We start from the raw sequence: 63,957 nt of genomic DNA, 5'->3' as shown, positions 1-63,957 counted from the left end.
TTAAAGAAATAAATTTAGAGGTATATTTAAATAATAAAAATCTAGAATTTTATAGTATCTAATTTAATAATTAGCGTGTGAGGGAATTATTTATCACAATATAGTGTCTCACACTCCACGATAGAATGACGTAACAAAAATGATAAACTATATCATTTTGGAAATGGTAAGGTGTATGATTGAGACAGTATCGACCATATGATACTTGACAAATAAATTGTTATCATTTATCATTGAGTACAAGACACCATAAGAGGAGTGGAGTGGAACCCCTGCCTCTTATTCACATTTAAACGTTCCGTCTTATTTTAATTCATTAGATTATATTAATTTGTATTTCATATGTATCAAAGCTCTTTAGATATCGGGGTATATGGTTGTTAAGTTGATGATTTCTATCATTTGGTATAAACCTGTAAGTTAGATTATAATTTTGCCAAAGGCTCTTTAACTATTCACGAAGGATCAATGATAAAAGCTAGAGCTAAAAGGATGAAAAAAAATCTTAACTTATTTATTGGAAGATATCTGGAAGGAGCAAGCTAGTCAATACTCGGTTAAGGTTCTATGGATGCAAGAAGAGTATAAAATGATTAACATGATTCAAATAAGTCCAAATCATGAAGAGAAAGTCAAGAGAGAATGATGAATTTTAGCCCATTTTGAAGAATAAAAGTCATTCAGTCATATTGGACCATATTAGAAATTGTGAGCTTATCTACATTCAGCTATTTAAATATGTTCAAGACAGATTCATGTATGATCTATATTCATGAATTGGAAATATGAATATTATTTAATGTATTTAATAGATTTAATGGATTCATTACTTTGTACTTGGCATTTGTATAATATAAGCAAAACTAACTCTCTTTATAACCAGATAATTTAGAAGTATAATCATCTTTGATGAGTATTTTGTTTTTAAGTTCTTGCGAACTTTTGAACTTATTAAGCTTTTGTGTTCAAAACCCAAAAATCTTTCCTTTTCTTTTCAACTTATCAAACTTCTTAGTTTATGATGTTTTAAGGGAATGAAATTATTGTTCTAATTATTTTATCAATTTTTCATTGATAAAATGATTAGAATAGTTTCTCTTACTTTAATTTTGAACGATCCATCTTATTGCAATTTATTAGAGGGTGTCAATTCTAATTCTATATGTATCATAGCTTTTTAGCTATCGGGGTGTATGGTTACTAAGTTGATGATTTTTACATACCCCAATAACTAAAGAGCTATGATACATATAGAATGTGAATTGACACCCTATAATGAATTGAAATAAGATAGATCAAAGTAAGAGAAACTATTTTAATCACTTTATCAATGAAATAATTAGAACAACATTTTGATTCTCTTAAAGTATCACAAACTAATAAGTTTGATAAATTAATAGGAAAAGCAAAGATTTTTAGGTTTTAAACACAAAAGCTTGATAAGTTTCAAAGTTCATGTAAGAACTTAAAAACAAAACACTTATCAGTGTTGAAAGATGATTATACGTCTAAATTTTTTGGTTACAAAGGGAGTCAGCCTTATTTATATAGTACAAAGGCCAAGTACAAAAAGAATAAATCAATTAAATGCATTAAATGATATTCACATTCTCAATTCATAATTGTAGATCATTCATGAATCTGCCTGAACTTATTTGAATGACTAAATATAAATCATTCGTGAATAATTACATAATTTCTAATATGGGCATACATGACTGAACGATGTTTATTCTTCAAAATGAGCTAAAATTCATCATTCTCTCAAAGTTGAGCTTTCTCTTTATGATTTGAACTTATTTGAATCATGTCGATAATTTTAAGCTTTTTTTGTATCCATAGAACCTTGATCGAGTCGTGACCAACTTGCTCCTTTCATATCATTGATTCTCCATGAATAGTTAAAGGATATTTGGCAGAATTGTGATCAACTTACTAGTTCATATCATATGGTGCCTAAAAGAATTTAAAGCTGAAATATATAGAGATATTATTTTTGACAAATATGTGCTACTATAAAAATATAGGAAGGAGGCTACAATAGAATATATAATTGATTGAACAAGGAGTTTTGACTCCACAACTATCCTGTGCACCTAAAAAACCTATCGGTACCCCTATAACTATGGAAGATGAAAAAGATGAGGAGGAATCATAATCGGTCAACAAGGAGCACCCCTACTACATTTGCTCTCAACCAGTCTTATCGTGGATCATATTCGAACCTAAAATATGTGAACATCATCCACCGACACAATTACTATTGCTGAGCACATAAGAGCTAACTTCATATAAGGAGACTTTTAGTGGTCTAGACTCAAAGAAGTGCATTGAGCAATGATAGAATAATTTCATTTGCTATTGAAGAACTATATTTAGGAATCGGTGAAGCCTCCACCTAATAATAAAAAACTAGCTGGGTGCAAGTGCACCTTTAAGATCAGTGAAGGGGGAGCAGTTACAAGGCTCATTTGGTGGTTAAGAGATATGACCAAATGGTAAGGATCGATTATAAAGATAATTTTTTTCCTATACGTAAAACATGTCTATTCGAGTATTGCTGAGTTAAAGTAGTTAGATTGGAAGACGATATTTCTTCGTAGAGATTTAGAAAAGGAGATCTACATGGAGCAACCAAAATAGTTCGAGAAGAAGGGGAAGGAGAACCAATTTTGTTTACCAAAGAAGTCCCTGTACGACGGCAAACAATCTCCAAAATAATGGCATAAACGATCTCCCTGTGCATCGAGCTTCAGCTTAATGCCGTATGCGGCATTAAGCTGTGTGAGAACCAGAGCTGAACCGGTCCAATTCTTCACCGAACCTGTTCAAGCCGTGTGAGAAACCCCTCACGTTGTATCGCCGCGTCGTCGCCTGCGTTCCTTGCCGCAGCGCTCTTAACGATGCTTGTGCTTGCACCGTCGCCCGCGATCCTCACGGCGGCCTGCGGTTCTCACCGCCCGCCCGTTGCCGCTCGACCATTGTTCGCTACGGTCGACGGGGTGTCGAGCGGCTGCAACACTTCCTCTCTCACTGGTGAGCAGCCGTCAGGCCATCTTCCTGTCCGCTCGCGAACGCGACTCATTGCCTTCCCTCGCTCCTATAAATGGAGCTTCAACGAACAGGCGACGAAGGTGCGAGGAAGACGCGAGAGAGATCTCCCACTGCTCATCCTTGTCTCCAACGTCGCATCTTCTCTGACGTGACCTCCGGTCGCCGATCTCATCACCGACCGACCACTGTGCTTGTTGCAGCCACCGCAGAGCAGAGAGGACGAGAAGTTGACTGCCGTCCCCTACGTGGAATATTTGACATTTAGGTTTGAAAGATAACATTTAAAGTCCCATATGTGGAATATTTGACATGTATATTACAAATAAAAGTAAAAGCAAATTGTATCAAGCTTGCTTATGATCCAACTTTCTTGAATTTTAAATGTGTGTCATATAACCAATTTGTCCAATCCAATAAAATATTTAGATATACTAATATGAAATGCTCTATAAAAAAAAAGGAAAATTTATATGAGAGCTCATTGGATACTTAATCTTTTTTGATGACCATGAATGTAGTAGATTAATTTTTTAAAATATTTATATGTATATTTGTGTATTATCTATTTGTATATTTATGTTTATGAGGCATGTATTATGTACTTTGCTAATTGAGTTTACAAATTGTCATATTTGTCAAAACAGTCTATATTTTATGGTTCAAAAAAAGGGGGTCAACTACTTATTATGGTTCATCAAATTGTATCGGAAACATGATCGCGATGAAAATTTTTTTATCTGTCGGTCCCTTATTAGTGAAATTTGCTTTTTTTTATTTTTGCTATGATTGTGATTTTTTCTTACTATAGTAAATAAAACATAGTTTTAAAAGCATTTTTGGTGTGGCGAATATAAAAAATAATAATCCTTTTTAGACACCCATATGATATCATTTCTATTTGTAGTTAAGAAACGATATTTTCGATTAAATCTTATGAACGGTAATAGTGGTTGGTGAAATATAGTTGATAAACCAGACTTGTGGTGATTGGAAGGAATTCAAATAAAAAGCATAATATAAAAGTTCTTATAAGTAGTCAATACAACTAATTTTATAAGTGGTCAATTAAGGTAATAATGTATTTAAATTGATAAACAATAAGATGTTTGATATTTAAGATAATCAAATAAAGTCAATTAGACTAGAGAATTGCCAACTACTTATAATTTAATCATACAAATTAGCAAAAATATTATCGATAATAATGTAATTGAGTAGGGAATATAATTTAAAAATAAAAAAAATGTGATTATAATTCGTGATTATAATATCATTTAATACCTTATGTGGGCCTCCATGGGCTTTCGTCACGTGCAAGACACATGTCTTGTGCCATCTCAAAATATTGAGATGGCACCTTCTACAGCTAAGCCTGATAAGTATGCTACCTAAGTCGTGATTGGTCGTGTTAATAGCCCGATCACGTGGATCCCACCTTCTGCGTCCAATAACAAAACAGGTGAGGGATCGAGTCGCCGTCCGGTAAAAGACGATCGCCACGTAAACCAATCGGCGGAGATCATAGTTCTAATTCGGTCCGCGCCGGGTTGGTTCCAGAGAGGCTTTTCCCTCTCCCCGGGGGATCTGCTCCACCCAGAATTCTAATTCCTACTCCCACGTCAGGCTCCATCACCGTCCATCGCGCCGCTCCCCGAACGCATGATTCACCCGGGTCCCACAAAGCCGTGTCGCTTGCGAGCCACATGCCCACGTGGCGGTCATCTACTGGCGGGACCGTGAAAATTCTGCGTTAGACGCCCCTGCATGGATCCGCCCATATTGCTCCGACGTATTATATTCCACCAACAAATAATCCCCAAATCAAACATATTAATCGCAGGCATATGGAGACGAACTCACATTAATATTAGGAAGACCAGCCGGGTCGGTGTGTTTTGCAGATACGTCCCTGTGAAAGGATTAATAAGTAATAAAAAATTATTTGAGGGCCTCATGTGAATTATTGTCACCACGATATATGAGGGAAAAAAAAGGGAGAGAGACCCCCAAATCTCGATCTCTTAATCGTCTCTCTTGCCCTCTCTCTCTCTCTCTCTCTCTCTCTCTCTCTCTCTTGTGTGGGAAGCGTCCGACCGCGAAGACAAACCTCCCACCGCCGCCCGAAATCGCCCGATATATCGCCTAATCCCGCTACCGATTCGCCTCTCCTCCGCCGCCTCCCCTAGCCCTCCTCTTCTCCCCCCCTTTCTTTTTTCCCCTTTTATTTGGTGGAAAAAGGGTGATTAAGATTAAAAAAAATCGAATAATTGGGGGTAAAAATCATCCGTTCTCTCGTTCCGTCTCTCTATCCTCAACCGGTTTCGACCGCCGCCCTCCGGCGCACGATGCTAGCCTGCGCCGCCGGCCGTCCTCTATAAATGCCCTTATCCCACCGAACCACCTCGATCTCGTGCCGTCGGGTCCCGAGGTGGGTCTCTTGAGCGCCAAATTCGTCCCCCGCCTCTTTGATTTTTCTTTCTTGTCTTGGACGGGGTTTCTCGTAGGGTGCCCTTCCAATCAGGATTTGTTCGCATCGTCCATCTTGTCGCTAGGTTTTCTATGGGGTTTTGGGGATTAATTTTGGGTTTCTCTTGCCTTCGATCATCCGATCCGTTCTTTTCTTGTGTTGGATTTGGTCGTTTGGAGGTCGATCAGTGTGGAGCCATAAGTGTGGTTTTCATCGGGTTTTCTCTTATCGGATTTTTGATCGCTCCTTTCCTTATGTAATTCGAATGGTTCTGGGATTTGCTTGCAAGATTTGTTCGTTACACATAACTTCTGCTCTGCAAGCCTCCGATTTCTGGGCATCAATTCTTTTTCTTCATGACAAGAAGTTGTTTTCGATGAAATGATAGCTGGTCGCCTCGGTTCGGTACCATGACTTCGTGTTTCTCTTTCTGCGTATTATATCTTGGTCTTCTCAACTGGATCTCAAGTGGCCGAGGTTGTTAAATGGCTCTTCATTATGAGCTTGCATGATCTCGAGTTCAAAATGGAGCTTTCTAGTTGTATTTTATTTATAAATTGCTATAGAAAAGAATATAGCTTTAAGCTTTCGTAGTATCAAATATGCTGAATTAAAGAAAAATCCTTCTTTTTGCTCCATATTCTTGCAGTACGTTTTTGCGTGGAAGAATCTCTATGTCAGGGTAAATGGCATTCTTCAGGAACTATAATAGCAAAATAAATTCTGGACACAACCTCGATGAGAAGGTAGAGGAGGATAGACCAGCTGAAGACTATAATTCTGTAGGGAATAGAAATGTGGATGTCAATGTCAACTATAATGACGCTGACATGACAGGAGATGCTAATCAGAATGAGGAAGAACAATTTAATACTGGCAGACTGCAAATTGACAACTCTGAAGGAGATGCAAGTGGGAAGCTTGGAAAGAGAGCAGCTCCTACCGGTGCATGGGGCTCAAAATTTTGGAAGGTCTGCCAACCAATGTCTGATTCTGGGGATGCAGAGTATGATCATAATGATTTAGGTGAGGATGCTGGAGATAATTATTCGGAAGATTCGAATGGGCAGAAAGATAGGAGACAGTCCCAAAGAGAACATGTAGAAGTACCAGCAGAGGAAATGCTCTCTGATGATTACTATGAGCAGGATGGCGAGGAACAAAGTGACTCCCTACATGGCAGCGGACCGAGCCATCTAAATGTAGCTGGTTCCAGGTTACTAACACAACCAGTTTCTGTCAGTAAGAGCATCGCAAAAGGTGCCAAAGTGGCGAGGCACGAAGAATACAATGATGATGGTGATGATGATGATGATTATGATGAAGATGATGAGGAAGAAGGTTATGTTAATGTCATCCACCACATCCTTTTAGTATCCTTTTGGCTTCTGTTTGCACAATTGAACTACTTTTTGGTGTCAGTAGTTGTAACCTTGTTACTTCTGTTTTATTTTCAGAAGACGATCCAGATGATGCTGATTTTGAGCCAGAGTCTAGTGATACAGGGAAGGGCAGAAAAAGCAAGGTTGGCCTGTCATATACTGTTCTTTATATTATCATGAGAAGTATTTTCAGTCTTTGGTTGTTCAATTGGAAAAAAATTGCTTTACTTTTCTCAAAATCTGTAGATACTTTCTCACTTGAGCATTGAGTTTATGACAATATTCTGTCACCATAATAGTTCGGTGCTTCCATTTCCTCAATTTTCTCACCTTGACTTAGAATCATTGTTAGTTACATGGACAACCTTTTTAGTGATAGATGTAAGCTTGACACCATGAATGAATCAAATGAAAATATAGTTCAAATAGATGATCTGGAAGTTCTGGAAAAGTAAAACTTAACATCTTGGATCTATTGTTCATGCAAGGGGATGCTGCAAAATGTTTTTGTGTAAGTCCAGAATGGGATGTTTAAAACAGAAGAGCATGTAGAGTACCATGTATTTGTCGGGTACTCCTTCGATTGATATGAGAATTCTGTAAGATTAAAGGAGAATTTTATAAGATAATTCTAAAGCAAGACATTCTTTTGGGCATGGGATGTTGGGAGACAGGATATATATAAGCTCATACTATATAAATTTGGGTTTGAGGTGGGTGCCTTTTCCCATGAGAGAAGATACAATAATTGATTAGTTTTATGAATAAATAGAGATTGATGAGGATAATGTGAAAAAATTGCTGAAAGTTTTGAAAGCTTGTCCAAGAAAGGGTTATATATGTACAATGACAAGGAGATGATTTTTGGACCTATGGACCTGGTGGTTGGAGCAAAGCTAAAGGCTAAAAAGGATTTAGTTTGAAATGATATGGATTAAGAAATGATACGGTCACACTTGGATGATCTAGTTGCATATGGGGATGACATGAAAAAAAATTGAAGTTTCATCAACATGTTTTGTCTTAAATTCTTTTGATTCAGATCCTTGATAAGGAACAGTTTATGCAACTTTTGGATAAGGATTTGCTTGGAGGAAGAATAGTCTTGTTGAAACTGTTTTATGTATTATTCAGTACCCACTACATGGTTGACGTGGATCATCTGGATAACTATGTCCATATCGGAGTATATAAAAATTTCTTAATCTTGTGTCTGAGGGTGGTTAAAACCAGTTAAAAAGGCAGAAAAGAATATAGAACATGCACCGGAAAAGTTGATTTCTTGTAGGTATGTTTGGGTGAGAATAGTTGCTAAAGTGTTATCAACATTTTGTTCAGTAAAGTGTAGTTGCTTTGAAATTGAGTCTAGCTAAAAAAACTCAGATTAAGAGGAGAAGGTTGTTTTATTTTAGCATTCATAAATGTTAAAAGATTGGTATTGGAATTAAGATCAGATAGGGACGTTATGGTTGAGATTGACAATATCAATCTAATTAGATTAGCCAAATAGAAGTCAGACAAGATAGTGATATAGATTTTAGAACATCAAAAATAAAAACATAAAATAGTAAAACAATTACATAAAGTAAAATAACATTTAAGAAAATGAAAATATCCTATGCTGATAGATCATTTATGCTCATTTTATAAGATGTCTTACTTTGAAAAAACATGATATTATATAATAGATAATAGTAAAAAATAGTTGAGACCAATTCATTAGAAAAGCTTTGATGTACTTATTGGAAATCATTATTATCATTCAATATTACTATAAATAATTGGGGATGGTTGAGTGCATTAAGGATCCTGCTATTTTGAGTTCTGAGGATGAGGGGGATTAGTATACGACACCTTACCCTTGCAAGTAAATAGTTGCTTCCATGAAGTTATAGTAAATCAAGGAATCCAACTTTAAGTAGGCCTGGTTTCATCTGGCATACTGACATGTACTGCAATACCAATGTGTTGGAGGTGAGAGGAGGACCGAAAAAGAGGCAGCCAGTGGATGGACATGCATTAGTGGATGATGGTGGCCGGGCAACAACGAGATGGAGAGGTCTTGTGAATCATGAGCCACCTGCCACGATTGGAGCAGACCAGGTCCCCCCAAATGGGGCGGACCAAGCTCCCTGATCAAACCTTTTCATATAACTAACTCTCATATGATTGTGGATATTCAAACCTTTTCTTTTTTCTGTTGTTTTCCTTTTCTTGTAGGGTAAAGAGTCTGATTAGTTACTTGACACTAAAAATAGAGAACACCTGTTTACTGGATGGCTATAAACTATAATTTTTTGCCAGGATACTTTCTAAAATTTGATCAAGTTTTGTTGTTTAATGTAATCCAAAGAAAATTCCATGTGCTTTTTTTTATCGGATTTGCACATCTCAGTGAGTAATTTTTGATGTAACTCCATCTCCAAAACCTGCTGTTTATTAACTGAATTTAGTATGCTTTTGCTTGCTATGTGCTTACTCTTGCTGAATTGCAGGAAAAAGCATCAGACAGTGATGATTTTGAGGACGACAATGAAGATGACATTGATCTCTCTGAGGAAGATGATAATGATTATTTTGATAATCGACGAAGACGAATGCCACGTAAAGTTGGACAAAGTTTGAAACAGAAAGACACTAAACCTTCTGTAAATATACGACGAAAAAGAGGCAGAACTTTTTCAGATGAAGAATATCATTCATCAGGAAATGACTTAGAAGAAGATAGTGAAGAAGACCTCAGTCGTAAGGCAAAAAGTTCATCTCAGTCACGCAAGAGAGGTGGGGGCAACTCTACCATGACTGCAAATACCAATCTTATCAGCAGTGAACTTCGGACGTCTGGTAGATTGGTAAAAAAGGTTTCTTATGCTGAAAGTGAAGAAAGCGAGGATATTGACGAGGAGAAATCAAACAAATTTCAAAAGGTTTGGATTTCTATGGAATTTTACTTATTAATCTTTGTTATTGTTGGCAGTTGTTTTGTTGCTATTATTGGAGTTACTTTAAGGGTGCTGCTACACCATTGAATCACAAAATTATCATTTTGGCACTCAAGTGAATTAAAAGTTCATGTGAGGCATAAAAGGGAATTGAGAACTTTAATTGTGTACATATCTTATGGAGCCAATTACCGGTTCAATGGTCATTAGTTGGCAGAAGTGACTATGGAGTTACTCCAAGAGGAGCCATTTAACTTATCACTTTGCTGTTTACTTTATGTATACTCATGTATACTTAAATACGTAAGGTTTTACGTGTGTGCACGTGTTGCTAGTGTATCAATATATATATATTTTTGCACTTGAAATCATAATAATCTTTCTTTCCTTGATCTGAAGATATATGCTTGGCAGTTACCTCACCGTAGTTCCATTTAATCACCTTTTGCTTATAGAAAACCCAGAGTGCTATCTTGATTGCACATAAACTTCTATATGAATGATCTTCTATTCTGGTTCATATTCATACTACTGATCCATTTCACTCATGTTCAAGTTTTTAACTGTAATAGTCTTATTTTTGTTAATTAGGAGGATGCTGAGGAAGATGATGGTGATTCAATTGAAAAGGTGCTTTGGCACCAGCCCAAAGGTACGGCTGAAGATGCTATGAGGGACAACAGATCAACCCAACCTGTTGTATTTAGTAGTATTTCAGACTCCGAACCTGTTTGGGATGATGTTGAGTTTTATGTAAAATGGAAAGGACAATCATATCTTCACTGTGAATGGAAATCATTTGCCGATCTCCAAAATGTAAGATGTACAATTTGGCCACATATTTGTTGGTGCAATGTGCAAATTTTCTATTTATTTATTTATCCTTGACATTGAATATTGACTCTGTATCATGAAATCACCTGATGGTTCCGGATTTACCAGCTTAGTGGATTCAAGAAGGTACTTAACTACATAAAAAGGGCAACGGAGGAAAGACGGCACAAAAAGGCCTTGTCACGTGAGGAGGTGATAACCTACCTCGGTATTTTCTTCTTTTAAACTTGATCAAAAACTGTGTTAATTTGATTCATTTTCTGATGGTTTTACTTGTATTTTTTTTGCTGATGTTTTTACTTGTATTTTTTGGATACAAGTTAATTAGAAATATAATTACTACTGAATTTGGTGCAACAAAACAACTGGTAAAATTGCATCTACATGGTTATGTTAACAAATTTACACTGCATAATTATTAATTTATGAGGCTGCCCTATTATGTCCGCATGGAATATGGTTCTTGGCGAAGACAAATTAGGTAAAGTTGGTACAATTGTTTCTAATTCCGAAGGTTTTCATAGCCATATTTTGTGATAGCATTAATTCTACTCTTTGTTTCTGCTTTAGCTTTTATTGGTTACCTTCTACTTTTTGTAGTGAGTTTAGAAAACATCAGCCAGCTTTATAATGGATAGATGTGGGCCTATCAGAACTTTATATCATCGATGGAGTAAAATAATTGTTGTACTATCATAAGCAGTTGTAGTTTCTTTTCTCATATCCATATCAACGTGACCTTAATATGATGGTGTGGTTAATTAAAAAAATCAGGTTCACATTTATATTCTCTTAACTGTATCATGCTTAAGACTATTGAAAAGGATGAAGCAATATTTAAAGGTTTGCTCGCTGGAGATTGGTTTGTTTACATAGTTTACAGATTATGTCTTAATCTTACATTTTTGATGAGAAATCTTGTCTTTATCCACTGTACTTGTTGTCTTCTGAATCATCTCACAAGCAACCTTTGTTTTGGAACGTCCACCTGCGTATTCAGTATGTTTCTTTTGGTATATTTATGGTAGCGACTGAAAAGTTTTATGGTGGCAATGCATAAAAATGGTGGTCTTAATTTAAAATCACAGGATCACATTTTTATCCATATTGGCCCATTCGAGCATTTAGTTCAGTTGCTGATTTGTATTATATTGTGTCATTGTCTGCACTTCTTTCTTATTAGATGGTTTGCATCATTTCCTTCAGAATTTTGTGATGAAAACAACAACTTAATTAATTTAAAAATGATATTTAATATACTCTGATGGATGCCACTTTTTAGTTTTGTATGAATCTTTGTGCCTTTTCATTATGTCTGCAATATTTTTGTATATTGGGAACAAGTTATTTAATTTTTTTTCTTTGAACAGATTGAAGTTCATGATGTTAGTAAGGAAATGGAGTTAGACCTTCTCAAGCAATACAGCCAGGTTTTATTTGCTATCATCTTTTATCTTTATAGTTCACTCTTATGTGTTTTGGTACCAATATTTCCCCCATGATGATGGTCCTTCAACTGGCTTGTGGTTGCGTGATGATCAGGTAGAAAGGATATTTGCAGATAGGATCAGTAAAATTGGTGGTGATGATGTGGTACCAGAGTATTTGGTCAAGTGGCAAGGACTTTCTTATGCTGAAGCAACTTGGTATGATTTTTCTCTTAATATAGTCGTGGACAAGAATACAGTAGATGCTCTGCACAAACATGTAAACTAAATGGACAGCAACTAGAATGAGAAGGTATCGCTGCACATATTGATATAGAGTATGCTGGATAATTGTACATGTTAACACCAACATATTACTTTAATCTGACTAAGAAAAACTTTTATCTTTAGTGTTTTTCTTAAATGTGAAGTTGTGAACTTTAATTGGTTGTGGCATTCTTGGGTTGTTTATCAGTAGTTCGAAAACAAACCTCTGACTGATGTAGTAATACTAGTTCACTGAAAGTTGCTTTAATGATGACATCCTTCTTGAGAATGATGCCTCTTATCTTGTTGAGATTTAAGCTTCAGAGGAGGAAAACTGAAGGATTTATTTTGTTTATGAGGGATCAGTGATGATGACAATAGTGGGGCATTGATGACAAGGTCGGTGGTAATAATGGTGGCTGCGTCTGTGGTGGTTATGAGTTATGACTATTAACAAAGATGGCAGGCAATGATGACAACATGCTCAACTTATTAAAGAGAAGCTTTGTAGAACTTCGGAAAATTATTGAAGTAGTTTGTCAAAGCCTGATTAAGATTGAAAAGCTAGAAAACTAATTTTTTTGATTTAACTAAATTTTTGTTTCTTATTTGTTCAGCTTTTCATCATTCTTACAAATTTTTTTCTGGCATCTTTTGTTTTGATTTGCATACTAGTTTAAATAAATTTTTATACACCTTTAGTAGGTTTTGTCAAGCCATTCTCATTTTTTCCCTTTATTTTGTATTCTGCTAGCTAAATCTGCTGATCTTAAAAAGATCGTTATTGCTCTCTTTTCTAATGTATCTGAAACATATCTTCATATTTAGGTTTTAGCTTTGGCTAGTTAAAGGATCTTGACGTACAATCCCATACTTCTACTCACTCTCTAAATCATTCTAAAATGAAGTTGCAATAGTATAGTTACTGCTTTTGTGATCTTTCTTTGCGTTGTTTTTCACTTTTTCTACTGTTTTCAGATCTGGTACTGATTTTATCATAACTTTCTATTTTACTCTGGATCACTCCTACTTTCATGTTTCACATATACTATCATAAAATGCGCCATGATTCACTTAGGCATGTCCCACACTTCATGCCTGCGCTCTACGAGATCTTAGTGTCTCAGTGCACATTGACTCTTTGATAACCTGATGATTGATATTGGACACAGTTTTGGAAATTTAGCAGCACTGCATCTTAGGAGGTTGAAACATATCATGTTCACGGGGAACTATGAGAGATGAGTACAAGTTCTGTTTTATTTCTTCCTTTAGCATGTATATCTTTGTGGATGATTATAAAGATCATTGAGAATACAGATATAATCTGTCACCAAGCATTTTGGTACAGGGGAATGTAAGTAATACCTCAAAAGCATGTTGGCAATTTGTCGGGGAATGTAATATAGATTATGAGATGGTCTTACATATTTCAATGATCTACTTGCTTAGCTTGAAAAACTATTGCTCATCGCTTATCATCTGTTTGACCATGTCACTTCAGATGGAGAAAGTTCCATATATTAGTATTGTCCTTATTGGATGCTGTTTAATAGGTTAACGCACATCCATGTTTTGTTGAGGATTCGATAGTCGATACAGAATATTACCTCTGGAAGACGATGGTTTGAGCTGATAATTAGTTGTAAAGAAGACTGTACACAGGGTTGCTTTATGTATAGTTATGGCTTTATGTCCATAAATTAAAACCTTTTTTTACTATAAATAAGTATTTCCATGTTTTCCTTGGAATATTGTAATTTTGCATTTGTTTCAAGTTAATAATTGATTGTGGTGAAGACTGTGCACATGGTAATTTTGGTATACTGATGTTTTCATTATGCCCTAAAACTAAAAACCTTTGTTTTTTTTTTCGTAATAAAGTGAGGTATTACTTTAAAGAAAAATGTTGTTAACCTCTTCCTGCAAATGCTCGTCACATATGAATTACTGGTGCCACTATCTTACCGCAGGGAAAAGGATACTGATATTGCTTTTGCTCAGGATGCAATTGATGAATACAAGGTACAATTATATGTGAATTTGTCTAAACTCTTTAGACAGTATGTTTGATTTCTTAATGTTTATGAAACTTTACAAGCTGTTGTTTCATTGATAGATTGGCTCCATGGGTGTTTTCTCACCATTAAATTTTGTCAATTGCAGTGTCACTTGATATCCAAATTCTTTAGTTCTCTTTGGCCTTTTTTGCTCATGACACCACTGGCTAGAAATGATTTGTCACCTTACTGGTGCACTTTGGTCATGTTCAAACATTTTGAGAGTTCCCTCATTTTTATCTTGAATACTTCTTTTTTCCATAAATGCAAACATCTTTAATGCTTCAACTAAAGTTTGCAATTTCGGGTGCTGGACCTGTGCCAGTCCCTGGTTGGACCTGTACGGACACATTCTGTTTTTAGCATATCAATACACAGTTAGCCATAATATATCGTAGTAGCATTGGGGATGGAGAGCATGAAGGAAGGAGGAAGAGGAAGGCAAACAAAGAAGAAGAGGAGGAGATGTGCTGGAGCTGCTGGAGTTATCAGCAGGTGGAGGGCATGTGGGTCACTGGTTAGACCTGTAAATTCCAGCTGAACCGTATTGAACTGGTCAAGATTAAAATCCTTGGCTTCAACTATTGAGACTGTACATACTAAGCATCAAGGTACGTTGCAGTAGGAGGAAAACTTGGGCAAAACAATCTCAAATGAGAGGGTTGATAACATGTTTTGCAACACTGTACCATACCGCTCGGTATGGACGGTCCGTACCAGTCCGATTGAGGACTGATATAGATGATACATCAGTACATCTTAGTGTATTGTGTGTCGGTACGCTCGGTATAGCTCGGTACTTATCGTACCGATAGCTGATCGGTATACCGGTACGATATGGTATTCAGAACCTTGGTTGATAGTATTGATACTAATTCCCAAAAGCTGGGTTATATATCAAGACTTAGTCATTCTTTACTGGCTAAGACTATCATCAATTTTTTTTAACTCATAGAAACTAGTGTCTTGTTTAGGCTTATACTTTAGCTCATGGAGTGAATATGATGTTCTTCTGACTGAGTTTAGAAATTTGATATTGTGTGTTGCTGAAGCAGATGATATAACAGACTGCAGAAAAGATGTAGCGGAGGGTTGAATTTTGGGTCTATATTGGGTTTTAGCTGCCTGGCAAACCAGTATGTCAATGGGGATTTAGATTTTAACATTCTGATAGAAGAGGCTGTCTTGGAAAAAAGGAAAAGGATAACAACACGGGCAAATGAAACAAAAACATATTTGCATATCTAATACATTTTTTCATGTAACATGGTTGGTGACCTGACTGTAAAGGTTTGAACCCTAAACTAGCTTGAAACTCCTTTGTATTGTTAGGGGCCTGGTCTGTTAGTTGAAAAATTATTGGAATTATTCAAAGCATTTAACATATGACACGAAAAGCAAAGGTCAAAAGATTGTATAAATCATTTTGTTGCAGTAGTGCTGGCTAGCTGGTCTGGTATATACTGCATGTTTTGTAAGTATATTGGGGACAATAAACTAAGTATATTGGAGACAGTAAACGCATATGGATTTTCTCTTGCAAGCAAGCAAAGGGCGGTTTCTGTGTTTGGGTAATTTAGTGCAATTCTTTTTTCATGTTTTTTTTGATACATGAACAAAACTTCAATAGCAGTGTTATTTTGAAGTCTTCTAGTTTGAATTAAATTATTATTTCCTCTTCTAGTTTCTGCTCATTATTTGTTTTGAAAGCAAATAACAGCTTTAGTTCTTCTGTTTCAGCATAGAAGAACTCCAAGGTGTTAAACATATAAGCAGAATTCATTCTGAGTCACATAATTGGGCTAATAGTTGTCTCTTTTAGATTGTATGATACTTTTCAGTTGAAAAGGAACTGAAGTGGCTAGTGTCATTTTTGGTTTTTTTTTTTTCCTTCTTTCTGATCTCTCTCTTTTTTTTCCTCTTAGTGGCTCAATAATATCAGTTTTGCCTCAAGGTTTCTTCATCGATCAATCACTAAAATATGTCTGATTCAACAATAACTTTCAGTCTGCAAATGTTCATCAATTATTATTTACATTTTTATTTGCTGTTCCTTTCTTCTGCTATTAATGTTGCTTTCTTTAGCAGTCATTTTTCTTTTTCCGTATATTTTATTAGGATAATCTATGGCTTGATCTGGAACTGTTTTCATGCTTTTAATGAGAGCTAAAAGGTGACTGCAACCATAATGTATAGGTGGTATATAGATTGTAGACTCCTTATTTTGATTAGTCAGCACTATTCATATATATTGGTATGCCACAAATTACTGCCATTCATTTGTAGCTTTGTGGATGTATGTGTTTTCTTTGTTTGTTCATATACAGTTTTCCTGTATCAGGTTCGTGAAGCTGCCACAACTGTACAAGGAAAAACGGTCGATTTTCAGCGGAAGAATAGCAAAGGTTTGCTGTATTCCATGCATTCATGTCATAAACATATGTTTAACATGCTGGACTGTTAGGTGAAATTGATATGTGCTATCTTGTCTTTTTTCTTGGGTCATTCCTTTGATCTTAAAAACTTGGTTAAACATAGATGTCGAAGCATTATTAGAATGACAACATTCTAAAGTAGAACTCACAACCTGGGAACAAAATTGAAGAATTACTTATCTTTAAATATTTTACAAATATTTATATAAACAAAAATATGTTTTTATATCATCCAGAAAATTTAATTTCATAACACATGCAACTCATAATGTGCATGACAAGCTGATGTGCAAGACGTGTGAATAGATGAGTTGGGTTTTGAGTTGTAAAGCAAGGTTCATCATACCGTAATGTACCGCTCGGTATGAGTGGTATGCATTGGTCCATTAGAGGACCGTTATGGGTGATATATACTGGTATGTTGGTACATCCCATCGTATCATGTGTTGGTATGACTCGGTACATACTGTATCGATGATTGGTTGGTATACTGAGACGGACTGCTAAGGAAAACCATGTTATAAAGTAAGTTGATTTTTTAGGAATTGAGATGTTCATTTTTGTTTGAAAGCACGGTTCACAATTTCGTGTCAGTGACTATACCGGTCTGGCTTTGGCGGTACAGGCCCCGGTACTGGGCATACCGTCTGTTTTACAGTGGTTCTTGTACTGGTAACCGGGCAGCATTGCAATCCTTGTTTGAATGTATTGTCAGGATATTGTTATGTGTTAACTGTCTAATTCTTCATACTGTTTATAGATTTATCTGATCAAGTTTGTATTATTGGTTTGTTTAATCAAATTGGCACTAGAAATAGATAAATGGTCTTTTTTCTTCTATTTTTGGGTTTGGTTTTAGCTAGTCTGCGAAGGCTTGATGAACAGCCTGAATGGCTGAAGGGGGGCAAACTTCGTGATTATCAGCTTGAGGGATTGAATTTCCTGGTTAACAGGTTCTCTCACTTACCTGAATCAATTCATGTTATTCAATGTCAGATAAGATGTTTAATAATGGCCTTCTTGCAACACAGTTGGAGAAATGATACAAATGTTATTTTAGCTGATGAAATGGGCCTTGGTAAAACTGTCCAGTCAGTTTCGATGTTAGGATTTCTACAGGTATGTTGTTTTAATATTCTGTCGTTTCCTTAGCAATATACTCTTCTTTTTTGGTTAAGGCATCAATTCTTTTATTCTTCATTATTGCAGAATGCTCAACAGATACAAGGGCCTTTTCTTGTTGTTGTACCTCTCTCAACACTATCAAACTGGGCACGAGAATTTAAAAAATGGCTTCCTGAAATGAATATTGTTGTGTATGTTGGAAATCGTGCTAGCAGAGAGGTAAATCATTTGTGCAATTTTTTTTTCTCAATTTTATGGCCATAATAACTGGAGGAAAATATTCTTTTGATAAAAAATGAACTTAATTTGTATTGTGAACTTTAATGTATTTTTGTTTCTTCTTCTTCTTCCTCTTTTTTTTTTTCGTTTTAGCTTTCGAGTCTTCTGCAGGTTGAATGTGTAGCAATTTCTCATGGGCATTTCTATATTAGATCATTTCTATGCTGTATCTTGTAATCCTTACCTTATAGCAATTGTGGGGGATGAAGAAAGATGAAAGGATTTGTTGGATCACTGACCAACAGAAGATGAAGATATATCCTCTCCTTATCTTCATCTGTTTCTTTTTTCCTCCTTTGCTGCCATGCAGAGGCAATCTATGCTTTCCTTTTCTTCTGTAACATGTTGGGTTAGGATTAATTTTATTTCTAGATATCTTTGTGTTGACTATTCTTCTACTTTTTGTTCTTTTAAGTTTCTGATAGGTTCCTGGACTTCTTTGATTGCCAGAATGCGGCTGGTGTGGTTGCATAGCGTCTAAGTGATGGGAATCAATTTGGCAACTTATCTGCTTTCGATAAACTCTATTTTTTCAATCAGGAGATTGAATGCATGATAATTAATGAATATGATGGTATCTAGTTAATGTAAGAAACAAGTCTTGTAAGCCATTCTGATTTTAAACATTATCTAAATTAGATTAGAAGTTGTTGCAGCATTATGAGGAACCGGATGGATCTTTCCTGTTCAAGAGAAACACGGGAAAAATTATGGCAATGACCATTATACATTTCGAGAAAAACAAGAAGCTGTGGTTGATTTAAAGTCGGGAGGCATAGCAATCAATCCACTAAATGATATTCTCATTGAAATAGAAGAACTTGAGCCAGATATAGGATTAGATATCTATAACTTAAATTTTTTGTCAACCAGATAAAGTTTTCTGTTACATCTTGTCAAATAATTAATTAATTGTAAAATATTTTTTGTATAAACCCTAGAGCTTGACCTATTTGTTAATTATTTTCTCCTTGATTTACTTTTCAGACCAGGTCGACTGTTGCTACATGATTTTTTACTTTTCTTGAAGCAGGTTTGTCAACAATTTGAGTTTTACACAAATAGAAAGAGTGGCAGAAATATCAAGTTTGACACATTGTTAACTACATATGAAGTGATATTAAAAGATAAGGTGGTATTATCTAAAATTAGATGGAACTACCTTATGGTTGACGAGGCGCACAGACTAAAAAATAGTGAAGCATCATTATACACTACTCTCCTGGTATTGCTCATATCTCACCTCTATACTTTGCTTTATAACAGATTGTTTTATGTGACTCATTTTGTGACACAGGAATTCAACACCAAAAACAAACTCCTTATTACTGGTACACCACTGCAGAACAGTGTCGAGGAATTATGGTGAATGTTAATTCTCTTGAAGTTTCTATTCATAGTATAGATTTAATTGAATTTGTTGTGTGTTTCAGATTTGTCTTGCTCAAGGTATATGAATGCCATATTTAGCTCTTAATTTGCTTCTTAGATAGAATCATATTGTGGTTTAGTTTCACAAAGGCATTGTTGCACTTTGTACGTACCTTATTTAATATTATATGGAAACTACAATTCTACAACCATTATATACTCTAGTATTTGTTAAATGACTTTATCTCTTCCATGCCTTGTGAAATAGTTTGTTCAAGAACCATCATATATAAAATGTTATGAGAGAGATGAAAGTCCTGAAATTTATGGTTAATGGATTTGAGAAATATTAGTTGTTTGCTCCATTAGCTATATAGAGTTGCTTACACCATTAGCTATATAGTAAATGCAAACAATCGATATCCGGTCAATATATGAATCCATGCTTTACTCTATCGTATTCAAAAAGGTTAGCTAGAAGTTCTGTTTGTGTTATTCTTTCCTAATTTATTATCCAATTCATTTTATTTCGAAAATAAATGCATGTCGCCAAGGTAATTCCTAAGACTGATTATTTTGTTGTCAGCATCCTAAACCACAATTTGTGGCCATCAGCCCTAGATCCATGTTGTAATTTTCTCAAGAATGATGTAAATGAAGTTTGGTTCTCTCCAATTCATTTGTAATGATCAGGTTCTCTAGATAAATGATCAAGCTAGAATGCTTGGTTCCTTAGATTTATATAAGAAACCAATATGTTTACCATGCTTAATCAACATGGAACTAAATGCATTCAGAAGTTTGGTTTAAGCATTTCTTTCAAGTTACAATGTTGATTTCATATTCTTGGTTGTTTTTCTCTAAATCAAGGTAAACTCAAACTTTGCCGAACATAGTGGCTACTACCTCAATTTCACTTAATAATCAAGATGTCATGATTATTACTAGGTGATGTTGGATGTAGTAGCCACTAATTAGGTGTGACTTGTATATTTATATAGTATGAGTTTTTAATTATGTATTTGTAATTCATGTATTGCATTATTAAGATCATACATTTGTAGAAGTATTTTATGCATGTATTCTTGACATATGGTTTACAAGAGGTGTGAAAAATTAAAAACATAGATTGATTCATTATTTAAAAAAAGAGGTTTACAATATCTATATCAAAGGTATCCTAGCATTGGTCAGCAGCGAGAAGGGGGGAGGAGGAGGTGAAGGAGAAGGAGAAGGAAAGGATTAGGAGGAATATGAGATGGAGGAAGAGAAGGTGCAGAAGTATTGAAAGTGACACGGCAGCAGGCAGCATGAGGGAGCAAGCAGTGGTCGATGTCGGATCACAGCGAAAGCACAAGGCAGACAATAATCAGGGGAGAGAAGAGGAGCATAAGGATGGGAGAATTAGGTGAAAGAGGCATTAAAAAGTATATAGACAACCTGTCAAATAGAAAAAAAGAGATTAAATTAATTTTGAATTGGACCTTTCGTGCTCCTGAGCCAGGGTGGTCTTACTGTCCGATCAACTTAAAGTATATAGACAACCTGTCAAATTGAAAAAAAATAGATTAAATTAATTTCAAATTGGACCTTTCGTGCTCCTGAGCCAGGGTGGTCTTACTGTCCGATCAACCTAGTGGTAACCATCTTATTGGATCGGACCAGGCAAGAAACCTTGGTCAGTTTGCCTGTTCAAGTCAAAATCAGAAATACTGTTGTACCTCCTGGTTTGGGATCGAAACAAGAAAATAAAAATGAAAAAGAGGGTTTATTGGATCCAAAACTGACATCTGTTGGACGGCCACCAAATATCGGCATACCAGTTCAGTCAATGATTGGTATTAGTATTGGATCAAGATTTAGTGGTTGGTTATATTATACTGATCGAACAAATACGTAATCAGGTATCGCCCAATATCTATTGATCCAATTAGTAATGGATAACTGTACACTATAGGTACCACTCAGTATTCAAATATAATCAACTTGTTTTGGTGATATTTGGTAGTGTGGGTAGGTATACCATATAATATACTGTGCTGGTCCATTCGGAACTGAACTATGGGATTATGTATATGCGGTGAGGCAAATAGTCCCACTCAAATAATGATCTGGTTCTGGGACTGTTTGACCAAAATCAGGTAGTCTTGTACTGTCCTGTAGCAGCAGATATAACTGACTCATCACACATTATTGAATTCTTTCTCACGACCACGAAATAAGCAGTATGGAATAGTATAAAAATCAACGGCTGATTGTACTTTTTACAAAACCTTTATTGCTTGTGTCAGCATTCTCACTAATGATACCGCAAAGATATCTGTAAACAGCTTTTGTGGTTGATCTCCCGGCCCTACTAGATCACAACCAACACTATCAGAAAGTATATTGTTTGATGGATTTAACTTTTCTGTATTTGGTTTCTTAAGTAAGAATTATTTATTATCAGCTTTGTTCTTGATTGGGTACTGACTTGAAAAAAAAAGCCTTGATATTGTGTGAAAAAGGAGATGGGGAATTTATTATTTTGATTGCCTCTCTATGACTTTGAATATTGGAGTGCCTGCAAGTTTATTCTGTATTCTCTACTTGAGAGCAATTTTCTTTTTCAAGGAATCACTGTTAGAGGATTATGCTTAACATGCCTCATGTGGGGTTTGATATTAAAGTTTGTGCATGTTATAGTGTACTTGTTATTTACAAGTTTATTGCTTTTAATAACCTATATTTCCACTGCTCATCTTAGTTTGTCCTTGCTGTATTGTCGACAGGTCCCTTCTGCATTTTCTTGATCCCGAAAAATTTATTAACAAGGATGATTTTGTTGAGAAATACAAAAATCTGAGCTCCTTCAATGAAATTCAGGTGCATTACATATCATCCAGCTAGCTTTTCTATTTTGACATATATTATTGGATATGATAATGCAAACTATTTTTTTTGTGCATAAAAAGTGCAAATCTTTGTGTATAGCTTGCCAATCTCCATAAGGAATTGAGGCCACACATTCTTCGAAGAATCATAAAAGATGTGGAGAAGTCCTTACCTCCAAAAATTGAACGCATTCTTAGGGTGGAAATGTCTCCTCTTCAGAAGCAGTTAGATTTCTTACCCTATGCGATTGGTCGACCATAAACTTTTTGTTTCTGAGTGAACTGGATATTATCTGCTATTACATATATTCTGACAGGTACTATAAGTGGATTTTGGAGCGTAATTTTCACAATCTAAACAAAGGAGTTCGTGGAAATCAGGTCTGCCCTTCAACCATTACTCCATGATATGCATGAGTATAGTATTTATGTCAGTTATATGTCATACTTGATGAAAATCTTGTTGTAGATCTAAGTGGATTGTATGGCACTATAACTGCTATGAATTAGTTTAATACAGTATTGTTATTCTGCCTTATTATCATTCATCTGTTTAATGTTACTAGTTGATATCAGATATTTCAATATCAGTCCATACTAATTTCAGTGACTGGTTGGACTGGCATAATACTGATAAACTGACCCATACCACCTTACACACTGGATTCAACAAGAAAAATAAATAAATAATGACCAGTGTGACCTATATGGCCTTGTACCAGTCCTTGGACAGATAACACTAAAATTTGATTCCTTTGTTAGTGTTCTTCCATATATATATATATATATATATATATATATATATATATATATATATATATATATATAATGTTTTGGTTTTCTATGCAATTATTTTCATGTTTGTGACCAAAACCATGCACAATAAATTGCTTATAACTAATTGTAATTTATATTTGGTGAATCTCAATGGTCCAACATGATCATATCATAACAAACATCATATGCCTGTCATTTCTTTAATTAATGATCATATCATAATTAGCATCATTTAATAAGAAGTCTCTCTAATTGGTACCTAATTGGACCTAAATTCAAGTGATTAAGCTAATAAAGTTGGTTTGGATTTACCTAATTTTGTAGAAATATCTGGCTGGATCTTCAATTCCAACTTTCCCCTCAAGAAATTGGGCTTTTCCCTTCAACTATTGCTTGAATCTGGAAGAGGTTTGGATGTGATTTGGCAGAATTGGGGGGAAATTTGGTAAGAGAAAGGAATGAGAGTGAGAGAGGGTGCTGTGCTGTACTTGGAAAAGAATGGGAAAAGAGGGCTGAATGGCACAGCTTTGAAGTCACAAAGAGACCCCAATAGGTATTTTTTAGTATAATCACCCCAGGTGGGCTTACTGGATGGTAAACCCTATTTTGGCAATGAACCACCTAGTTCACTGTGGTCCGTGTGCCATTAGCCTGCCTGAATGGTGTCTATCGGGAGGTGCACACCAATCCACGTGGTATATACTATATATTACTGTAATTTAAAGATCCAATTTGAGTTTAGATATGAATAAGTTTGTAGTACTTTTCAAGAGTAGCATCTTAGTGACATGCAATTTTAAGGCCAATATAATTATGTATCATCAGCAACATGAGTCGGAAAAGCTTTTGGGCAATTGGTATGTGACTATCATCTGTTTCTCTAAGTTCACGAATTTATTTTCTTAAGTATTTGTGAGTTTCTTTTTTCTTGTTTCAAACTATTCTGGAATCTAGGTAATAGCGAGTGTCACTGAAAGTTTGGAACTTTGTTTTCATATGGGTAAGGGTGTCTATGTGATGGCAGCATGTTTGTTGTTTATAGGAGGCTTTACAGTAGGTATGTTGATCCAAATGCATGTAAATGATTAAATGAATAAATCCATTGATTTATTTTACTTCTAAATGGGAGTAGAAAGAAATATTTAGTATGTATTATTTCTTAGACTTCTAGATGTTTCTGAGACTTCCAAGATAATGATTATTATCTTTTTGAACATTATGCAGGTTTCACTTTTAAATATTGTTGTTGAGTTGAAGAAATGCTGCAACCATCCTTTCTTGTTTGAGAGTGCTGATCATGGTTATGGTGGAGATAATGGCACTAGTGATATTAATAAAGTTGAGCGAATAGTTATGAGCAGCGGGAAATTAGTAATTCTTGACAAACTACTTATTAGGTTGAGAGAGACAAATCATCGTGTATTAATATTCTCACAGGTTTGTATTTTCTGTTCTGCCAGTACAACTTGAACTAGTGCAAAGATCAGCTATACTTTTTGCAATTTCTCTTTACATGGTCAGGCAATTTTTTGGGTGGAAAACGAGCCGTAATCCTAATTTAATTGGCCTTCTATTTGTAAGATTTGTTTCAAGTAAGTTACAGAACTTACTAGTTAGTGGGCATTAATCATTCGGAGGTATGTTACTCCTATATATAATGACTTCTGAGTGATTAAGATGAAGGTTATTTTGTGATAATGCAATACTATTTTGTCCATGTCTCATTTTCCTTTATCATGATAAAACTGGCATCTAATTCCGAAAACAGGGTACAACTTAGATTGGGTTAGTGATGTACTGATTCTTGGTTTGTCCAGTAGTCTATAATCTATCTAATCACGAAAATGAGGTTGATATTAGATTGGCCTAGTGACATACAAATTTGAGGATTGTTACTTCTAATTTACATGTGATGTCTTTTGTGGTATATTTAACAAAACTAAAATTCCTTGTTTCGGAATTGCTTTTACTCTGCAAATGCTTTATTTATGTGATTTCTAAGTGTTTCTTTTCTTCTTGAATCTGTGTGTTTTTGTATTAACTTGATGCAACATCATTTCTAATGCTTCATCATGTCAAGAACTTTGACACAGATTTTATAATTAAGGGCACTTGTTTCCCATTTAATTGCTTTTAGAAGGAAACAATATTTGGAATGTGCATTATGTATCTTTTGGTTGAATAGATTATTGATCTTATGAACAACCAGCAATGAAGAACTTTATGTTTCATCACCTTATTTCATTTTGACTATATCATAATTGAATATTGGGGTTTTTATTATAATCATAATATAATTGAACAATCCTATTTCCCTTTTTCCCTTGCATGTTGAAAAAAAATAATACGATACAGTTGGATGTTGAGTATATTCAAGTGCTTGAGATTGGAATTTTATTTTGTTTTAAGAGAGACAATTCTGCTTTGTTCTAAACCTCTGCTGATATCGTATGTATTTGTTCCACTCTTTATAAAGTCATAGCTTCAGATGGATGTGGCATTAGAGCCATTTTTCCCATTATTCAGATGAATCTGGAGAGGTTAGACTCTGGCACCCAGCACTGGATTTAGTAGGCTCAAGATGTACACATGTTGAGGTTTTCACAAAATTATCTAGTACAAAACCATAATAAGATTATTTTCATGTATTTTGACTTTTGATGGAGGAATGGTTATTTTTGCCTATTGTTCCATGAATGACTTCGTCAATGCACCAGATCAACTTGATTTGATACTTCTGATTGATAAAGATTGGAAGCAGGAAGGTCCTTTAAGTTAGTCAATTCTAAGAAAAAGAATTAATGAGTTAAAATTACTCATAAAGATGCGAATCAGAATATACCAAAGGGTTGAATATTTACTTTGATGAGGCAATGATGGAGATATAAAAGGTTACTTAGAGGTTCAACCATTATGATTCTGGAGGTTCGCATATGTAATGACAACCTGGTATAGTGTGTGTTTTGACCAACTGTAAGTTCTCTGGGATGTGAAATGTTACTTGAGCTATTGATGCCAGATCTACAATGGTATTTTTTTAATGCTTTTTAGAATTGCTTCTTCACCAACAGAACTATGTAAAATGCTGCTTACTGGTGTGTCATTTTGATATGCAGATGGTTAGAATGTTGGACATACTTGCCGAGTATTTATCTTTTAGGGGATTCCAATTTCAGAGGCTTGATGGTAGTACGAGAGCTGATCTTCGTCACCAGGCCATGGAACACTTCAATGCGCCTGGAAGTGATGATTTCTGTTTCCTCTTGTCAACTCGTGCTGGTGGACTAGGAATTAATCTTGCAACTGCAGATACTGTCATTATATTCGATTCGGACTGGAACCCACAAAATGATTTACAGGTCTGGATGAATGCAATCATCTTTTTTGGAACCTAAGAGTTTTAAACTTTGGTTTTTGTTGAACGTTTTCACAAATTCACTTAGCAGATTTAGCCCACAAAATTTGATGATCTTGTATTATGTGCTGGAGAAGCATATTATGTGTGTTGAATTTAATTTGATCTCTTGTTTTCTTTTTTGCATGTATAGGCAATGAGCAGAGCGCATAGGATAGGACAACAAGAAGTAGTAAATATTTATCGATTCGTTACCAGCAGAAGTGTTGAAGAGGACATATTAGAGCGTGCCAAGAAGAAGATGGTAATATGCAATTTGAAGGGATACTTTTACATTGTTTCTTTAGAAGAGTACTGAATGTGTTTCTATGATTTATAATATTGTTTCTATGATTTATAATTAACTGTCCTAATTTGTAGGTTTTGGATCACCTGGTAATCCAGAAGTTAAATGCTGAGGGCAGGCTTGAAAAGAAAGAAACAAAGAAAGGAAGCTCTATGTTTGACAAGGTCAAATTCATTTTTTAAAGCCTATGCTACAAATAATATTTCAGCCATTTTTGTCTTTGAATCTTCATATCATTTGAAATTTTTTTGCATTTTTTAATTTATCATGATAAATTCCTAGTCCATAATTCTATTGTATTTGTTCAGAATTTTTTTTGGGAATTTTCTTTTTAAAATCATTCACTCGGTAAATGCAGCGTGAACTTTCTGCAATTTTGAGGTTTGGAGCTGAGGAGTTGTTCAAGGAAGAAAAAGATGATGAAGATAACAAGCGACTGGAAACCATGGATATTGATGAAATTCTTGAAAGAGCTGAAAAGGTTGAATCCAAGGAGCCTGATGGAGAGGAAGGGAATGAATTACTAAGTGCTTTCAAGGCAAGAAGTCTATGCTAGTATCAAGCTAAAACATGATTCTGGACCTTTCTTGATCTCATTTTATGCTCTAGTTTTGCTAATTATTTCTCCTATTTTTGTTTATATGCACATACAGGTTGCCAATTTCTGCAGTGCTGAAGATGATGCAACCTTTTGGAGTCGTTTGATTCAACCAGAAGCACAAGATCAAGTTGATGTATTTACTTGCTTCAGTGCATATATGTGAATATGATGATTTGATATACACAATTTTATGTTTATGTTTTTTCTTTCTATTTTTTTAAATTTATAGTTCGTGCAGTGTCCTTATCCAGTCCTGCTACTACTATCTTACTAGAAAAGTAAGTAGCTGTATAACTGTTATGCTCAATTTCCAGGCAGCCTTGGCGCCTCGTGCTGCAAGAAACATCAAAAGCTATGCTGAGCATGAACAACCTGAGAAAAGCACAAAGAGTAAAAAGAGTGTGGTTGATTCTCGAGAAAAGACACAGAAGCGTTCCAGCAAAGCTGCAGATGCTCTGGTCCATTCTCTACCAATAATCGAGGGGGCTGCAGCTCAAGTAAGGGAATGGTCTTTTGGTGGTTTGCCGAAGAAAGATGCTTCACATTTCGTCCGAGCGGTATAGTTTTTCTTATTTGAAATTTTTTATTTCTTTGCCTAAGTCTATTGGCAAGTAGTGACATGATGACAAGTAGCACAAATTTGCTGAATTATTGTTTGTTGATGCTTTAAGCTATTGACTTTAAGGAGATGTAATCGATTTGGTTAAGTTTTTGAGGTTTAACTGTGTGATGTTACTTCTATCAACCACAGACTTGTTTCTTCATATGTTATTGTTTTTTAGATCTTCTATTATTCATTGTTTTTAATTCTTATCTTCAGGTAAAAAGATTTGGAAATCCACGTCAAATTGACCTCATTGTGGCTGAGGTTGGTGGTGTAGTTGAAGCAGCTCTTCCAGAGGCCCAGATTGAGCTATTTGATTTATTGATCGATGGTTGTAGGGAAGCAGTCAGTGGAGGAAACATAGATGCTAAGGTTCGCTCCGATGATTGATTTGTTTTTTCCAATCTGCTACAAAGTTGTATTCAGTTTTTAATTTCTGGTGGTGTCAACAGGGAACTCTCTTAGATTTTTTTGGTGTATCTGTAAAGGCCCATGAATTTTTAAATCGTGTTGAAGAGCTTCAGCTTCTAGCAAAGCGCATTGGACGATATAAAGATCCTGTTTCTCAATTCCGTCTGGTAACACAACATAAAAGTCCACAATGGTCTAAAAGCTGTGGTTGGAATTCAGGTTGACTGTTGCCTGGTTATCAATTTTGCTCTGCTATAATCAAGATTCACTACTAATGAAATCTTATATTTCTTTTCAAAATTAGTTGATGATGCGAGATTGCTGCTTGGGATATATTATCATGGATATGGCAATTGGGAAAAGATAAGATTAGATCCTAGTCTTGGTCTAACAAAGAAAATTGCTCCAATAACTCTTGGGGAACGGGAAACATTTTTACCTCGTGCTCCTAACTTAGACAATCGCGCTAGTGCTCTTCTGCAGAAGGTATGTTGTTCATTGGTTCGATCAATTTATCATTCTTTCTACTTTCATTCTTATATACTTTTCTATTTGATGATTATGCAATATTTTTATGTGGCACCAGTCTTTGAAGGATTTCGTTATTTGTTTTCTTGCAGCCTGTATTTTCTCATGTATATATCATGATTTTTAATTTTTTATCTACCTTTTCTAATTTTACTTTTTTCTAAGTATCTGATTGTCATGGCATCTGATAGGTTCATTTTGGATTTATCATAAGCTTCTTTCTTTAGCAACATAGATTCAGAAAAGCTATAAAATTCATGCATACAAAAAAGGATTCTGAAAATATGATTTAAAGTTAACAAGCTTTAGCATGTGGATATTCTTTGAAGAATTTTATAAGCAGGTGTTGAATATCCAACTTTCACATGAAGAATATGTGGAAGGTATATCTTAAAAGGGACTTGATTTGTTTCATAAAAAAAATAATAAATATAGTTGTTTTCCACAAGGCTCTGATATAGCATAAATATTGCCTTTGGTGATGACTGAAGGGTATATGGTTCAGATCCTTGATTGCTGTTACCATTCTTGTCCGCAAGGAATAGGCATAGCCAAGTTTGACTAATTGCCTTGAACAATTTGAGCTGCTTGGTTGTCTTACACAACTCCCCATATTTGGAATATGTGATTCCATCTATTGCGAACTGTGTTCCATAAATTAATAAATTTGGCACCTCTATCTGTAATTCTTTATAATCTTACAAAACCATAGTGCAATTTATTGTTGATTGCAAATGAAATAATAAAGAAATAGTTCAAAAAAGAATTCCTCAAGTTTTCTTGAATTTCCCTTTAATGCAATTCATTCCTGGTATTTTGGTGAAATTTACTTCCAATTGAAAGTTACTAGTAACATTTATGGTACATAAACAAGTAATAACATTTAATTATGTGGCAAGAGTGACATACTAGTGCATAGACATACACATACGAAATATGTGGGTACTCGAAATTATTAAGGCCTTGGTACTTCCCATCCAAAATTAGTGAGGGATTGCTCCAATCATAAATCAGCATTGTTGAGCATGGTCTAGTGGTCCTTAAGTACCTGAGAATGGAAATGCAACCTTGTTTTGCTTACCTGTATGAGAAAGGAATCCAATATAGGATCTGTGTAGCAACCTATAGCGTCCAATATCATTGGATGAAATCTTGAAAGTGAACTGTATATTTACCAGAATTGAGTTATATGTTGAAGACAGGTATTTTGACGGACCGACAAAGACGAGCCGGTACATATTAGTCCAATCAATTTTTAAAGGAGGGAAGAGTGACGGAGGTAGAAGACTGCATTCAGAACTTGCTCTGACAACAAACTGATGTTTGCATGTTTGTGATGCCATTAGCATGAATATGATAGATATGATAAAATGCAGCGAAGGATGAAGGGTGGAGAAAACCATAATAAGGAAGATAGGATTTATAGGCAGGGCAGAATTGTGTATTCGAGACAAATCAATTGAAACTAGCTTACCAAACTAATGAAATGCAAATGACTGATACCAAACAAATTTTAGTACAAATACTAAGATTATAAAGAGAATGAAAGGATTAGAGAGGTAGCAGACTAGTACATAAAATGGGATCAGAAACAAGAATAATATCTCAAGTAGAGGGAGGAGATAACCATGACTATCTTACCATGGGGTGTAGGATGAGGGGGACACAAATCATGGTATGGAAGACGGAGATCAGAAGTCGAATGTATTCATGAGTAACAGATAATCAAGGTCAACTGCCCAATACAATCATAACCAAACTCCTTGTTGGTTTCTACAGAAACCTATTCATAGATAGTTAATGAACAAGAAAAATATATTGCTGCACTTCAGCTACAATAATTTATCTACTCTAGAAAAGAACATTTAGATTACAATGTAATTCTAGCAGGTAGATCATTTAACTTGAATGTGATTTGTTAAAGACAAATCCTGCAGATCTGGAATTTGGTTAGGTGAATTTCTTATAATTTCTTATTTTGGAAATGAATGTCTCAGATTCTGAAGTACATTGGAGTTCCATCATGTAGACAACTTAATTATTCAGATCCCATTATAACAGGACCATCTGTGAACAAGGATGTGGTTTCTTAAAGTTTAACCTTGTATAGTTTAATCAGTTAATGAGTGCTTGATTGCCTTGACCTTCAGTTTATTAGCCCAGTTAGAACGGTGCAGTTCTTCTAAGATGGGACTCGATGACTGATAATTCTTAGGTTTAGTAGAGCAGCTTTACTGTTAGAAGAGCACCTGATATTTAATACCCAGATTTTCTGCTCAGTAGAGTTGCAGAGTGCCAATACCTCTTTCATTTCATTGTCATTGACATGTAAAGACATTTTGTTGTTCATTAAATGATTTGAATTGAATTTCTCACCATTTTTTGTGAGGCCTAATATTAGTTCTTAACACTGATTAGGTATATAAATCGTAGAAATTCAAGTAATTCAAACTGGAACTTTCCAGCACCTTGTCAATGTGTAGATTTACTGTGTACCTTAGTTGTCAATATGCTAGAGTTCTAGCTTACGGGAAAAATCTTTTCACTTGTTGACTTGAGTATATTTGGATCTCTGGTAATATTGATCATAATCTAAAATTTTGGTACTGGACCTGTGCCTATCACTGACTGAACTGGGTCTAGTTCTATATCGGCATACAAACACGTGGTATGCCAGCATACTGGATGACACAGAGAGGGGGGAGGAGAAGAAGTGGAACAGAGATGGAAAACAAGGAGGCGAAGTACTGAGCGCAGGGTGAGCAAGTGAGTTGCAATGAGCTATGTGATTCTTGTGTTTGTGAGTGGGTTGTTGGGTGGCAGGCATCGAGTCACGGAGTTCGGGGAATGATACAGATTGTGAGAGAGAGAGAGAGAGAGTTTTAGTGAAGGCTTTTAATAAAAATTCCTGAACTGGACATATTGGACCAGTATTTATCATCCAGTTTGTATCAGTTCAGCCAGTTTTTTAAACCATGATGATCATTACAGATTTTGCTTCAGTTAATATCTCATCATTGTCCAAGAATTGATTATATAATTGCATTTGGTGTAGATATTACATGAATACCTCGCTAGGCACTTTGGGTAGGTTTTCTTATCGTCTATAATTCAGTTGTTATCTAAGAAAGTTGTTATATATTTTGTATGTAGGACGACAACAAGCTGTAATGTCCAAACTATTTGGAGCTGGCTGCATGGCTCTTTTCCTGTCATAACACTATTTATTGTTTCCAATCTCTTATAGTATGTAGTTGGTGCAATAATTGTCAGACTTATCTTATTGTATTGTTATCAGTTCAGCTTCTTCTTGCTTTGTGAGTCAAACCCAATGAATATATTTTGATCACCAAATTGTGATTGTTCCTTAATTTTTATTTTTTCCTGGGTTGATTTGGTTGTCAGTTGGATTGCAAACAACTGATACATTATTACTGTGGCTTGAATTTCTGTTCTTAGGAGTTTGCAAGCATTAATGGTAAGTCCAAAGTTAAAGGTTCTCGCAAGGTTGTCAATGAAGGGGAAAATGTATCAAAATTATCTGGCAGTCGAGTAAGAGATGTGAACATGAAAGCTGGTTTGTCAAAACTGAATTCTAGAGAAAAAGATCGTTTCCAGAAGCTTAAAGTAGAACCTCAGGTTAAAGAGGAAGGTGAAATATCAGATTCTGAGCAGGAAAGATATCAAAAGCTAAAGGAGGAGAAGTGGATGGAATGGTGTGCAGATGTCATGGAAGAGGAGGAGCAAACATTAAAGCGCCTTCAAAGGTTGCAGACTACCAGTATAGATCTTCCCAAAGAGAAGGTTGGTTCTACTATCTTGTTTAGGTTGTAGTTCAATTTTTTTTTCGTTTTTTGTTGAAAATGGAGCCTTCCAGTTTTCTTGTCTTCATTCAATTCAAACATGTTACTTCTTCAGGTTCTTTTGAGAATTAGAAGGTACCTCCAACTTATTGGAAGAAAGATTGACAATATTGTACAGCAACATGAAGTATCATATAAGCAATCCCGTAAGTTCCATTATTCCCATCCTCTTTTCATTTCAGCTATATGATTAATGCTATAATTTCAACGTGTTTCTGTTTGCTGAGCTCTTTTCACCGATAGATACATATTTGTGCTTAATTTCATGAACTTATGGAAAATATATATTTTTTAAAGAAATTAGAATTCTTATGAAATGCAGTTACATAATTTTACTTGACATGCACACAGTTTGGTGCAAGGTTCATCGTACTGTAGCATACCAGTTAGTATAAGTGGTACATACTAGCCCGATAGGGGATCGGTACTGATGGTACATACTGATACATTAGTATGTCCCATTATACCGTGTGTCGGTACATCGGTATGGCTTGGTATATACCGTACCAATGGTCGATCGGTACATCAGTACAGACCAATAAGACGAATCATGGTTTGGTGAGTCAAAAGGGAGCACTTTTAAATTACTATTGGATAAATTTAGGAATTTGTGGAGTTAACCTGTTATCAAATATGTCAGAAGGTTACATAATTATGTGGTGCCCAATGGTACATGAAGGGATGTCACGTATGAAACGTACCTCAATGTTTTACTTGGTGATAGGAAAAAACAGATACAGGGATATATTTATAAGCTAATAAAAAAGTTATGAAAATACAAAATGCATAATCTAATTTAAATATGTTAAACAAGTAATAGATTTTCTAATGGGTTTTTGATCATTGACCAAGCTGGCTCAGGTTAGCTCAAGGATGCCTTTTGAGTTGGTTCAATCTGGTGTCAATGCCTTTTGACTTAGGTTTGTGCAGGTCTTGTCCTTACAAGCATTTGCACTGGGCTGAGATATTGTGGATGTGCATTGGCTTGGTCCATTACCAGCCCTATGTGAGCCCCTCGGTAGCAGTTATTTAGGGTTGGAGGGTGCCACTTCTCAACCATCTTTCACCTGTAGTAACCTTCACACTTTAATTTGGTGTTGAGGTCACATCCCTACCCCGCCCTGGAAAAAATGGAACTACTCTCCCTGACATATATGATTGGTGGTTATTATCTTGCAAACAGCCCAAAAGCAGCTGACATGGATAGCATCACACTTCCGTTCAACACTTTTGCTGCCTATTCCTTCTTGGTCTCCTTTGGTCATTCATCATGGTGACTGCTGAGGATGCATCTGGTACAAGAGAACATGCATCTGACCTGGTTGGAATGGGCAATATGCATCAACATGGTGGAACCTGGATCCTCTTATACAGTATGGCTGGTTCTACCACTGCGTAATGCAACAGTCATTGCCACTAGGAAGTCACTGAATGTCTTCACACTCTAGGTTTGCCACTAGATAAGATAGTAGCTGAATGCCTTCACACGCTAGGTTCGCCACTAGGTGTGTGGATAATATTTAAAAATGGTGTCCTAACCAATCAATAATTGGCATGCTATAAGTTGTAGAATCTATTCTATATAGTGGCTACACGTAACATCTGGAGGAAACTTAGTATGGCTAATGACAATGTATTATAATTAGAAAAGGAGTTTTGGAATAATATGTTCTTTTATCATTTTTATGTTGCACCGAAGTTAGATTGTTTGTGCTATATCTTGTGATAGTCATTTTGCTTGTAATCCATGTTCATCACCAAACTGTCTTTGTTTTTTGTTAACACTGAGGTGTAAGAAAGCATATCTTTTTTTAACCGTTTTTATATGCCATACAGGAATGACAATGAGATTATGGAATTACGTCTCCACCTTTTCCAATTTGACTGGAGAGAGGTTACAAGAAATCTATTCAAAACTCAAAGAGGAGCAAAATGATGCTGGAGTTGGACCTTCGTACATTAACAGTTATGGAACCCTCAACAGTAACCAGTTCCCTACTTTGAATAATGATCTACAAAGAAGGCAAAGACCTTACCAGCATTCATCCCAACCCTCAGAAGCATTTCACCGGAATCAATCCACAGGAAAATCAGAAGCTTGGAAACGCAGGAAAAGATCTGAAATGGATAACCAACTTCTAATCCACAGTCATTGTCAGCCAGATATGATGAGCAATGGCGTTCGTCTAAATGAGCAGACAAATTCTGCAGGGATTTTGGGTAAGGGTCCAGTAGAAATGAGGAGGTATCCAAATGATAGACCTAATAGAGCACATCCTGGCCGTTTTCCTCCAGGACAAGGTCACATGTCATAGCTCAAATAGTACATCCCTGTGTCGGAGCTGCTATCAGCAAGTGGAATGCCATGTTGCCATTTACTTGAACATTTTTTTTTCCCGAGGGAATAAAGGTCGCCTATCCCATTGGAGAAAGTGATGCTGCAAAGTCCTGAGCCGCGACCTGAAGCTGCTGCTCGATGAGCAATGAATGATGATGACCATGTAATACATATCCGCTACCCTGAAGTTGCAGTGCTAACGCAAAGCCAAAGTAGGTTCTGCAAGAATTTTGATGCATTGAGTTTGGTAATTCGTAAATAGGTAGAGATTTTTGGTGATGGAGAAGAGCCGAGAGAGTCAGCTTCACATCAACAAAAACGTCAATACATGTAGAAACTGCTTTTACATCAAAATGTACTAGAAACCTTTGATAATTTAAAATTTAGTTGACACATGGTCTTTCCAACCTTTATGCTGTATCCGCTTTTCTTATGTCGTGTAGCCTTCTTGCCTTTTTGGTTGTATTGGTCTCCCGATTGGTGTCGAGATGTGGGTTGAGGGTAATTGATCTCTTTCATTCAAGCTCATTCAGCTTCGCCGATACTATTTTCTGGCAATGAGATGTGATTAGCTTTGTTGATACTATTTACTTGTCAATCAGATATTGCTCGTCACAAGAGATTTTGTTTCTATTTTCCTCCACCCATATGAAAAAGCAGTTGGATAATAGCTTATTTTTCATATTCGACAGCTTAAGTGCATGTAAGCCAAACAAGCAGGGGCTTGTCCTGCGAGACATCCTTTTTCCAACCAATTTATGTAGATATTGGTTCACTTTATTTTATTTTGTTCTACTTCTCCCACGGAAGGTAGGTAGATGAATCCATGCAAGTTCAATTTGTCTGGCATCCATTTTATAATTCATATTTGTAGCATCTGTTATTTTCATATTTGTTAAAGACAATTCGAAATATTATGCCTTTGTCATGGCTGACCGGGAGTCAGGTTTTTTCATTGTTTACTTGAGATATATGTTATTTCATGTTAAACTCTTCCCAGTTCTGTAATTTTGACAGAATATTTAGTTAAGTCCCTTTTGTAATTTGAAGGTATACAACGAATGTATGTAGTGTTTCCCATCTGTTTTCATGTTAAGCTCCAAGAACTTGGTTGTTGATGAACTTTAATTTGGTGATCAGTGCTTCGGGCTGTCTCATTATTTTTAACGATTTGTTTGTTTGTTGAATATCTTATTATTCATCATTCTTTTAATGTTTTCAAATTGCCTTTTAAACTTGATTTACCGGATATTGTTATGTAATTCTAATCGTCTCTATTAGATTCTATATTATGGTTCGCCAAGTTTCACCCTCTCACAGATAAACCTGCTCTAATCACTTCTACCAATGAATCTAGCTGCGCCTTTCCATTGGATTGTGCTAAATCTCCATTTTCCGTATATGATGTATTCTTCACATTTTCTTGCCTAGTTTCGATATCTGCTTTAATTATTCTCGTAAAGAAAATAAGGCCGAAAGATTTTAGTTCGTTTCTTGATTATGAGTATTAGGTTATCCAAGATTTGCACAACGCTGACATCTTACGGGTAGAAAGATCTGTTTGTTAAACATCATCGATATCCAAGTATTGAAGTTAGAAGAGCTATTTGTATCATCATATCATCATATTATATGTGGTGAGAGTCTCAAATAAAAAATAGTATCTATCTACGTAGTTTGAAACCATCGCATGTCAAAATTGGGATGATGAAATCGATTCAGAGAAGTCATAGCTCTTTTGACTTGTTTTGCTAGAAAAGTCACAGCGTGGTGCTTTCGGTTCTTTCTGAACACGGAGGCCCCAAAGAGTTTCCAGCAGTTTCGCCTCCTACCTAAATAAGAACTTATACCCAACTCCAACAACAAGTTCTCTCGAGTGGATTCCTGTTAGAATCTTCCGCATGAAGCAAAGGATATATTGCATCAAGAGATCATATCCTGGACGTATATATATGTCTTGTATTCTTCGATCACAATCTACAAAGGATGAGAAAGAATTTATTCTTCTATCACCTTTTACTTTCTTTATAGGAATCAGATCCCAGATGATGTTTTAAGATTATTGACTCTTTAAGAGAAGAAACATGAAACAGATGCCAATGTCAAAAGCAGCTACTGCTTTTTGGGCGGTTGAGGCCTTCCTTCACAATCAAGAAATCCATCTAGTCTTCATCTTTGGACCCTTTCATTACAACATTAGGCCAAGCTCTCCTTTGCCTGCTTGTGTGTGTGTGTATATATATTTGTCCTCCAGCTCCTACCACTCTTTAAAGCTGAAGCAACCACTGAATCAAAGCCTTTGCTCCATGGACAACTTCAATAAGCAAGCTCCTCCACCAGGTCTCTCTCTCTCTTTTTATCTCTCTATCTGTCTATCTATCTATCTATCTATCTATCTATCTATCTGCAACAATAAAGCTGTAGTTTGATGTAAATGAGTTTATGTGAAAGGTTATCCAACTGAGAAGTCATCACCACCTAAGAAGAAATGCTGGCCGCAATCCAAAAAGAAGGGCGAGAGAGGGTTCATTGAAGGATGGTAAGCTTTGTCTTCTACCTCTTCTCCCTCCCTCCTACAGTCCATGAGCACACCTTGGGGAACATTTTTATCCCTTTTTCTTTGTGATCGCATCATCTAATTTTATGCCTTTGTATTTAGGATAAGATATCAATCACGTTTATGTGTATATTTCATGCAGTCTTGCTGCACTTTGCTGCTGCTGGTTATGTGAAGTTTGCTGCTACTGAAGGTGGGGATACTTTGACAAGAGGAAGGAGATCACAAAGACATTACTACATGGACTTATTGGCTATATGGGATAACTTTGTATTAATCTTGTCTCTCATATGAAGACTATCACTAGTGTGTGATATATGTTCTCTGTATTGGGTTACTTTGCAATGCTACTTGCTGTTTAATGCCACAATGATATTATGATAATAATTCATTATTTTGTTGCGTCTAAACAATTATACTTATAGATGTTTAAGCACAAGTTAATGATAGTAAGATTCCTATAAATCTTATATATATCCACTCAAGTCTTCTCTTTTGATGTATGATCTATAGAATTCCATACCCTTGACGTCCAAGTGAATAAGAACTAACAAAAGAATAAATAAAAAATAAGTAGAAAAATATCACATAATTAATCGTGTATATATATATATATATATAATTGGAATACATGCTTTTGCTTAAAATTTTATTTTAAAATATTTATATTAAATCTATAGTTCGATTAATTGATCCATTTATTTGGTGCAACTCCGGACCCCATATTTCAATTCGGACCCGACCCAATAGCTTTTTGCGTCACATTTCACGCCCGTATTCCATCAACCGTTGGATTGAAGCACAAGCCCATCATCGGCCGTCCCATCATCGACTTAAATTTCGATGGATCCGATAGGGCTTTCAACTGCCATCATCCTCAAGCGGAGGAGCCGTCCGCTGTCACTCGAGGAAGCGTAGGAGAAGGGCGGAAGGGCCATGGAGTCCGTCATCACGGAGCTGCACGAGATCGAGGCCGTCAAGTTCGGCAGCTTCAAGCTCAAGTCGGGCATCACCTCCCCCGTCTACGTCGACCTCCGCCTCATCGTCTCGTACCCTTCCCTCCTCGCCCGCATCGCCGATCTCCTCTATACCACCGCCGCCGCTGCCGTTTCCTCCCCCATCGACCTCGTCTGCGGCGTTCCCTACACCGCCCTCCCCATCGCCACCGGCATCTCCCTCGCCCGCTCCATCCCGATGATCATGCGCCGCAAGGAGGTGAAGGACTACGGCACCGCCCGCTCCATCGAGGGCGCCTTCCGCCCCGGCCAATCGTGCCTCGTCGTCGAGGACCTCGTCACCAGCGGCACCTCCGTCCTTGAGACCGCCGCTCCGCTCCGCGCCGCCGGCCTCCGCATCACCGACGCTGTCGTCGTCATCGACCGCCAGCAGGGCGGCCGCGAGAACCTCGCTGACAATGGCATACGTCTCCATGCCCTCGTCACCCTGTCCGACGTCCTCAGGGTGCTCGTGACCCAGGGGAAGGTGTCCGAGGACAAGGCTGCCGAGGTGAGGGCCTTCTTGGATGCCAATCGCAGGGTCGCCGTGTCCACGCCGGCGGTGACGAAGCCCATCGTCAGGCTTCCGTATGGGGCGAGGGCGGCGATGGCGAAGAACCCCACGGGAAAGAGGCTGTTCGAATTGATGGAGGCGAAGCAGAGCAACCTGTGCTTGGCGGCGGATGTTTCAACCGCAAAAGAGTTGCTGGATTTGGCGGATAAGGTTACTTTCAGACAATCCAAAACTATCTTTTTGTATTCTTTTTTCTGTGTGGTAAAGATTTAATCTTTTGTTTGTTTCGCTCAATTATGTTCGTCTCATTTATGTTTGCTTGCTACAAATCACAAAATGCAGAACTACATAAAGCTAATTTGTAATTCATCTCACTAATGTTAGGGTATTGGGAAGTGCAAACACTTGGATCACATTCTTTTGATTCTTCGGTTCATCTTTACTACTTATCTTGTGAATTCCTTATGTTATTTTTTTCTAATTATATGCTTTGCATCCATCAGAAATTTAATAGTTATGCATCTTTGTTGTTATGCAAACGATTGTGATTTTCAGCATTTTTGACTCATTCTATGAACTTTATTCCTTATACAGGTCGGCCCAGAGATCTGTCTATTGAAAACTCACGTGGATATACTGCCTGATTTCACATCAGATTTTAGTTCTCAGCTACGCGCGGTATGTCTCTTATGGTTTCCATTTAACTTCTTTTGCTTTCCCCTTTACTCGTTTTATATCTTAGCATTCTTAGTAAGAGGCAAGGAATATATACATGTCAAATGATACAACATTAAACGATTCAAACTATCTGACTATTTTCTATTTTATGGACACTAATCACACCAACAGTCTTGTTTTCTTTATTCATTTTAGTTAGTTGCATGGGTGCAGCAAATAATGATGAACATGCGGAAGAAATTGAAGATATGTATAATACTAAATCTCATCTATGTTGAACCCAGCCTAGATTATGATAATTTATGTTAAACTGTGGTAGCATCTTTATTTGTTCTTTTTGATCTCCCAAAGATAATTTTATGCCTAAATAAATAACTGCTTAGCTGAGCATTAGTTGTTTGTCTGTTCTTGTTTTATTTATTCTGCCTTAGTTAGCCTCTGTTGACATAAAATAATATCTGATTTTTTCCAGTGTTTAGTTGAATTCTTGAACGACCTATGTGGTGCTTGTCCTTTCAATACTTTACTAAAGATGATTTTATTTAAATGATGCAAAATCATATCCATCTTAGATTGATCCTTTTGTGAGGCATTCATAAGTCATTTTTTAGCCAATTTCGGTTATTATTCTTTCTAAAGATTGCAGAAAGGCACAACTTCTTAATCTTTGAAGACCGCAAGTTTGCTGACATTGGGAATACAGTGACCATGCAGTATGAAGGGTGAGATCCAACTTCATAATGGCTAGATGCTTCATTTATCTTTTTTTTTTTTTGTTATCTTAACTCTTTCATTTGCTAGTTTTATGTGACTTTGATTCTTGGTCCAGAGGTATATTCCACATATTGGACTGGGCTGACATTGTTAATGCGCACATAATATCAGGGCCTGGGATTGTTGATGGTCTGAAGTTGAAGGTTATTGACTGAAACAACTGATGCATCATTAACTGCACGTCAGGAGAAATGTGACTCTTAACTTTTTTGTTAATTCTGTTTTGATATGGTAAGGGCTTGCGTCAAGGTAGGGGCCTCCTGCTGCTTGCTGAAATGAGCTCAGCTGGAAATCTTGCGACAGGAGATTACACATCTGCTGCTGTGAAAATAGCTGAAGAGCATTCAGATTTTGTGATTGGCTTCATATCTGTCAATCCAGCATCATGGCAAGGGGGGCCAGCAAATCCAGCGTTCATTCATGCAACACCAGGAGTTCAAATGGTTTCTGGGGGAGATTCATTAGGCCAGCAGTACAACACTCCTTATTCTGTAAGTTTTTTGCCGGTTAGATTTTTCAAACATTATCTTATTGAAACATTCAAAGCCATATTAGGGTATTTGAGGACCTTGACTTGTCATACGTTCATTGGTCTTCCTAAAAATTAGGTGATTTTTGAGCGCTTGTTTCTGCATGTGTTTGGGTAGATGGCTTTAAGAAGAGAAAAAAGGAATTATATTTCTGGATTGGTTGTCCTAAGTCCTAACTATGCTGGATGATATATGCAGCTTCATGCAGATCTTTTTATCCCATGGAATAGGGGATGCCCACTGCAACATATTTTTTTGGCACATATCAACCAAACATCATATTATTGTTTCTTGTCATTTAAAACATGTAGTTTTGACTTGAACCTTATTATACGGTTCCTGTATTCGTTCTCTCTCTCTCTCTCTCTCTCTCTCTCTCTCTCTCTCTCTCTCTCTCTTTCTTTCTCCTCTCTCACCCCTTCTAAACATATTGTCCTTGGCTAGCTGTTGTACCAGCTACAATTCTAGTTGCCCATTGCTTTAGTACACTGCATGGTGGTTTTCTTTGGACGCTTGGTTCTCTACTAGATCCCTTAATTTTGCTCCGGTCACACTGTGGAAGGTGCAACATAATACTATTGCATGCAAAATAGAAAGTGATCAATTTTAGAGGATGAGTCTTGGTGTCGTGGTAAAGTTGCTCTTTTGCAACCTGGGTGACTAAGATTCAAGTTCATGAAACAATCTCCCTGTTACAGAGGAGTCTGCATTTATTAACCTGTTCTAGGGCCCTCATTGACAGAATCCTTGTGCATCGACTTTGTCCCTTTTCTAATAGTCAAATGTTGAAAGATATAATATATTGATTTATAGGCTTTTTGACCATTGAGAAGGAGATGAAATAAAAGAATAAAAGTGAGTTGATAGGCAGGTAGGATTGTCTGGATATGTGTCATTTGATGATTAAATTTTGAAGGAAAATTGAATAGCTACCCAAATTTTATCCAAATTAAAAGAATTCTTGCTGATATGAATGTCAAGAAATGATGATCTCACTTGCCTTTGGAAATGCATCTGCCTAGCTACATTTTTCATTGGCTTGTAGAACAGTATTAATTACTTTTCTTTCCACTTCAAGACGCTTTGTCAAGTTTATGTTGTTTTCTTCTTTTTCAATCAAGAGACTGTTGTTTTGGTCAGTTTAGTGATAGAGGACTGCTGCTAGTTTCTGTAACCTGATATGGTGTCCAGGTTTCCTTTAGGGCAACCAATTTTGAGAAGATGTTGTAGCAGTAAGAATTAACAATAGACTCGTATAAGAAATCTTTAGTCACAGAAATAGCCTCTACTAGCAGGGACAAGGCTGTGTACCTTGACATCCTTGGACCCTGCATTGGCACTGGATCCTTAATGGTAAGATTCTTGTGCAAAATTGGTAGGTGCCTTGCTTTGAATGGATCTTAAGTTGTAACTGTTTGAGAAGACCCCTTGGTTTATGTGACTAAGATAGTTAAAGAACTGTTGTGCATGTGAATCTTTTGATTCACACTTTATATTCTACTTCAAGTTGCAATTAATATTGCATCTCAGTCGTATATCTTCGTCTTATTTTATTGAAATTATATAATTGATACTTTGGTTTCTCTTTTATGTACATTAGATATGTTTTATATTATCGTTCGCCTCACTGATCCGTACCAATGTACCCATTGGTTGTTGGTACGATACTTACCGAACAATACTGATATACCGACACATGGTACAATAGGGTTTACCGACAAACTAGTATGTACTGCCCATACCAGTCCCTTGTCGGACCAGTACATACTAGCTATACCGAGCGGTATATTGCGGTATGACTAACCTTGTTTCATATCATATAAAAACTCATAAAAGTATGTTGTATGGATAATTCAAATTAAGTTGATTGATTATTTATATTTCTTTCTCATAAGCCAATGTCATCTGTGGGCATGAGTCCTTCAAGTTTGGTGCAAGATCCCCTTCTGATCTCCAATTTAGTAACAAGTTCAAGGTTATTTCTCCCTCTTAGTTAATTTATTTGTTTGGTCTGGATAGGAAACATCCTAAATCCAGCTTCATGTCTAATTCATTGTGCTTTGTCTTTGTTGTGTATTTCCTATTAAACCTTAGGACTTAGGTTCTTGGGTCTTCATTCATCCATCGCAACTGCTAACGCCGAAGTTTGATCATGCTATAAGCCTCTTTTCATCAAATATAAAATTCCGCAACTTGTGCAATCTTAAAACTTCTGATAGCCCTGTTAACTCTTGGCAACCTTTCTTCATCATGCCCAACATCTTAAACCAGCACATTTTTATTTTCAATGAAGCCTGATAATGAAGTCAGAACCCTACAAAGGTGTGCCAAGCTTAAAAGCATAACTACTACTTTCTTCTTTGGTGAGTCTCTTTCAGAAGATGGTAATCTTGGCCCTTTTACTAACTTGATGAGGTCAGGTTCTTGGTATTAAGGCATGGCAGCTTTCAAAGATTTTACAGATTCGGGTTTTCCGGATACTTTTAATGTTGTCTTGGTTCTTTTGGGATCTGGTTTGCCTTGTAGTCGCTGATCAGCTTGGGTTAGAACCTTCTTCATCATAGTAGATCCAGGAACGATGTGACCTGTCTGATTCCAGGGATCCTGAAACTTTAAACTTGAATAGTGTCTCATATATCTCTTGAAATAGGAACTGTTCTTTTTCCCAGCGACGAGTAATCTTGCTACGTTTTGCTCTTCATGTTTGTCAATGGCATGATATGCATGAAAATCTAGCCATGTCAGGTCATGTTCCTGACCGACCGCCCAAGCATCTCAAAATTTAATGTTTTGAAATGTGTTCTGCTTGATTGTATTAGTTTTACAAACATCTCAATATTTTGGAGGAGATGAGGATCGCCTAAAAAGAGACAAACCCTGCCCTGGTTACACACCTCGACCGGTGAATAGGAACTGGTATAAACCGGTCCGGATGAAATGAAATACCTTGTTTGTGTCCTAGATCTTCATGTAAGACTCGTAGAAGATATACTAACGAGGTGTATTGTCAACAGGTCGTCAAGTATAGTCTCTACTTAAATAAAATTAGTTTCTGAAATAAATTTTACTTGGTTGTCTTGCTGACAAACCGAACAAAAGTCTTGTACTTGTTCTTTAATCTTTTCAACTGGAACATCTAATCGCATCTGAGACTCTTTTGTCATCCATCCGGCTCCCCATAATCGCTTTCTTCTGTGCAGGTAATCCATGACAGAGGCAGCGATATCATCATAGTTGGCCGTGGAATTATAAAGGCTACAAATCCCGCTGAAGCTGCCAGAGAATACCGGGCCCAGGGTTGGGATGCCTACAAAGCAAAATGCTCCTAGATCTCATCTGGTTTCAACTATAATCGAGATCAAATCTCATAGACTTTAGATCCTTGGCAGTGTAATAATTCTCACTTCTGTTATCAAAGATGCAGAATCAAAATAATGTGTTTTCCAATGCTTTCTTTCATCCTAATTAGAAGTGCTGGATGTTCAAACAACCAAGCCATTCTTTAGCCTATGTTGAAATGCTGTTGGATAATCTGTATCTATTGATACCTCAATTTTGTAGTTTCATGTGGTCATATGATAATTCTTAATTGCATACCTCAATTTGTGCCGTTCTGATTTGTTTCTCTTTATTGCACTCAAATCATTTTTTACGTCAGATCATAATGTGGAGGTAAACTTGTTTCTGGTATTGTAACAGGGAGAATACAAACCAGCTGGGATCGTTGACTTGAGTCAATGTAGTAGTCAACCCCGAGCTCTTAAACAATGACGATTGTGTGGCATCAGCATCAGTCGTTCGATCATTATTACCTTTCATCCATACCTTATCCCCTCGTGGAAGAAGAAGCAGCGGAGAGGAAGAGAATGGAGGCAACCACTACCGTCTCCTCCTCCTTCCATGTAATTGTCTTGATCCCCATCTCCATTCTATTCATCTACCACCTCCTTCGCCGGTGCTACTCGACCGCAAAGGCCACCGGTAACTACTGCCCGTTCCCCGACCCCCTCCTCGGCAATCTCATCCCCTTCCTTCGCAACCAACGCCGCTTTCTCGACTGGGCGACCGACCTCCTCTCCCGCTCCCCCACCGGCACCATCGAGGTCCGTGGCCCCCTCCGCCTCTCCCGCGGCGTCGCCACCGTCCGCCCTCTTGTTGTCGACCACCTCCTGCGCTCCAACTTCTCCAACTACGTCAAGGGCGGCCGCACCCGCGCTGCGCTCTCCGACCTCCTCGGCCACGGCATCTTCAACGCCGACGGCCACCTCTGGTCCCTCCAGCGCAAGACCGCCAGCCGCGAGTTCACCACGCGTTCCCTCAAGTCCTTCGTCTCTGACGTCGTTCGGTTCCAGCTCCGCGATCGGCTCCTGCCGCGGCTCTCGGTCGCCTCCGACGAGGGCGGGACCGTCGATCTCCAGGACCTGCTCCGCCGCTTCGCCTTCGACAACATCTGCACCATCGCCTTCGGGACCGACCCCGCCTCCCTCCGCCCCGGTTCCGGCGTCGGCGCTGAAGACCACTCCTTCTTCGACGCGTTCGACGCGGCAGTCAAAATCTCGTCGGCTCGTATGTTCGCGCCGCTGCCGCTGGTTTGGAAGTTGAAGAGATTTCTCAACGTGGGGTCCGAGCGGAAGCTCAGGAACGTGATGAAGACGATCGACGAGTACGCCATGAACATCATCGAGCTGAAAGAGCAGCAAGGAACCAAGAAGCTGGACCTGCTGTCGAGGTTCGCGGCGGCGCTCGAGGAAGACGACAACCAGCTGAGACGGATGTTCGAGGGACCACAGCAGAAGAGGAAGTTCTTGAGGGACATAGTGATCAGCTTCATTCTCGCCGGCAAGGACACAACGTCGGCGGGCCTGACCTGGTTCTTCTGGCTACTGGTCGTCCACCCGCGATCCGAACAGAGGATCTACGAAGAGATAGCCAAGCACGACGAAGAGGCGGCGCACGATATGGGCTACGATGAGCTGAAAGGGATGAACTACCTGCACGCCGCGATAACGGAGGCGCTCAGGATGTACCCTCCGGTCCCGATCGACACGCGAGTGGCGGTGGCGGACGACGTGCTCCCGGACGGTACGTGCGTGAAGGCCGGGTGGTTCGCTGACTACTGCCCGTACGCGATGGCGAGGGACGAAGCAGTGTGGGGCGCCGACTGCAGGGACTTCAAGCCGGAGAGGTGGTTGGACGAGAAGGGGGAGTTCATGGGGATGGACGCAGCGAGGTTCCCGGTGTTCCATGCCGGACCGAGGATGTGCTTGGGGAAGGAGATGGCCTACGTGCAGATGAAGGCGGTCGCGGCGGCGGTGATAAGGAAGTTTAGAGTGGAAGTGGCTGCGCTGGAACACAGCGGCGGTGGCGAGGTGTCCGTGCCGGAGTACGAGATGTCAGTCACGCTGAGAATGAAGGGGGGTTTTCCCGTCAGGCTGAAGAGAAGGATGAAGTAGGCCGTGCGAAAGTAGGGGAGCTGCTTTCGAGTCATGAAAACCTGGCATTTCGTCGAACACTTAGATGCACGCAAGTAACACTATCAGTTGATCATTTTCTTCCTCTTGTTCTGTGCATGGACGCAAACCGGAAATATCTCGATGTATTCCATCTTCAACAGAAGGATTTAAACCTAATCTCAAGGACTGTGTCTCGTACCATCGTGAGCTGTTTATACTAGTACTGTTGAAGTTGGCATTTCGTCGAACACCTAATTGAGGCATTTCAACTCCTCCAGAAAGCAATCTAAATAGATGATAAGAGGGGAAGAACAGTGAACATCCAATTGACTTACCGATGTTGATTGTCCTCAAAACCGATTAATATTAGTTCTTAATAATAATCGAGTTCTTTAATCTTTTCTTGGTCCGGTCATAACTATGTTTTGACCCTTCCGCCAGCCTCACTGTAGCTACTTGGGACGCCGAAGCTAATCGGGCTGCAAGCTCTGACTCGGGGATGGTTCGGAGTGCGCGGCAAGTGCACATTGGCAGGAGACTCACTGCATTAAGTTTCGCCTCGAAAGCTCCGTCCCGAGAAACGGATCTCTGCGTCCTCCACTCGTGCATGCTCCTGTCTGCGGCCACGCCTCCGTTCGTTTCCGGTGTTCTTCCAAGGGGTAGGAAGCCGTCCCCAAGCATTCAATTCCACACCCAATAACTTGGGCTCATAAGTGCCGCCGCCCATGAAACCCGTTCACCATCCTCGTTTCACGCCACCGCTCTCCTCTTTCCCTTTCCCTGTAGTGCCAAACAACCAACCCTTCATCCTTCTCGTGAACTGACCATCGATAGTCCATATGGAGGCAACGACGACAGCAGCTGCTGCAGTAATGGAGGGAAGAGTAAGTAGTAGGGAGTGAACAGTAATCCCTCGAAATCTCTCTCGTGTTAAGGGACCAGAGCCGCTTGCAGCTGTGTGGACCTTCCGGCCGGTGCATATTAATCCACCGCAACTGCTTTTTCGGCATCCGCTTCCGATGTCAATTCATTATAAATCCCGCGGCTCATCCCTGTCTCCTCCTCACAGTGGTCTCTTCTCTTCCTCCGCTTCTTCCACGGCCTCCGCCGCCATGGACAACCCTGACCTTAACCTCTTGTTCACGGCCTCGGCCTTGGCCTTCTCCGCCCTCGTTCTGGTCATGTACAGACGCAGCAGGAGACGTAAGGCGCTGAGGCTGCCGCCGGGCCCGCCCGGTTGGCCGCTCGTCGGTAACCTTTTCCAGGTGGCCTTCGCGGGCAAGCCTTTGATCCATCTCGTCCATGACCTCCGCCGGCAGTATGGGCCCATGTTCACCCTGCGCATGGGCGCGCGTACCCTCATCGTGGTGACCAGCCCGGAGCTCGCACACGAGGCCCTCATCGAGAAGGGGCAGCTGTTCGCCTCGCGCCCCACCGAGAGCACCATCCGTTCCGTCTTCAGCTGCAACAAGTTCACCGTCAACTCCGCCGTCTACGGCCCCGAGTGGCGCTCCCTCCGCCGCAACATGGTGTCCGGCATGCTCAGCGCCTCCCGTCTCCGCGAGTTCCGTCCCGCCCGCGCCTCCGCCATGGACCGCTTCATCGACCGCCTCCAAGCCGAGGCGGAGGCCAAAGACGGCGCCGTCTGGGTCCTTCGTAACGCTCGCTTCGCCGTGTTCGCCATCCTCCTCTCCATGACCTTCGGCGTCCAGCTCGACGAGGACTCGATCGTGCGCGTCGACGAGATGATGAAGCGGGTGCTCCTCACCATCAGCCCCAGGATGGACGACTACCTCCCTTTCCTCCGCCCCTTCTACGCGAGGCACCAGAAGAAGGTCCTGGAGATCAGGAAGGAGCAGGTGGAGACCGTCGTCTCCCTCATCAACCGGCGTCGAGCCATTCTAAATGACCCAAGCCTCGAGCCCAACGCCGCACCCTTCTCCTATCTCGACTCCCTCCTCGACCTTAAAGTCGAGGGCCGCGACACCGCCCCCACCGAGGCAGAGCTGGTCACCCTGTGTTCGGAGTTCATCAATGGCGGGACGGACACCACCTCAACCGCCATCGAGTGGGCCATGGCGCGCATCATCGACGACCCGAACATCCAGGCGAAGCTCTACAAGGAGATCGTGGCCGAGGTGGGAGACCGACCAGTCGACGACCGCAACATCGAGAAGATGCCCTACCTGCAAGCTTTCGTGAAGGAGCTACTTAGGAAGCACCCGCCGACGTACTTCTCGCTAACCCACGCCGCAGTCGAGCCGGCGAAGCTCGGTGGGTACGACATCCCTCCGGACGCCAACTTGGAGCTCTTCCTGCTGACGATCGCGGAGGATCCGAGGCTGTGGTCCAACCCGCTGGAGTTCAACCCGGACCGGTTCATCACGGGCGGGGAGACCGCCGACATCACCGGGTCGGCGGGGATAAAGATGATACCCTTCGGGGCCGGGAGGAGGATATGCCCGGGGCTGGCGATGGGGACGACGCACATCAGCCTGATGGTGGCGAGGATGGTGCAGGCGTTCGAGTGGCGGCTGCACCCGTCGGAGCCGAAGCTGGACTTCATGGACAAGGAGGAGTTCACCATCGTCAAGAACCGTCGCCTCCTCGCCACGGTCAAGCCCAGGAAGTGAGCACGTCCGACAGCAGTCTCTTTAAGTCCTATATGTCTCCGTCCTCCGTTGGATACCGACGAAGCATCCAACACATCTGCAAGATCTACAGTCGCATCATAGCGCTAGTGTTTGTAGTTTGGGCATATGTATGCTTGAAAGCTTTTTGCATGGGCAGTATAACTTACTGCAAGCGTCTCATTTTGCTGCTTCCATTCGTAAGTACCCAAAAGTTCCTTTGGTCACACGACTCACTCAGTACGTGACACCCTTACCAGTCTCCAAAGTTGGATTAAAATTACTGTTAATTTGGGTATAATAATCTTCTCGATAGATTAGTGGGCGTATTACAATATTATAGACCTATCAAAGCCATGATTTCCATCTCAATAAAAGTCTTACTAAGAGAATCATGTAGTATTTGTGAGAGATACTACAAATCTAAGGCTTTTTCTTAGGATTGGAACATAAAGGTTGATTATGAATCATAATTAGATATACATATAGACATTGGCATATGACTTCATAACATGTGAGATTTCATATTTAGAAATTAAGAACAATAAAAACATTTATTATTTTATGTGTCTTTTATCCTTCCTCATACAATCTTTTGCGTACCACCTTTTACACACACACACACACACACAATTTGAGCTTTGTCAAACTGAGATCAACAACATCTCCTCTCCAATTCCATTCCAAGAATCCATTGGCAACAAGAAAGAAGAAGAAAAGAACCTTCATGGGCTCCTGAAGGCTTGGATCACAAGTGAGAAACCAGACATCTCCTCCTCCGACGACGACGACCACAGCCTGCTCTCCGGCGAGCTCCTCGTCCGGAACATGAACATGGCACACCCCGAAGGATTGCCGAACCACCAGTCATGCACGTCCCACATCACGTCCACCGGCGATCCCTCCACGAACACCGTCTGATTCCCCCTAAAGTTCCACCTGAGCTTCCTCACTTGCACCACCCTCTTCCTGTCGATGCACACCGACAGCTCCGAGTCCTTGGCGTCGCAGCCGTCTCCCTTGCACCTGACGGTGATCTCGTGGTCTCTCCCCGCGTCGCGGAACCGTGAGGTCGTCGAGTGGCGGCTGTGGCCGAGCACTTGTTCTTTTCTGCTGATCATGGAGAACTCTGCTGTCGGGATCGTGTCCCCGAACCTCCTGATGTGCTCCTTGCTCATGTCTCCGAGCAAGAGCCCGAACTCTGCGTTGACCATGACTACAACGTAGAAGTTGTCGATGGGTTCGGGGCCTGACGACCCGTATCTTGCAAAGGACAAGTCCCAGTGGACGACGACGGCGGACTTCCCGGAAACGTAGGACCGAGCCCCCTTCTTCTTCCTCAGTAGCTGGCAGCTCATGGCGTCGGGCTTCCAGCAATGAAGCGAGGGACTGTCGTCGATGCCGATGGACAGCGCAGGGCCGACGTGGCTCTTGGACCAGGCGACCCTGATGAGGAGTTCCTTCAGGGTGGAGAGCCGCACACCGTAGACACAGATAACTGCACTGACAACCGAGGTGCCATCGAGCGCTAAGCCGCCGCTGCTGCTGCCGGAGCAAGAGGCGTCGGAGATCTTCACAGCATTCTCGCTGAAACATGAGGCGAAGTCCCTCATGGTTGGTGGAAGGAGAAGGTGATTGGAGAGGAGGCGCTTCCTGGTTCTCCCAACCATATATACTCGTTCCAGCTCGGTCAACACATCACAAGATCTCACTCACCAACTGAGACCAGGAATCAAGGGACGCGGTAAAGGAAGAAGCAAGCAAGCAGCCGAAAGAGAGATCTCTTAGCTGGGAAGCATGGAGAGGAAGAGAGAAAGGATGGAATCGTACAAATCGAAGCCCTCGCTTCCCACTGCCACTTCAGTCGGTCTCTTCTAATGCTTTGCTTAGAAGAAAGAACACGTTTCTTTTCTTGTATGTGCAAATGTAGGATCGATCAACAGTAAAGGGATGATGATGATGCGATGGACTGAGCTCCTGAGAGAGACAAAAACTATAAGAACCGACGCCCATTGTATGAAATCGGGGTAACAATGTGCTCTTGGGAAGTTTCAGTGAGTTATTAGGATTCCATCAACCATACTTCCCTCGAGCTCAGCAATCAACGCATGCGACACCTCTGTGTAGGGAATACAAAAAAACATGGATAATTCGGGTCAACTCTTGGCACGAGGAGAACAAGAAAACAATGCATGCACGCAATTCCAAATGTGCGGTAGCTATTTACTCACTGGTACACACACACATGCTTGCCAAAACTCCGGATCTAGAGATGAAGATGAAGGTTAAGTTTCTTCCTTTCGGGAACTTCAATAAATTGCATTTATTTGTGTGCTGCTGACCAAACATTGCAACCTTAGGGATCGGTGAAATTTGTCTTGGAAGGCGGGCTTCATTAAGAGGAGAAGAATGGAATAGGATACGAGACCAGTTGGAAGTCAACGAACGAATCTACGATAGCCAAGATATATGTGATGATCGAATAATCCCAACTCCATATGCATAAAAAGGAGGTCGAGTGTTTGCTAGATGGTCTTCTGACCTATACAAAGATTAAGATCACGAGTTTTCTGATACATTCAATGATTAAGCCATCGATCCATGTAGAAAAAATAATTTTAATAAATAATAATTGATCTCGATCATCATAGTAAAATATTTAGTTTGAGAAATATTTTGAGGTATGAGTAAAATCTTTTCTTAGAATTTATCTCATTAGGCAGTCAGAATCTTTATTGGTGTAAATATTTTTTTTATCAATTTATAAATATAATTTATTAGTATTCATGTCAAAAAAGTGCATGATAAAATATATTTTGTATGGTCAATGTATATGGATTTCCACATATGAGAAGTCAAACATAGACCATTTTTTGTGAAGAACATAACATGCATATATCTTGAAGGATTCATCAGCATAACCTTTTGGATGAGGAGTATGCCTTGATATCTTGTTTCCTAAACCTACTGGATTGTTGTAGTTGCATTGTCACTCTCACCTGCACCTCATCTTCTCCACCGCTCTCTCTCACCTATCTCCTCTCTCACACATTGATTTCCTAATTAAAGCTGGGAAGGGATCATTAATGGTGCCATTCAAGACCAACCCACAAGAGAAGCTTCTTCCCTTAGAAAACTGAAACTTCAGTGAGCAAGAATAGGACAACTGCTACCAAAAATTCTTCCATGATTTGGATGACAGCATTAACAACCCTCGTTAAGGCTGAAAGATGCAGATTGCAGAAGACTGCAACTACTCCTAAGATAATGGTTACACTGTCATTTTCCTCTTCCGCCATGGCCGGCAACCCATGTTCGAGCTACACTCTTTCCCTCTGGTTGATAGATGGATGTACCACCCCAAACCCTTTAATTAATGAAGCCTGAAACGATGTGATGGAGCATCCACCACAGCATGTGCAGTTCCAGCCATGAGCAAGTAAAATATGCACTAGAAAACTGAGGTAGCACCAAGTGTTAGTAGCAATCAATTCTGCGTGACTTGAAATTAAAGCATTTAACTCCAGAAAAGTAAAAGAGTAACCATCAATCTTTTTATGTAAGACTATGCAACAATCCACAGAAATCCCCCATAAAATTACTACTACTGCTAGATCTAATATACAGAGAAAAAGGATTGACTGCAAGTGGCTGTTCTTTGTGGTGAAGACCGGAAGACATTGAATATGTTTCTGACCTGACAAATACAGATACATCAGCTTTTCTTTATGAGCAGGCGAAATTTCCAAGTCGACTTGGACGATCAAGTAAACCCTCAACAGGAATACTGAATCATTTGATATATGTATATATATATATACAGCAATCGCCAGTGTTAATATAGAGGTTGCTTAGATCTGTTCTAGGATTAATGTGGATGGTTTTAGGCTCGTAAGTTGCAGTCGGCACCTTATAAGGGGTTGGCAGCCGGCTTTAAGAACGAGAAAGAAATCCTAGGAAGAAGGCATGTACAAGTAGTGACAGAGGCAAACAGCAGACTGCAAGTTAATATACTGTAACACTTCAGAAGTGTTCGATTCCAGCAGTAGTATTGTGTCAATAATTCCATTGTCTACGATTAGCATCAAGAAAAAGCAAGAGCCATTATAAGGAAGGGAAGGATGGTGGTGAATTCAGATGATTAAGAGATACAATATTTCACTACCCTTACACTCGTTTGGATGCCTCGTAACTTTGGCACATCAATCAAGCACCCCATATGATAGTGCAATGCACAATGACATTAATTGTAATGTCTAACGATTTGGATCAATCTTCGGGTTTGAGTAACATCACATAATTATGAATAACTAGTCTCATGAATTAATTCTCACTTATTCTTGGCGGATTACGAATGCCTTGTGATAGGGCCTATTTTGGGTCCAAGGCACGCCACATCCGGTATCACACGCTAGGTTAGAATCCGTATCAAATCGTTGCTTGGCACGTCTCGAGAATTCCGAGACGGCACCGCTCCCACGACAAGTCAGAATCCGTACCAAGGCACTGTTTGGCACGTCCACCACGTCAACCCACGTACGACCGACCCTCGGACAATGGTATAAAGACCTCTGGCCGGCATCCGGCCCAGGGGGAAAAAAATAATTCCACCAACAACTAATTTGCTCATCGAAGGGGCCACAGTCGGGAATCACCCGATGAAGGCCTTTTTTGTAGGAAGGCGATCACCCCGAGCCACGAGCGCCTCGACTAGGAAATCGCCACCCAGCGAGGGAGGTCGAGTTGTCACTTATCTCGGGAACGGAGAGACGCAGCTCGACGCTGACGGCGCTCGGACCAACAAACGTTGACCAACACCCCGTCGCGAAAGCCCGACATACTTGAGCATCCAACTCAGCCAACAAAGAACTCCCGACATCGGCCCGTGGACCTAACCGTGCTGACTCATCAGCCACGGCACATTTGTTCACCAACACCTTGTATAAAAGATCCAGATCCTTCTAAACCCTTTGAATTTTTTTATCATTTTAATACTCTCCTAAAACTAACTTAAATATCATAAAAACTTTTGTTAGACTATATCTTTTGCAAATCCCCGTTATCGAATCTAGTCGCCTCTCTATATCAAATCAGAATATGAAATTGACATCATATTCCGATGCATCGAATAATCAAAATTTACATTAAAAATTCCTTTGCTTAATTTAATTATCATGTTAAGCTCCACCAAGCATCAAAGGCTATTGAACCTTGATTTTTGAAGTAAAGAAGAAGAATTTTGTTGTGTAGTTGTAACAACAGTAGGCATCTCGGAGGATCTTTTAGTACAACTTCTCTGTAGATTTAAGCACAACTCACCTCCCTTTATGATCAAAGCTAGGTGTCTATAATCTTGGAAAACCAATTCATGCTATGCACATAATGCCATCATAAGCTTTTAGAGGTTAATGATACAACTCTATTTTTAAATTCTCTTGAATTGTCATCTTGCCTCATGAGCAATCTTTTATAAGGAACATAAGAACCATCACTATGTTGAACACTGGACTTGTTTGATCAAGAAACAAATCCTCTTGGCTCCATCCTTGTAAATAAATGTATGTTGACCTAGCATCAACCAAAGATATAATAGACAGATTGCACATTTATCCCTTGAATTTGTGCTTTATAAAATTTGTCAGTAGGTTCTTCTTGTACTTCCGGGATCTACAATAAGATCTTATGTTTATAATTGAGGCTTTGTATCACATAAGTAAATGTTTTTTTGAAGGCATATGTAAAGACATCATATTTCTTTGTGATATATATTTTCTTAGGTATTGAAGCAAAGTATTACGATTACTCATTAAAGATCTATCTATCCTATTAGAATATCTTATCAATCAATCATCATCTGATATATGATTGTCACGTGATATTTAGTATGAAAGGAGAAGATGAAGATCATCCTCCATCCGCCAAGTGGTCAAGTGCATAAGAGTCTCGATGATAGACGGTTATGGGTTGTCCCATCCTCATTGCCCGCACGGATAAGAGGCCAAAGAGAAGTTGTTGGAGGCTGTTAGAGATTGTCTTCCCACAAAATATTTCATGAAATATTTTATTCTTTTATGACTAAATATAAAAGTTAATCTTCAACAGAATAAAGAAAAGATTATCATCTTTTGATCACTCACATCCACACTTACATATCTCGGGTTACTAACTTGGGCGTGGAGGGATTAAGTAAGGAAACCTCTCTCGACCTCGATCTTCGTATAGGATACATATCGGGAGTTTGACGTTTTTACCTTTGAAGCACCTCAAAATAACCCACAAATACAAGTCCGAACCATGTCGGTTGACCAGGCTTTCAATGACTTTTTCCCTCAACATTTTTGATACTAGAAGAAGGGTCTGATATCACATGAATGCCCGCCCGTCGACTCTCTCAATAAACACTTGAGTAAGCAGGCTTTGCCCTTGACCCATAATACTTTCATCCATGGTGGCAATCGCTACCCTTTCCACACATTGACATATTCATCTCGGTGTAAACGTCGATGCGATACTAGTGTTTATTCACCAAAGGATAATCTTTAGCTATCTGCTCATCCTCATCGAGGTGTTCTTAAACATCGCTCAATAAGTGTAGATGCTAATGAGCATGATACAAATCATTACTCATCTTTTGCCTCAATTAGCCCAATAAGCGATGTCACCATTTCAGCTACGGTCACTAGCTCAACCATTATTGGCACTGACAATCATTGAGGTCCCCTCACCCAACATGGTACCGACATCTCAAAAGCACCTGAGACTCGTTAAACTACCGATTGAGTGGACACTTCAATCCCCAACCGTGGAATTCAATGGACCACACCACCACTTTACCTTGCCCGAATCCAAGACCTAATCGATAGATTCGATGGAAGATTTCTTGTGGATACAACTACGATGGATGGACCGATGGTTGAAGAAAATATGATAAGAGTTCTAATAATAAAAAGGGGAAGCACTAGTTGACCTCACCTTAGATTGATCCCAATTTATTCAGAAAATACATGAAGGAATAGATCCAACAAACTTCCGCCTCCCGTCATTAGAGGCGTTCGATGACAATGTCGATTCGACGGAGCACATTATAGCTTTTTGTGCCCAAATGTCATTGTAAAGCACTTTGGATGCCTTGATGTGTCATGTCTTCCTAACCACATTAAGAGGCTCAGCATAAGAATAGTACACTCGCTTGAAGTCGCTTTCTATCAATTCTTTTGCTTTGCTCATGATGGATTGCCACCAATAGCACTCGTACCCCTTGCCCATAGTCTTTCATACTTAAAGGAGGGTTAGGTTCACATTGACAATGATTAATTCTCTATCGAGGAGAGCCCATTGGCGAGAAATGCCCATTTGTTGAGGGACGAGGTTTGTCAATTCTAAACATGAGCACCTCTTGGCCTTATCGATATTCGCCTAATGCACAAAGTTGGAGAACCAATCGAAGAGGCATAAGCTTAATGTGCTAGAAGAACTAGACATCACACTTTGGATCCCTCTCACGAGAGCCCCAAAGCATCCCTTATAGGGGATAAATGATAGAGAACACCATCAGTTAATCGTCATCTAACGTATGACTATCAGTGATGTATAGAGTGGAAGAAGAAAGAGGCCACCCTCCACTTGTATGCCCATGTGGGTAAGGATCAAAGACATGCGATCATGGCTATCCCTCCTTTGTCACTTGCATGGATAAAAAGTCAAGAGGAGGTTGTTGGAGATAGTTAAAGGCTTATCTCTTTTGACTATCCCTCCTTTGTCACATGCATGGATAAAAAGTCAAGGGGAAGGCTATCTCCTTTGACTATCCCTCCTTTGTCATATGCATGGATAAAAAATCAAGGGTAGACTGTTGGAGATAGTTAAAGGCTATCTCCTTCTAGAATATTTCATAAAATATTATATTCCTATACGACCAAATGTAAAAGTTCATCTTCAACATAATGAAAAATGAAGGATCATTTTTTATCACTCATATTGACACTCAAATACTTCGGATTATTAATTTAGGTGTCGGAACGATCGAATCAAAAAACCTCTCCTGACTTTGGTCTTTATAAAGGTGACATCTTCGGAACTTGATGTTTCTATCAAGAAAGTGACGTATATGGATCTGGACTATATCAAATTCACTAGGATGTAAAGGTTTTTTTTTTTTTTTTCGTCAACACAGTCCTATTAAATACATGTACTATTATATAAATAAGAGGTCTCCTCCTCGATCCATCTTCAATCAACCTAAGTAGATAGATCGTGTCATGTCTCTTGAAAAATCCTATTGAGGTTGAGAATCTCAAAGCTTAAAATTCTCCTCGAACCATATTGTCGTTAGCAACCTAATGTTGGTTGATCTGCGGAACAAACAAAGACTGAAACAGCATCAGATTGGACCCACTTTTGACGAGAACAATCCCCATTTGATAATTTTCTGCTATGCTAAGTTTTAGCTCAATCAGACTTCAGCACCAAATTGATAAAATAATTTTCTTGTTACCGAAAACATTCTTTCTCTCTCATTTGAAATAATAAGGTAATCATCAACCCGGACAATTAAAGAGAAAAGAGAGAGAGAAGCATGATTGAGAGTGGAGAGTGTTTGACACTAGTTTATTAACTCTATAATGCTTTCTGTAACATTTTGTGTAACATAAAGTTTTATCATCATATTCTAGTGGTTAGTGTATCGTTACACAATTATTTAATATTTAATATTTCCACATAAACAAATGTGTGATTTATAAGGTTTCAATTATCCCCAATTGGGACATCAAAGAGTGAGATAGAAACAAGTCATTTGGGGATTGAAATTTCATGAGGCATTCTTCTCCCTTTTTTAATTTTGATGGCTTTATAGCAATACCACTGATATTTTCAAGTCAACATCCATCCATCCATCCATCCCAGAAGATGAAGTCTTTTATACCATACTAATATTTTTCATGAGGTTTTCTCCTTGTTTAAAAACAAGGAAATCCAACTTACCAATAAGCATCAATTATTTCTCTTTATGAGAAATGATGCTTTAATTAGTTGTTCGAGTGTCGCTGCAGATTCATATGGCTGTAAACAACGATACTCCATAATAATACTCCACCCATAATCTATTCATCTATAAGAAAACAATTTAATTACCCATAAAAAAGATAAAGAGGGCATCAATCATGACTATAGAAGAGGGAGAAATATGATATGAATATGTTCGTTGGAATTAAAAGAGAGGATCCACGTTATATACAATTAATTCATCTTTCCCAGCAACCATCTTCCAGCCTACACCGTCAGATCTACATCTGACGGTCGATTAGAAGGCATCACCTTCGATTATAGGGCTGGACCGCGTCGAATTTTCTTTTAGGGCTAAAGAAGATGAGAGAGAGAGACAGAGAGGGGAACCTCGTGGATCCAGATTGGTTCGATTGGAGAACTCCACCGCCTACTTCGCGGCGGCAAAGGCGGCGAAGGCCTGGGCGTTGCATCCCCCGGCGGTCATCATGGCCTTGAACTCCTCGAAGCTGATGAGGCCGTCGCCGTCGAGGTCGACGCCGTCGATCATGCGGCGGCACTGGGCGACGGAGGCGCCCTCGCCGATCCCGCGGAGGACGCGGGCGATCTCGTCGGCGGAGATGGCGCCGCTGCGGTCGAGGTCGAAGACGGCGAAGGCGAGGCGGAGGTCCTCCTCGACGGCCGCCGGGGGGCTGGTGTTGAGTTCGACGAACTCGGCGAGGGAGATGAACCCGTCGCCGTCGGCGTCGGCCTCGCGCATCATGCGGCCGAGCTCCTCCTCGGAGGGCCGCTGGCCGCCGAGGCTCTCGAGGACATCGGCGAGCTCCGCCGACGAGATCTTGCCGTCGCCGTTGGAGTCGAACTTGTTGAACACCCGCTCGAGGTTTCCGGGGTCGCCGGCGGAGGGGATGGCGGCGTGGCTGGGCTGAGGCTTAGATCGGTGCCGGCGGAAGAGGGACCGGATCTTGCCCATGGCGTGGGATCGAGATCGAGATCGAGATCGAGAGCGCGCGCGATTGAATCTTGAGGAACCTCCGGGAGGAGCGATGGAGCTATATAGAGGGAGAAAAGGGGCAAGTGTGTGACGGCGATGACAAGAAGTTCGCTGTTTGCTTGGTTCGTTGGTGAGTTGTGGTGCGAGCATAACGACCCAATTGCGCGGGTGGCGAGAATGACGGATTCCGTTTGATTTGAGACAAGATTCGAGGAGGACATGGTCATCGCGGGACGCTTAAAATAACGGCCGTCGGTGGTGTGACAGCGTTAAGTAATGGTATAAAGACGTGGTGGATGTGCCGCCCACGTTGTTGGCCACCGGACGGCCGCTTCTATTTAGATTTCACTCGACGGCGGAAATCTATACAATCTCATCCTATTTTCAATTTTAATTTTGATAGGTCGATAAAGATAATTAATTTGACTAATAAAGACTTTAACATCAACGGTGTTAATTAATTTAGTCAGTAAAATTTTAACTAATTATCACAAAATTCTCAATTCGAATTTATTTATTTATTTATAAAGAAAAGAAAAATATCAATCGTTACATCAAAGTTAATGTCTAAGAACCTTCGAGAGACTTGTCCTGCAAATGTTCTTTAATTGAGTCCTGCCACAAATTACTTGGAAAGTTTCAAGAACTTTAGGAGAGAGACTTCTAGAACTTTCTTTAGGAGAGAAACTTCTAGAGTTACAAGAACTTTAGGAGAGAGATGAGAGAGAAATTTTCGATTAATCTTAATTAGTTGAAAATATTTTAGCTATTTTCTATTTTTATATACTTTTTTAAAGTGGTGAAGGAACAAAAGCATAACTATGATTCTTTTGTTCTTCTTTGGATGGAATAGCGGCCGCACCACTGACGAACGACACAAGGTCAAACACCTCATCACCCCCCTTTTTGAATAGGAGGCCACGAAGGTGAGGATCGAGCAATCCATCCATGACAAGAGTATGCATGCATATCGAAGTCAATGAGGATGTAAAATTTTTTTAGTTTGAGTTGATGCGAATTTATGGGTTTGATCAGTTTTGGGTTGAATTAGGGAATGAATGGCACTTAGGTTCGGTATGGCTTAGCCAAAGGCCACTTGTCGGGATCTAATTGCATTAACTAGATTGTCACATCGCACACCCGCCACGTCAACTTCCATTTTGTCGTTTGACCCAAAGCAAACAAACGCAACGCGTGACGACGGGGCCCACACTGGTGTCTCGAGAGCTACCAGCCACGAGTTGGGGTTGCAGTCTTAAGGTGGGTGGGGGCGAGCAGCGCCGATTGCGTAAAGAAAGAGGAAACGACCGAAAGAGAAAATGTTTGTAGCCCCACAAGAAGAGGTACCCGACGATTTACTTGTTCTGCTGAAAGAATGGGCCAATGTGAAGTAAGAACTGCGGGTGGGCCCCCATATAATCGGGGTTGTGGGTGAGATAATCGGGTCTGGAATTATTTATTGATAATAAATGGCGTGGGGACGACGGGAAGGAGGAGGATCTCGTGAACTATGTGTGGTACGCGTGAGATGAGATGGATACAACGAGTCCGTTCGCCCGTGAGAGGACGACGTGATTTTTCTAAGACTAACGCGTGAGGTGGGCCCATATCAGACACACGCATGCAGCATAGGCCTTGGTTGAATTTATGATGCTTAATCAAAATTGCCCTCCTTTAAAGTAATAAAATCTCCCAATTATTTTCAGGTTTAGGTACACACGAAATCTGATGTGATTAAACGAGAGACTTATGCGTTCGAATCGAATAGTTAATTGTTGAACCAAAACGAATTATTTTTTTCGATTCAATTCATGTTTGGTTCCACTTCGAATCAATTTGTATATCGAATCCCTCCGATACTCTAGTTAGTTAAAAAAAAATTCATAAATAATAATTAACGTCGATTGTAGTGGCCTCATGGGTTTTTATAACTCGATAACATATTCTACAATATATACAAAATATTTCTCCAGATTTATTATATTAGGTCAATATCCATATGACTAAATTATTGATTGAGGCCCATTTCTGCCTACTGATCCGACAAATATGGTTCCTATCATCCCCACCAAACTTAGCATCAAAGGAAGGTCGTCTAAGAACTAACATCTACCATCTGTATAATCACGGTGACCTCGATAGACCAAAGAGCGTGAATCTAATCGATTCCGCTTACCCTTGTCCAGTGATAAAAGAGAGAGATCCATCAACGATATTATAGTTTTGTATTATTTACTTTAAGGTCGTTGTGATGTTAATTCACATGTAATGCCACTTCCTCATGGCATTGTGTTTCACCAAACATCGTTTGGCTTCTTCTTGAGAAAGAAAATGCACTCACTCCACTGGCTCAAAAGTAATTGGTAAAAATCTACTGTCAACTGTCCTTACCAAGACAAAATCTAACTATGCTTGAATTAAAGGAGCCAAACAAATCCATTCGGTGACAGTGTTTTACCTCACTGATGCCTTGTGGAAAAAATTCTCATCCCTTGTCTAGAAGTTGACACATCACTTCAAAAGGAACACCTGCAAGAACACTTCAGCCTTGAGCATTTACCTTTAGAAATGAATAATGCCATAGCGAAAGGATATCTATGTTTCTGTAAGAGTATCAGAGAGAGATAAACAACCTTGTTCAAAGCCCAAGGGATTTTCTTGCTGCGAGAAAAATTATAAAAAGAACGGGAGATGAGAGAAACATGATGTAAGGAAGGCCTTGTCGCAGTGTGCTCTCTTCCTGTTCCTCCTTTGTAGGACTGTAGTCATCATTATTTTCTACGAATGCATCAAAGTAGGTCTCATAACCTGTTTTCCGTAGAATCGATGAGCCTGACGCTTTCATCATTTCCATAGCCTGTGGAATATAGAATTCCATCGTCAACACTATTTGGTACTGATTGTCACTTTCAGTTTATACCACCAATTTGATCCAAACACCAGCTGGCTTTATATTTACAAGGACATATGATACTTGGAAATTTAGGAGTCTAGTGGAATTTTCACCTACTAATTGGTAAATTAGACTAAACAAATATTACTTTGTATCTCCAGTACCTGAAAGCTAAAAGCAAACTGCCTTGCTCTTTTGCTCACTTGAACATTCGGATGAGACTGAAGCTTCTCATACATTGCTCTAGCCTCATTTGGCCTGTCAACATTTTAGACAGACGTTAAACGAGCTTAGTTTGTGTCCTAGTCAGAAAAGTTTCGGTCAAAGGAATATGATAAGACAGCTGGAAATGAAGGCCCACTTATGTCAATAAACCATATGTCAAGATATATGGTTTTAAGTATCGCCATTTAATATATCTCAGAAGGCAGAAGTCAAAGTTAGTTAAGCTGGAGAAGGTTAAGGCAAAATTCCCAAAAGATGAACCAGCTAATGGATCATCAGAAGCATACTACATGAACATTTATTTCAAAGAAATACATAGTCATTACGAACAACCATACCTGCTCAATGAATCTTGACATATAGACCACTGCAAAGCAGCTTGTCCGTGAAGTTCACTCTGCATTACCATTATTAAGATGATATGAAGAAGGAAAACAGAATTAGTGAAAAAATCATCGATATTGAATGATTATCCATCAAAGTGGCCCCAATGCTACAAAATAAAGTACATATCACAAACAATATATGTAGTCACTAAGACATCCTACCATGCATTCTATACTTTTTGCTGATATGTATACAATGCCAGTTACAACACACAAACACTTATAAACATACACAAAAGGTTACCTTTGTAATGTACTTTTATGGATGCTATTCCATCATGAGGGGTTTTGTTATGTTGTCAGCACAACTCTACTGGGATGCACCTTGTGCTGGAAAAAACTCCTCAAAAATTGGCCTAGCTAATATGAAGCAGCGAGTATTGGCACGAATGCTTCAGCATAGCCCAATTTAATACAGCTGAATGTGGGACACCTTGTGTCGACCCAAACCATTGTAATTTCCAACTAATTTGGGACAGTTCGGTTTCTTGCTGTTGCGGCATGTGTTTTACAATTAAATCCACCAAGTATACATGAGTTCCTGATCAGTAGTCTAATGAAGCAGCAGTAAAACAACTAATTAGAATCTCTATGACCGATCAAACAATTTTAGCCAACCAGTGCTTTAGAAAATCTTAATTTATCACTAATATATATCTCCAAAAAAATAATGGATACTGACATCGACCAAAAATATCTATTGTCAAGATATAGTGATCACATGATAAAAATTTGATTGAACAAGTAGAAATAGTGAATATTGCACAAACTAAAAGCTGATGTTGCATCCTTTTTAAATGATTGCAGAAGACTACTTTAAAATTGTAAGGTAGAATGATATATCGCAGCCATAAACAAGCATATAAAGGTTCTTAGTTAACTACTTGAGTTACTGTAAATGCTGCAAAACTTCTCCATCAATTAATTTTATCGTATGCTTCAAGTAGGAGGTTCTTTAGCCAAGCCCTCTGGTTGGCCCAAGATCA

General features: G+C 39.0%; 7 protein-coding genes and 1 long non-coding RNA gene across 8 annotated transcripts in view; 5 read left to right on the top strand and 3 right to left on the bottom strand.

The window, feature by feature from the left end:
* The first annotated feature begins 5,074 nt into the window (after nt 1-5,074).
* Nucleotides 5,075-35,759, top strand: LOC103995929 (protein CHROMATIN REMODELING 5). Its single transcript, XM_009416676.3, has 31 exons — nt 5,075-5,482; nt 6,171-6,862; nt 6,979-7,046; nt 9,399-9,830; nt 10,437-10,661; nt 10,788-10,871; nt 12,050-12,109; nt 12,222-12,325; nt 14,347-14,398; nt 16,775-16,838; nt 17,728-17,821; nt 17,900-17,987; nt 18,078-18,212; nt 19,306-19,497; nt 19,570-19,637; nt 22,415-22,508; nt 22,617-22,741; nt 22,834-22,897; nt 24,518-24,730; nt 26,410-26,652; nt 26,842-26,952; nt 27,069-27,158; nt 27,353-27,532; nt 27,648-27,728; nt 27,910-28,152; nt 28,416-28,571; nt 28,652-28,829; nt 28,915-29,096; nt 32,598-32,942; nt 33,057-33,147; nt 34,838-35,759. The coding sequence occupies exons 2-31, from the start codon at nt 6,208-6,210 to the stop codon at nt 35,314-35,316; spliced, it is 5,196 nt and encodes a 1,731-aa protein (XP_009414951.2). The 5' UTR covers nt 5,075-5,482; nt 6,171-6,207; the 3' UTR covers nt 35,317-35,759.
* A 1,782-nt stretch (nt 35,760-37,541) lies between these two features.
* On the top strand, nt 37,542-38,290 carry LOC135644384 (uncharacterized). Its single transcript, XR_010498462.1, has 3 exons — nt 37,542-37,679; nt 37,791-37,878; nt 38,039-38,290. It is a non-coding gene; the product is annotated as an uncharacterized LOC135644384 (long non-coding RNA).
* A 458-nt stretch (nt 38,291-38,748) lies between these two features.
* Nucleotides 38,749-44,989, top strand: LOC135644970 (uridine 5'-monophosphate synthase-like). The gene is made up of 6 exons (XM_065162972.1): nt 38,749-39,615; nt 40,000-40,083; nt 40,723-40,805; nt 40,913-41,000; nt 41,094-41,348; nt 44,588-44,989. The coding sequence occupies exons 1-6, from the start codon at nt 38,833-38,835 to the stop codon at nt 44,714-44,716; spliced, it is 1,422 nt and encodes a 473-aa protein (XP_065019044.1). The 5' UTR covers nt 38,749-38,832; the 3' UTR covers nt 44,717-44,989.
* Nucleotides 44,990-45,139: 150 nt separating this feature from the next.
* Nucleotides 45,140-47,023, top strand: LOC103995931 (cytochrome P450 94A2-like). The gene has a single exon (XM_009416678.3). The coding sequence runs from the start codon at nt 45,155-45,157 to the stop codon at nt 46,838-46,840; it is 1,686 nt and encodes a 561-aa protein (XP_009414953.2). The 5' UTR covers nt 45,140-45,154; the 3' UTR covers nt 46,841-47,023.
* Nucleotides 47,024-47,620: 597 nt separating this feature from the next.
* On the top strand, nt 47,621-49,667 carry LOC135644969 (cytochrome P450 77A2-like). The gene has a single exon (XM_065162971.1). The coding sequence runs from the start codon at nt 47,860-47,862 to the stop codon at nt 49,471-49,473; it is 1,614 nt and encodes a 537-aa protein (XP_065019043.1). The 5' UTR covers nt 47,621-47,859; the 3' UTR covers nt 49,474-49,667.
* A 362-nt stretch (nt 49,668-50,029) lies between these two features.
* LOC135644800 (uncharacterized) lies at nt 50,030-51,471 on the bottom strand. Its single transcript, XM_065162715.1, has one exon. It carries the CDS (start codon nt 51,138-51,140, stop codon nt 50,196-50,198), a length of 945 nt encoding a protein of 314 aa, XP_065018787.1. The 5' UTR covers nt 51,141-51,471; the 3' UTR covers nt 50,030-50,195.
* Nucleotides 51,472-58,655: 7,184 nt separating this feature from the next.
* LOC103995933 (probable calcium-binding protein CML10) lies at nt 58,656-59,648 on the bottom strand. The gene has a single exon (XM_009416681.3). The coding sequence runs from the start codon at nt 59,615-59,617 to the stop codon at nt 58,904-58,906; it is 714 nt and encodes a 237-aa protein (XP_009414956.3). The 5' UTR covers nt 59,618-59,648; the 3' UTR covers nt 58,656-58,903.
* Nucleotides 59,649-61,669: 2,021 nt separating this feature from the next.
* Nucleotides 61,670-63,957, bottom strand: part of LOC135645838 (uncharacterized) — a 7,930-nt gene continuing 5,642 nt past the window's right edge. Inside the window, exons 5-8 of the mRNA XM_065164641.1 lie at nt 62,924-62,982; nt 62,525-62,618; nt 62,101-62,324; nt 61,670-61,996 (exon numbers count right to left, since the gene is read on the bottom strand). Of these exons, the coding sequence (XP_065020713.1) occupies nt 62,106-62,324; nt 62,525-62,618; nt 62,924-62,982 (372 nt within the window). The 3' untranslated portion in view covers nt 61,670-61,996; nt 62,101-62,105. The remainder of the gene's footprint in view (nt 61,997-62,100; nt 62,325-62,524; nt 62,619-62,923; nt 62,983-63,957) is intronic.

Source organism: Musa acuminata, chromosome BXJ3-8 (assembly GCF_036884655.1).
Source record: "Musa acuminata AAA Group cultivar baxijiao chromosome BXJ3-8, Cavendish_Baxijiao_AAA, whole genome shotgun sequence".
Lineage (NCBI taxonomy): Eukaryota > Viridiplantae > Streptophyta > Magnoliopsida > Zingiberales > Musaceae > Musa > Musa acuminata.
This window is presented reverse-complemented; position numbering and strand designations above follow the sequence as displayed.

What these genes read in the sequence shown, in the direction of transcription:
- LOC135644969 (XM_065162971.1), top strand. Translation starts at nt 47,860, where the DNA reads ATGTCAATTCATTATAAATCCCGCGGCTCATCCCTGTCTCCTCCTCAC.
- LOC103995931 (XM_009416678.3), top strand. Translation starts at nt 45,155, where the DNA reads ATGACGATTGTGTGGCATCAGCATCAGTCGTTCGATCATTATTACCTT.
- LOC135644800 (XM_065162715.1), bottom strand. Translation starts at nt 51,140, where the DNA reads ATGGTTGGGAGAACCAGGAAGCGCCTCCTCTCCAATCACCTTCTCCTT.
- LOC135644970 (XM_065162972.1), top strand. Translation starts at nt 38,833, where the DNA reads ATGGAGTCCGTCATCACGGAGCTGCACGAGATCGAGGCCGTCAAGTTC. An exon ending in TTAGTTCTCAGCTACGCGCG is followed by an intron (nt 40,084 to 40,722) that starts GTATGTCTCTTA and finishes TTCTTTCTAAAG; the next exon opens with ATTGCAGAAAGGCACAACTT. An exon ending in TTGATGGTCTGAAGTTGAAG is followed by an intron (nt 41,001 to 41,093) that starts GTTATTGACTGA and finishes TGATATGGTAAG; the next exon opens with GGCTTGCGTCAAGGTAGGGG.
- LOC103995933 (XM_009416681.3), bottom strand. Translation starts at nt 59,617, where the DNA reads ATGCTCGCACCACAACTCACCAACGAACCAAGCAAACAGCGAACTTCT.
- LOC103995929 (XM_009416676.3), top strand. Translation starts at nt 6,208, where the DNA reads ATGGCATTCTTCAGGAACTATAATAGCAAAATAAATTCTGGACACAAC. An exon ending in TGAAGATGATGAGGAAGAAG is followed by an intron (nt 6,863 to 6,978) that starts GTTATGTTAATG and finishes TTTTATTTTCAG; the next exon opens with AAGACGATCCAGATGATGCT. An exon ending in CATTTGCCGATCTCCAAAAT is followed by an intron (nt 10,662 to 10,787) that starts GTAAGATGTACA and finishes CGGATTTACCAG; the next exon opens with CTTAGTGGATTCAAGAAGGT.